The sequence below is a fragment of the Lampetra fluviatilis genome, chromosome 24, assembly GCF_964198595.1.
Source record: "Lampetra fluviatilis chromosome 24, kcLamFluv1.1, whole genome shotgun sequence".
Taxonomy (NCBI): Eukaryota; Metazoa; Chordata; class Hyperoartia; order Petromyzontiformes; family Petromyzontidae; genus Lampetra; species Lampetra fluviatilis.
Window position 1 is genome coordinate 8,646,132 of NC_136298.1, and position 69,763 is coordinate 8,715,894.

General features: G+C 49.1%; 5 protein-coding genes across 9 annotated transcripts; 3 read left to right on the top strand and 2 right to left on the bottom strand.

The window, feature by feature from the left end:
• The first annotated feature begins 2,615 nt into the window (after positions 1 to 2,615).
• On the top strand, positions 2,616 to 8,369 carry LOC144941238 (thioredoxin domain-containing protein 12-like). Its single transcript, XM_078867859.1, has 7 exons — positions 2,616 to 2,751; positions 4,055 to 4,118; positions 4,608 to 4,660; positions 5,553 to 5,626; positions 6,654 to 6,717; positions 7,935 to 8,021; positions 8,308 to 8,369. Exons 1-7 carry the CDS (start codon positions 2,616 to 2,618, stop codon positions 8,367 to 8,369), a joined length of 540 nt encoding a protein of 179 aa, XP_078723985.1.
• A 1,451-nt stretch (positions 8,370 to 9,820) lies between these two features.
• On the bottom strand, positions 9,821 to 17,487 carry LRRC41 (leucine rich repeat containing 41). Of its 4 annotated transcripts, none has more exons than XM_078867636.1 (6): positions 17,173 to 17,487; positions 15,977 to 16,064; positions 14,353 to 14,439; positions 13,392 to 13,495; positions 11,750 to 12,704; positions 9,821 to 11,223 (listed from the first exon to the last, which is right to left on the bottom strand). In XM_078867636.1, the coding sequence occupies exons 2-6, from the start codon at positions 16,062 to 16,064 to the stop codon at positions 10,289 to 10,291; spliced, it is 2,169 nt and encodes a 722-aa protein (XP_078723762.1). In that variant the 5' UTR covers positions 17,173 to 17,487; the 3' UTR covers positions 9,821 to 10,288. The 4 variants fall into 4 exon arrangements, with proteins under 4 accessions (XP_078723762.1, XP_078723761.1, XP_078723760.1 ...); XM_078867635.1 differs by lacking the exon at positions 17,173 to 17,487 and adding an exon at positions 16,688 to 16,813; XM_078867634.1 differs by lacking the exon at positions 17,173 to 17,487 and adding an exon at positions 16,685 to 16,813.
• Positions 17,488 to 20,246: 2,759 nt separating this feature from the next.
• LOC144941239 (retinol dehydrogenase 7-like) lies at positions 20,247 to 27,714 on the top strand. Of its 2 annotated transcripts, XM_078867861.1 has the most exons (5): positions 20,247 to 20,477; positions 21,892 to 22,276; positions 23,894 to 24,152; positions 24,576 to 24,739; positions 27,328 to 27,714. In XM_078867861.1, exons 2-5 carry the CDS (start codon positions 21,913 to 21,915, stop codon positions 27,558 to 27,560), a joined length of 1,020 nt encoding a protein of 339 aa, XP_078723987.1. In that variant the 5' UTR covers positions 20,247 to 20,477; positions 21,892 to 21,912; the 3' UTR covers positions 27,561 to 27,714. The 2 variants fall into 2 exon arrangements, with proteins under 2 accessions (XP_078723987.1, XP_078723986.1); XM_078867860.1 differs by lacking the exon at positions 20,247 to 20,477 and having other exon boundaries at positions 21,886 to 22,276.
• Positions 27,715 to 31,989: 4,275 nt separating this feature from the next.
• LOC144941240 (retinol dehydrogenase 7-like) lies at positions 31,990 to 37,245 on the top strand. The gene is made up of 4 exons (XM_078867863.1): positions 31,990 to 32,353; positions 33,194 to 33,452; positions 34,117 to 34,280; positions 37,016 to 37,245. Exons 1-4 carry the CDS (start codon positions 31,990 to 31,992, stop codon positions 37,243 to 37,245), a joined length of 1,017 nt encoding a protein of 338 aa, XP_078723989.1.
• A 2,572-nt stretch (positions 37,246 to 39,817) lies between these two features.
• On the bottom strand, positions 39,818 to 59,758 carry LOC144941241 (alpha-amylase-like). The gene is made up of 11 exons (XM_078867864.1): positions 59,503 to 59,758; positions 48,480 to 48,654; positions 47,033 to 47,179; positions 45,412 to 45,609; positions 44,266 to 44,496; positions 43,533 to 43,666; positions 42,759 to 42,881; positions 42,094 to 42,193; positions 41,845 to 41,966; positions 40,928 to 41,053; positions 39,818 to 40,196 (listed from the first exon to the last, which is right to left on the bottom strand). Exons 2-11 carry the CDS (start codon positions 48,645 to 48,647, stop codon positions 40,007 to 40,009), a joined length of 1,539 nt encoding a protein of 512 aa, XP_078723990.1. The 5' UTR covers positions 48,648 to 48,654; positions 59,503 to 59,758; the 3' UTR covers positions 39,818 to 40,006.
• Between the last annotated feature and the right edge of the window lie 10,005 nt (positions 59,759 to 69,763).

A 69,763-nucleotide genomic window follows, 5' to 3' on the forward strand; every position in this document is an offset into this window, starting at 1 on the left:
AACTTCTCTAGCACCCTACTTAGCCAACCGTGCGCAGAGCCTGGCATTTACAAAAAATAAATCAGCGCGTTCGTCAATCACACAAAGGCCTTAAAGTACAAAAAAGTAATATGCGACTTTTCTGGCAATGGTGCAATATGGCCCACGCGTTTTTTTTTAAAATAAAGGACTATTACCTGAAACGTCTTGAAATGTATTTATTCCATGTGCTTGTGCACTACTTGCCAACGCAGGATCACCAGATAATTAGTTTAATATTTATAAAACACACGTATTTGGAGGCCATGCTGCTGTAATTGTGCGTTTAACTCAAATGAGTGGCGATTCGGGGGAGGGGGGGGGGCGTCATCCAGCAGTTGATTGCCTCTGGCTGCTCCTGCTGCTGCTGATGATCAGTGCGCGTGTTGTGTCACGCATACAGCCACTTGCATTCGATTTCCGGCCACGACGAATCGTCATTGGCACAATAATTGTCAATTGTTTGACCCTTTACTGGGAAGTGCCGATGTCTCATTATGAACATGTTACATTCCCCCCCCCCCCCCGCCAAGTGTCGTTCCTCTGACCCCCACCTGGCTCCGTGTTTTCACGTTTTCCAATGTCCGTGCCAACACCGGTCAAGTCGTCGCACGATGCACGTGCGTAATCATTGATGAACAGCAGCCCTGATTGAAATTACGATAGATCCTCCTGTGTGTGTGTGCAAAGGCCGTTCCTAGGATACGGCGAATCGGGGCGATAGCCCTGGGCCCCGCGCTTTGGGGGGGGGGGAGCCCCGCGCATCGACGTCACAGCGTCAGATGTAATAGCAACGGGGCCCACACTGTGGTGACTTGCCCTGCACGTTGAACTTCTCGGCCACTGTACGTAGCCAATCGTGCGCATCGGAGGTGCGTTTGAATCATCTGTAGGTCAAGTGGGACGCACAAAAGACAAAGATCCCCCCGTATAGCCTTCGACAGACTGTTGGGGCAAGTGCTGTTCGCGAGGACACCGATGAAGGCCGGCACGGCGCACGAGGGGCTGGGTGGCCAACAACCACGCCCGGCCGCCTTTGTCTCCCGAGTGACGATGTTTACCCATCGTACCAGGTACTCATTTAAGGCTGAGTCGAGGTAGGGGGAGGCCCAGGACTGGTTCCGATGATCGTCACTGATGTTGGCCCGCGAACCGTGACCACCATCCCAATTTTAATCAGCCTTCTCGATGCCGCGTGGTAGGCGGTAACGAATCATCAGACAGGTGCATTGTGTAAGGGTGGGGGGGGGCGGGGGTGGACGCGGGGGGGGGGGGGCGCAGGGGGGGGGGACGCGTGGGGGGGACGCGGGGGAGGTGGACTCGATGTCGCGCCGGTTTGGGGCTGCCGGGAGCGGCGGCGTGGGTGACGGTACGGGGTGGGGGATGTCTGGTTTGGGCAGGAGACGCGCGCGTGTGTTGAGTTGAGCATCATCATCATCATCATGGGGAGCGGTGGCGCAGCGGTCAGCGCGCTGCGCTACGAAGCCGGCGGACCCCGGTTCGATTCCCGCTCACGGCCAATACGAGCGATGATTGTATAAACCGGTGCTGGGCCTCTCCTGGGGTCGGCTCGGCCTCAAAACCTGGTGCGATGTGTAATCATCGCCACTTAGGGTGACAACAGCGGCCGGCCACGGTGGTGGCCACCCACCCCCTCGTCTGCCCTTCCGGTCTTAATAGGTGCTCGCTAACAGCACTTAGCCCAAGAGTATGTTAAAGCTATACGGGGGATCTCTATCTTCGTGTGCATCGTCATCAACCTAATACATTTTATTACAATTATGTATACTATACTGTATTAGTCTATGGGCTTTAAAAGAAATTGCTACCACCAAAGGTAATAACAATAGTAGTGCCAATGTTTTGACGCTGCTAATACCGGTGGAGTATTTGACCTCATTTCAAATGGTTATATAATTCACTGGAATTGGCCACGTAAATAAATGTGAACCACTAACGTTATGCAACCTCGGGTGGTACAGACAAGCAAGACAATCTGCTCTGGGCTCATGGGCTATATATTTTACCGTACTCGGAGATACAAGCATGTGAGCTGTGTGATGGCGTCACTGTTGCGCAATTCTCTCCACTTCGATCTGTCCAGACCAAAAAAAAAATCCACAAATCGACCGCGTGAGCGGCCTCCACGTGTCCTCTCAAGCAGCTCGGAGGGGGTGAGAGGAAACGAGAGATGGACTTGAAGTGAGATGCAGGGTCGATTGGTGAAACGTGGAGAAGAGGGAGAGTGAGGGCGAGAGATGGAGTGAGATGCAGGGTCGATTGGTGAAACGTGGAGAAGAGGGAGAGTGAGGGCGAGAGATGGAGTGAGATGCAGGGGATATGGGTAGACGTGGAGAGAGTGAGTGCGTGCACGAGACTGAGAAGAGGGAGATGGGGGATTGTGGGATATTGATTTAAAAAGAGGGGGGGGAAATTGGAATGGCGAAGTGGGAGGGCGAGAGAGAGAGAGAGAAGGGATCAACAGCTGGCGTAGTGACATCCACTTGAAGGCCCTCTCCTGACCCCGGACACGCTGGGTTTGATCGGAGCGAGAGAGTTCCAACACCCGCAGTACGACCGAGCACATCTCTCGTAGAATGCCGTCGCTCGGCTTGCTGACGATGGCGACTGTGATGACGGCGGTGACGGTGGTGGTGACGGTGGTGGTGATGTTTCCCTGCGGATTACGAGCTGCCCCGCTGGAGGAGTCTTGTCCCGGCGGCTTGGATCACGGTGAGCGTCTGATTTTAAATGAATCTGGACGGAGTGCGCGTTTCACGAAAAACGAACTAACTACCTGTGTTTTTATTTATTTGGCCAGTTGAAGGCCCACTGAGCTACATAACTTATGTTCAGAAGCGACCTGGCCACAAATGATAGCCCAACGTAGTGGCGTCGCACGTGACAATATAACAGGTCCCTGTGGGGTGGGCTGGTAGGAACGAACAAATGAATGGCTATAATAAAATGAAATGGCGGGGGTACGATACGAAGGGAGAGTTTGAGGCCTAGTTCTAGGCTTTAGGCCTAGCTGTAGGCTTTAGGCCGCTGTGAGTTAATTTTTAATTTAAATGTTTTAATTAAAAACTATCTCAGGGAATTATAAGGGAATGTTACACTTGTTTAGCCAGGGAAGCCTCACTGAGTCTAAAGGTTTTTGTAGGGTCCTGCCAAGTGTTTGCAGTAGGGGGCGATGTTGCTACACCTAATCGGACATCGGACGGACGGACGATATAATCTATTGTAGGCTGGTTCACTTCGTTCCTACCAGTATAACAGCCAAATATTATAAACGTAACACTTTCCTAGATAGTTTTAATAATAATCATCCATCATCAGGGTAGTAATAATTCTCCATCCACGACTTTGAATTTTTGATTTGGTTAAAGAATAGATTCTTTTTTATGACCCTGTGGTGAATCTAACGGCCTCTAGTGGCTGCTGCGGTTATGCGAACCCACTGCATATACAAATATTAAAACAAATCGATTATTTGCACACGTGATTCGATATATGTGTCGTGCGCTGAATGGGTAGAAAATAATAATACATTTGTCAAGGTCTTTGTATCTTCATCCCAAGCGTCGCCATGAGTGGAGCGGTCCCATTACGAATTCTTGCAGGCGACGCAGTCAACCGGTGTTCGAGACGGGAGCGCGGAACGAGATCTTATCAAACTGCGTCAGAGAACTCTTCAAGTTGTCCTCTGATCCACGTTAGGGGGCAGCACCAGCCCTCGTGCGGAGAGTACATTATATTCGCTCCACGGCATGCAAATCGATGAGTTTCGTTCTCTTCTCAGAGCTGGGATTTGGGCAAATTACGTACAAACCCGAATACAATTTTTATTTTGTGTGTGCAGACCATCAACTTCTTACACTTTCGGACCCGGCTTAATCTGAAATCCAGGATTCGATCCCAAAATCTCGGCGATGACGACACGGCACCGCGCTCTGAGCCACGAAGTGTCCCGCCCGTCGTTTCCACGCCTTCACGATGAATCTTCGCCACCCTCCACCTCCTTATCCACCTGCAGGTTTCGGGAGTCACTACAACTGGAGCCACACTCTGGGCGACGCCTTGGAGGAGGCGGAAGAATTGTGAGCATGGAGGGAGCACGTGGGTGGATGGAGTGGTGGTGTAGTTGTTATCACTCCTTGCTGTATCCACTGCTGATAACATTGCATCGCCATTTCAACTCGACTGCTTCAACTCTGTCCTCCTTAGCCTATGAACGAAGGGTTTGTTTTTAACCACCTGGGGTGGCAGATGGTGGCAGTATCGGCCATGGGTAGTTTCCAGCACGGGAAGGAAGCCCGGGGTATATATACTGCGTCGATAGCCACTTGCTATTTATTTTCATATTCCGTAATTGTTTCACGTCACATTCATCCCTACTGACGCCCACCCAAAACATTTAGTATACGTCAATTATACTATGGCAACCACAGTTCGAGACATGTGTTTATCGAGCATCCGTTTTCCACCCTGGGTAGAACCGACGAGCTTATCTTCGTGGAGTGGGCTTCCAAAGTGTCTGATGAGACGTGGCGTGTGCATCCTCTGCTCCCGCCCCCCCCCCCTTGCAGTGGTAAACCCATCCTCATGCTCATTCACAAGCACTGGTGCCCCATGTGCAAAGGTGAGCACGTGATCATCGGGCGCACGTCTTCAACGGAATTATTGCCACGAGATGAGACATTTGCATTCGTGGCCGTCGCATTGCCCGCGGCCTGCCACCGTGCGTTGGGAAACGACCCTGGATGTCGCGGCTACTTTCTGAAGTCTCCGCATTACGCCTCCTTCATCCACACCCAAGGGGGGGGGGGGCACGCCTGTCAATTGCCATGTAATAAAACCGAAATGTTTAAGAAAACTCGTCAACGATACTTTGGCCTTAAAAAGAGAGAGAGGGAAACAAATATATAATGGGCATTGTTTTCGAACAGTGGCCCTTTCCCACGGCCTCTCGATGCTGCAGTAGGGAAGGACCATGACCCGAGACGTTACCTATTGTAGACTTTTTCTTTTTAAGGCCACAGTGTTATTGACCAATGTGGCGAGTTTGTTATTTGTCCCCGTGCGCCACTGGCCAATGCAGCAGCAGCAGCGTCGCCAAGTAATTGTTTTGTTAAAATGTTCAAGTGTCAAATCTCTCGAGCACCGTGTAACGTTAACGCATATTGTGGGGACGAGTTAATGAAATAAGTCGGTCTGGAGGGGTGAGAGACTGAAATAACGTCTGCAACGTTATGATGGGGTCACATACACTGCTCACACACTCGCAGGAAACTATTTCTAAGTCAGCCCCGAGCCAGTGATGGAAATTCCACATTCCTTTTGGCAGGGGCGAGTCTATCCATAGGACAACCACTGTTGACTTACCCGCAAAGTCACATAATGGTTGGTAACCATGGGTGCTCGTGTCAGAATCTGAATATTTATTTTATACCGGAGGAATCCGATGAGCTATGAAGCTTTCTCCACAGATGTCCAGTGTGCACGCGATGTTCCCGCCGTGTCTGTGCGTGCAGTCCTCAGACCCCGCTTCGCTCACTCCAGGGAGATCTTGAGGCTGAGCCACCACATGGTTTTCGTCAACCTCTTTGTGAGTGTCCTCCACTCTGCCAAACAGACCACGCTTTCTTCTTGCCGCCAGATCCCAGTTGTTACAAAAAATATTTTATCACCACCAACAATCTGACTTTAGATATTCCCCTTGTTACACAGCCATTTCAGGGCCGTTTTTACAGTCTCAATCACCACCCCCATCATCATCATCTGACTTTTGAGGTCTTTCCCTTGGTCACTTACCCCAGGGTGCCACTCTGTCCAGAGTGATGGTCTGGTCTCATCCACTTTGCATACAGGGCTCCAAGATGGCGAGATGTTAACTGCCTCGCGAGTTTTCGGCTGTGACGGTCCCACCTGATGACGGAGACTTGTGTTGCCTCCGAAACGTCGTAATTTTTGTTTTTATTTTATTTTCATTAATTTTGATGTTTTACCTACGTGACTTTACCGAAAAAACCTAAGAATATGATTCCTTGCAGTCACGAAAGCTTCAAATCTAGAATGAAGGTATACAGGAGGTCGTGGGTTCGATCGCCCACCCTGACACCTGCTGTATATGTGGAGTCTGCGTGCTCTCCTCGTGATCGCGTGGATTTTTCGCTGGGTCCCCCGGGTATCTCCTCTACATTTAGAAACACGCGTTTAAATTATTTGGCTGATATAAATGTCCACATAAGCCGCTTGTTGAGCTATCATTTGTGGCCAGGTCGCTTCTACAAAAAGAGCTATATAGCTCAGTGAGCCTTACCTGGTCAAATAAAAAAATACTTCAGTTTTGTAGGTTATAGTTTTTTTAGTTTCCAGATGGGAACTCGAGAGACATGGGCGAGTCCGTATGTAAGTGGCGAGCGGCTGAGCTGGAGGAGGGAGGCAGCGAGAAGGCGTGAAGAGGAATGGCCAAGTAGACCCGGTCGCATAGAGCAGCTTTGTTTAATCTTGGTCCGAAATACAAGACGGCATAGGAAATATAATGTATTTAGCCAGTAAAGCCTCGCAGAGTCTCAAGGCTCGCTAACCTCCATGTCGCCCAATTCCACCTCCACCTTCCTCTCCCAACCAAGGATGAACCCCTGGACGATACATTTGCTCCAGATGGAAGATACGTTCCCCGCATCCTCTTTCTTGGTAAGACGGCCGGAGATGTGATTTACTCGGCACACACAGCTGCTCTCTTACAATGGGCATGTAATGACAAGGGCTATGGAGATGCCTACTCCAGCCTCCCAGCCGGCAGGAGTACAGGGTGACCGAGGGGTGAGAAGGATGTGGGGGGAATGAGATATGACGAATGTGGATGTGCCCGAGAAAAGAGGCACAGACTAAAACGCAATGTGGATCATGCGAGTCTGTGCACCTCATGGCTCTTTGTGTAAGTCTGTGGATCATGTAAACAGCATGTGAGTCGATGGGTCTCTCTATGCAATTCTAAGGGTCTGTATAAAAGTCTATGGATGGTGGATGTGACAGTAAAATAGACGGTGAAAGTAAACAATTACAATCGGAGCCAACCCCATATAGCAATGGGGACTTTTTGGCTTAAATAATACAAGTGCTCTACCACCTCCGTTCCTCTTATTGACGATGGCAACGTGCTACATAACTCCAATCAAAAGTAAGCCTTGCATAGTCTAGAGCAGTGGTTATTAACCTTCACTGTAGCCTTGCACCCCTTATTGGTTCTCAATCGTAAAAATAATGTATGTTAATAAATACATATGGTTTAGTGCCCATGCTTAATTTGTGTCTTTGATGATTTACCTTCTCAAAAAACCTGTCCATGCCTCGCACCCTCCAGAAAGGGCATCTCGCACCCCAGGTTAAGAACCACTGTTCTAGACCCTGCTTTTACCTTCCGAAGTTAGACCCGGGTTCAGACGTTCGCAGCTTTAAACTGCCGCTGGAAAATGCTGATGCAGTAGGGTCAAAGGCTGATTGAACAGAACGTTACTTTATATGCATATGGTGAGACAGACCCTTCATTGCGGTGTAGGTTTTCACGGTTGCGCCGTTTCAGCTCTTGGATGTTTGAGTTGCACTGCAAATTGTTCCGCACGATGGCCAATGTTTGCTCAAGAAGCTCCCAGCAAGTGGGGCCGAAACGTCGGACATCGTGCCAAACGACACGCGGTACAGGCCCGTAAACACGGTCCGGAAACGTAACCTTTCTTGCCGACACATTGTGCATTGTCCCGCAACCGTCTTTTCAAAAGCCTTTGCTTAGCCACGCGCGCCCCCAGGTGGACTGCCCTGGCACCTGCAGTACCCCCGTTGGCCGGAATTCCGCTCTCTTTTTGATGCTTCGTTTTGCCCTCTCGTCTCCAACCCCCCCCCCACCCCCCAAGACTACATGGGCATCGTGCACCCCGAGATTTACAACATCCACGGCACTGCCAAGTACAAGTATTACTACCTCTTCCCAGACGAGGAGAGTGAGTGATTTCCATTGCACACCAGAGACTCGACATGTTCGTCAACAGCACCGTGGTCTTGAAATAGAATCAATGTTTCGATTTAAAGCTTTCGTGACTGCAGGGATTCATATTCTTGGTTCTTTCTACGTGACTTTACCGAAAGAACCAAGAAGAAGAATCAGTATGGTTTTGTGGGCAATGGCACCTTCAGAAAAACAAGGCACTGTTCTTGGGAGGTTACAAACTGTTTGAGCCACGGGGTTGCAGTGTGAATGTGCGATGATAATATTCCGTCTCTCCACAGTCGCTCCCAACATGAAGCGAGCCATCCGTGACCTGTCGCGCCACGCCAGCCCGGATCTGTGAAATCGCTGGAGCGGTTGCGGTCCGCATCCCACCCGCCGACGCCTTGGCAATTGGGGAGCCCTGCCCAGTGCGTAGTGTCACACGTAGAAGTGACAGGTAAATAGGAATTGAGTAAATCGCGTCCTTGAAATAATGGGCCAATTTGTGGGTGGGTTGGCGATTGTTTTCCCACAGCCCCGCATATGCACTTTCTCAACAAAACCCCGTTTTTGTCCAGGAGAAATGAATGACAGATTGTAAAGAGAGGACAAATTATAGCTTGTAATTTTGCGTTTTAGTGCTCAACAATTGGCGTTCACATTAAAACACCAACAACACGTACTAATCAGGGTATCAAGTAATTAAATAGACATTAAAGCTATGTTCGGAGCTGCGGTGCACCCCCTGGTACGTGGCGTTCCTGTGCAGCGTCGAGGCAAGGATAAAAACCAAGTCGGCGTCGGTATGCACGACATTCAATCTCTGGGAATTTGCAAGCATGAGCTTCGATTTGATTCCCAACATTTGTGAAATTTTGTATGGGCTTCCAAAGAACTCTGTTATGAAGGGGAACACGGGTATGATCCAACTCCCGTTATTTCGAGGATGTAAATTGTGCGTTTAAAAATAAAAGTCAAACACTAGCTTATAAAAGGAAAAATCAGTAGACACTCAATTACTGTAAACATTGTAAAAAAATGTTTTGACAAAATAAATTCAACAAATCTGCAGTTTTATACACGTAATCTTTATGAAATGTGGTGTTTTGTACATCGTTTTGAGTGCAATACTAATTTTAGTCCATGGGTCAGAGCAGATATCAGTACCGCCTAAGCTCGCAAAACTTTGGTGGTCTAGCTTTCTCGAAATGGAAAAATAACATACTTACGTGGCAACCTACTGATGGTACAATTTAAGATGTTTGTTTAAATATTGTGACACCAGTTGTGCCACCAGAGGTGATACTGAAAGTAACTGAATCTAGGCCCAAGCAAGGTTTGGTAATTGCTTCAGTTGGAGGAGGGGGTCTTCCAGTCTCTTACGATAAGCGTGGATAGAAAAATCAAAACTGCAATGCGCAAGCAATATGTGACAATGCACAGGCGCTGGGCTCCCTCCCACGAGACCAGTTCTCCTGAGAAGCTGCGTGGACTAGAGGAGCCCCCATCGGGTGGGCACAACGCTGGTGAAGCCAACGCCGTCTCAACTCCCAGTTACTCAATGAATCTACCTGCGAGCGCCACCACGAGACTGGAAAACAGAAGCAGAGTTTGTTGACTGCTCGATCTGCTACTATCAACTACCTCTGGATCCCATGGACTTTTAAAGCATTCTCTGAGCGACTAAGGGGCCATCCATTTAGTACGTACGCAAAAATCTGTCAAAACTTGACCCCCCCCCCTCCCTGTACGCATGCGTACTTTTTACACCCCCCCCCCACCTGCTTATGTACGCTTGACGCACTCCCCCCCCCGAATCCTATAGAACGGCCAATATTTAATCCACGCAGAAACGATCAAAGATTAAAAATATTAACGTGTCTAAGCAAACAGATAGTCCACCACCGGCTGCATTAAAGAATTATGTTGCGTACCTTGGCCACTTATTTTGCCGAGCTGCGTGATAGCTTGCAGTCAGGGGTACGATGGCATACAAGTGATACCTTTCCCACAGTCCCACTTCTCCCGGTAGTACTTGTCTGACAGCTGAAGAAACTGAACTGTGGCTCATTTGAAGGCCAATGTAGAAAAATTATTATCAATGCTTCCCCCCCCCCCGTTTCCTATGCGTACATACATTGTCAGTAGACCCCCCATACGCAAGCGTACGTATTTAGGTTAACCCCCCCTCTCCATGCGTACCTATTATATGGATGGCCCCTAACCGGGTTGACTTGCTGATCACCTCCTCCCAACTCTCTCTCTGGGACACACGATCGCTCACATAACGCTCACGTGGTCGGCAAAGGCGTGAGTCGCGTCCCAGTCATCGTGCAACACGTGATCCACGCGGCTGCGCAGCATCACTAATGCGCGCTGCGCCACCGCCGGCTCGCGCAGCAGCCGGTTTCCGGTGATGTCCAGCACCTCCAGGCGGCGCGACGCGGACCCCTCGCCCCCCAGCGCCAGCGCAAACTCCAGGAGTGCGTCGGGTGGCAGGCAGTTGAAGCTGACGTCGAGGTGTGCGACGCGGCAAGCCGCCCCCTCGCTGAAGAGGGAGGCGAGGACACGCAGCCCCTCCCGTCCCAGCCGGTTCCTCGCGAGCACCAGCCGGCGCAGGTTGGCGTTCTGCCGGAGGGCGAGCGCCAAGCCGTCCCACTGCGGTGCGTTAGCCTCGAAAGATGGAGGGCAGTGTCTCAGCGCCAGCTCACTAATGCGAGTGGCCATCACGGCCTCCGCCAGCGTGTCCAGGTCCAGCCTCGTGCCCATGTCCTCCAGCCGCAGGGAGTCGAGGCGGTTCCCGGGCGCCGCCAGCGAGCGCAGCACCGTGGCGAGGTCGTCGCGGTGCGCCAGTGTCCTGCCGCGCAGGCTCACGCATCGCAGCGAGCCACGTGTGGCCTCCAGTAGCTCCAGCAGCCGCCCTAGGTTCACCTCTCTGCTGCAGCTGCACAGCGAGAGCTCCCTCAGCTGGCAGGGCGGCAGGGCCCCACGCAGGCGGCAGCCCTGCAGGGGCACGCCGGGGCTGACGGCGGGCAGCACCGTCGCCAGCAGCAGAGAGCGCAGCCGCGGGAAGGAGCTGAGCACGCAGCCCGCCACGGTGAGCATGGGAACGGCGAGGGCGTCGTCACGCAGGTCAAGGTGAGAGAACCGCGTCGCCGGCAGACGCGATAGGCGGCGCAGCGCGTGCAGCACGCACAGCAAGCGGTTCTCCAGCTCTGCACATGAGCACGGGACAGTGCAATTGGCAAAACAATGAGCTGGGAAAGTGAGTACTTGTACAATGCTTATGCCAAAGGATCGGTATCCGTAAGTTGTGTTCACATGCGTCATGACGGGAGTTAGCGAAATCCATATTGAACACACATTGCAAACCTTTTTCATGCAATTATTCCTAAATATTTAAATCGATTCTTATTGTTTGAGGTACATGAATTTATTCTGCGCATGAGAATTTCTTACAATGCATGCAAATTATTTGCAGATGATATAATACATATGGACTTGATGGAACGAACAAAACTGCAAATGAGAAGTAAAAAAAATACAAATGAGACTTAAAAACAAAACCAAGAATTACTTCAATAGCGATACCTGGAGGAGATGAATCACTCCTATTCCAAAACGCAGTGAAAGAAGTGAATGAGAGCGCAAGTTAGCGGTGCGCCAGGCTTTTGTTGGCGAGCGGGGGAGATAGTCTGGCGAGTGCCCTTCTTTGCCCCGAGCACATGACGGCATTCTTACCGGTGTCGATGAGCACGAGCTTCTCGAGACAGATCCAGCGCGAGAGCGCATCCTCCAGGTAGGCCACGCATTGCACCGACAGCGGCATGCCAACGAGTCGCAGCACCGTCACCGTCAGCGGGGGGCATGGAGCGCGATACGGGCCGGTGGGGGCCGCTGTCCGGGCAGGCAAGTAGAAGGGCAAATCCCAGCCGGGCCCTCTTCCACCAGCATAGAAGTCGCAACTGCCCTCAGGGTCGACGGCATCTATGCCCAGGCATTCGAGCACGGTGGCTACGGACACCGGCATGAGAGTTTTACGGCAACAACACAGCCTTGGCCCCTCGGTGAGCGACAAATCAAAAAGATCCTCCGAGCTGTCGTTATCGTCCCAGCAATGCTCCTCGGGCGATAAATCTGAATAGAGGAGCTCCGTTTCGTCGTCAACGTCACCTGCTGTGGCATCGGAGTGCGCGAGCGTGGGGGCGCTTGCGTCACGGCGTACCCTCTTGGCAGTGTCCGCCTCCTCCACCGCCTCGGCCTCGTCACGCTTGCCCGCACGCTCCGAAGCCACGCACGCGCCGAGCACGCAGTCGAGCAGCTCTGCCCGCAGTGTGAGGCACCGCTCGAAAGAGACCTCGCGCAGACTTGAGAGCGACTGCACGACGGCGACCAGCCGCTCGCGCCTCGGGCAACAATCGAAGCCCAAGTGCTTGAAAGTGAGCGAGGTGAGGGTACGCGCCAGCGTGGAGAGGACGGGCCCTCGCGACGGCTGCAGCAGCGAGCAGAATGCGTCGAGCGGGTGGGCCACGGCGAGGCGGCGCACGTGCGGTGCGCACATCTCCAGCGCGCAGAAGCGAGGGTCGGAGGTGAAGGGCAGCACCAGGTGCTTCCTGGACACGGCACTCTCCAGGCCGCCCAACGCGACGCGGAAAAGCAGGCCCATGAACCGCTCATGCCACGTGGTCTCCCCCTCCTGCAAGTTGTGTGACAGTGGCCAAATGCGTCCACGTGTGAATAAAACAATACTAAATTCCCCTTAATGGGCTCCCAATCCAATTTCTGAGTCGAACACTGCCATTTAAATGTATGCAGCATCTCAAGTTGCTTTAAAAAAAGGTTACAAAACTATATGGGGTGTTGGGGGGAGGGAACCGTGGGGGAAATAAGAATGCCTTTTGGTGGTTTCATTGTGATGCTCACGTCCCTGCTTTGTGTATATGGCCTTGAGATGCAGCTGCATTTAGATGCTAAATGATTTAAACTTGCATTGGCGCCTGTGACCAATCCACCTGGAATGTGCCCAAACTTGTCAGATCTTGTAAGCGAAGCAGAGGGTTGAACCTGGATATTGCTTGGATGGGTGACCACAATGCAAAAGAAGGTTGTCGTAGGACCTGCTGGGCTATGTGGTGGGCAGCAGATGGTAGTATAGCAAAATACTATTTTGTACTGCTATGGTCTCCTGACCGCTTCATAATCATCCCGCACTGACCAGCATGGTGAAGTATGGTCAAATAACCCCCGTGACCTGCAATTTCGCGAAAACGAATTGACGCTTCAAAATCTCTAGAACTACATTTTACCCAATCTTAAAAAAACAGCAAATGTCACGTATGTGTGCGTGTGTCGTGCGTGTGTCATGCGCTGTGTGAGCACTTACGTCGTGTGGGTGATTGTGTTGTGTTGTCACCGAGCCCCTGCATCCAACCTGCTTCCCAACCAACTCCTGACACAACTGCTTCCACTTGGGCTCCAAGGACACTCCTGGGGCGCAGCAGTAACTTCACGTTCACAAACTTTGCTTGGTGTCCCAAATAAAAACCCCAGACATTTTATAATTGCACTGATCTTTAAAAAAATATTAAGTTCAAAAGAAATGCTGTTGACATTTGGTTTATTTGCCCGATTTGACGTTTTTACTGACAGCTACCTTTCGGTTTGACAGGTACCTTGAAAGATGTTACATTGAGTTTTCAATGCTATTTCAAACCTCATCACATCATGTGGTTTAGTCACAGGCAAATTCAAATATTAAGCTTACACTTGCACATGATGTCTGTAAGCAGCAGCACATGTGGTAATGCAGTCAGGAATTTGTTTAAAATTATGAAACAATACCTCTGCACCATTTATATTCTCTGATAATGGAACTTTGCCAAACGATTCATCACAACAGATGACACCTAAAGCCACACCTAAAGCAAGTTATTTTATGCCTATGCACAATGCTAGAAATGTAACCCTGGTCTTAGCAAGATGTCACCATGTGCTGTTGGCAAGGAATGTGGTTAATGCATGTTAATAGACTGTTTATGCAGGTGGCTCACACAATTTATCGTTGCGTTTCGATTCGGGAATACAGAAATGATTTAAATTATGCCCAGTATACAAGAATCGAAAGGAATTGGTTCTTAAGTAATATTTGAAGCATGTAGCCGAAATTAATTTATATCAATTGATGTATCAATCAATCCCATACACAACAAACGTTTCTCAATCAAAAATGTATCTTCCAAGTTACTCCACGGATGTTGTGGTTCTTTGATCCCAACAATTTAACTTTTAGACTTCCAATGCGCCATGGGTTTGTTCGCCAGCGTTTTGAGGAAGGAGAAATTCACCTTGTTTCTGCAACGCTCCCTGGAGGCGGTCCAGGTAAAAGAGGCTGAGGTGCGGCAAAAGGTCATGCAGTGCTGTGACCGGCAGCGCTGTGGCAAAAAATGCAGTTTCTTTTTAGAACAGTGTGGAAGGAATTATGTACGGTAGTTTTAAATATAGACTAGTTCATGAAGCCTGTCTTCGGCGGGCAAGTTTTCAATACGTATAATAATTAAGCTGATATGATTTTGACCCTCATCTACGCTCAGACACTAACAAAACTCTTTCAAAAATGTGTTTTTTCAACCATAAAAAAAACTTAAATTGTTGACAACTTTATTCAACTATATTATACTTAAAGGCATATCCATCGGAAAACGCTCAATTTAAAGATTCCCTTTTTTATGAGTAAGCACAAAAATTATAAACTACTCTTAGGGGACGCATCTATCGTTCACACATTATTCAGATTTCAACATCATAAAATGTGTATTTTTTCGTTGAAAACCGCTTTAATCCGAAACATTTCAAACAATAAAATATAGGACAATGGTTCTCGCTTTAATTTAGTTTGCCGTTTAATGCTCTATCAAACTACAATCTTATATTTTTAACGGTTTCTGAATCACACGCAGACACATACTTATGGGGCACTTAAAATTGACATTTCGTGGCCTTAAAATGAAAAATCTCGGATTTTCAGATTGCTCCTGTTGTTTGTCCTAAAAGCTACCCATCTACCAAATTTCAGCTTTCTAACTTCTCGAGAAGTATCCGTCAAGTACCCCTGATAGATCAACTCCATCGTAATGACGAGGCGACTGTTGGCATGATTGAATACAATGAGAAGAATGTAACTGCGTTGGTCAATGTTTTAAATCGGAAACGTGGCAGGTGAAATAGGTTCACGTGGAATCACCCCCCCCCATCTAATGTGATGCATTTTCACAATTTGGGATCACAATTGCATTCAGGAATACTGTATTCTATTTTTTTTTTTACAATTCAGAGCACTGCATACATTTCAGTAGCTGCAGGGACCATGTGAATTACTAATTCAAGAGGCCCTTGCATTGACAGCCATGCCTCAACATACTGAATGGAAAATATTCGTCTCGGGAACTCGATTAGTGCGGCTAAGATGCTTGCAGCGACTAAAATTACGACAGAGCGCCGTTTCAAACTGGTAGACTTCATATGGCCTGCAGTTGCCATCCTGAATCTATTCACCGGTGTAAACAGCCAACAAGACCCAGACTCCCCACCGCTACCTAATAATGCTGGGTCCACACCTGAGTGCTGAGCAGATTGCTTGAAAGGAGTCTTCCACAGTAAGTAACCAGTTGCACACTAAAAATACTTAACACACCCGTCAATAAGACTACCTTACGACGTTTCTGGCAATGGCCCTTCTTCAAAGCATGTAGAGGGCTCGTAGAGGTTGCCTATGTGCAGTGGATGTTTAATTGACGAATGCGAGTGTTTATTTGTGCTTTTGTGCCACTGCCAAAACAACAGCAACATGACTAAATACTTTGATTCAAGTTGCTCATCTGATCGCTCAGCTGTGGAGGGGCCATTATACGCCGACGTTTGACTCTCGCACACACGTCGTAGCTTCCAAGTGACGTGATCTTGTGCTGATACCTGAAAGTTCATCCTCCAGGGTACGCACGTCGAGTCGGGCCGCGGCAGCTCCCGCCAGCTCGCTCAACTTCAACGGAAGCAATTCCATCTGAGGAAGGAGACAAATGCAAATAAATAAGCACTTTTATGGCGATACTGCGTTGGCAGCGGTGCGCATGTCCACATAAAAACAACAAAATATAAGGATACATGTAAAACTTGTGACGTTTTAGGAAATGGTCCTTCTTCATAGCACTTTATCAATTGTACACCGTGGTGAATAGTTGACCCGTCCAATTGTGTTGCGCTATATTAATTCGATGGCTCATGCAACTGCAATACATTTGAGCAAACTCGCGATGAAATGCTACAATCAGGTAATCATTACACTTTGCCACGTAGAGTTCAAGTTCATTTATTAGGTATAGCCCTGTGAGCCATTGGGCTCTTGAATCGGGTGCAACCGCAACAAACAAAAACATGAACAAAAAACATCTTAAAGTGAATGTGACTTAGAGGCCACGTGTTGGGCAGCGAGAGGGTCGTGGTAGCAATATCAAGTTGTTGTACTGAATATCTATGTTCCAAAAGCCTTCGCCTAACACGCACTGACCACGGTGAAGTATGATCAAATGTCCATCAGGACCCACACATCGTGTGGGAGGCCCTCATCCAGCAGTGAATTGGCAAAAGGGGCTGTTAGGGGACAGCGATGTCTCCTATTCTCACCACCTCCCGCGACGCGATGAGTTGTCACGATCCAGGGCCGCGGTTCGCCTGGTAAATGTCTCTCGCTTGTCTCGTCTGTTGATCTTGTCACTTCCATCAGTCGTCTGTCTAAAATATGCATAATATCTTGATTTGAAGCTTTCGTCACTACGTGACTTTACCGAAAGAACCAAAGAGTATATGCACGATATATCCTAGTACTGGGATATTCAGTATAGTTTATTCGATTGCATAATGGAGTATTGCGCGAACGACTGGATGCGTGTTTTGCACAAGTAACTTTCATTACATGCCGACTTTTAGAACTGGTTGCCAAGTCTAAATTATTGTACAATGATCTGCGTTTAGCGAACGCAATACTGTAAACTCTAGTGTACGAACAGATTATTTGCATTAACCGCAATTGCGATTATGCAACGAGCTGAGTGCACTGTGAGGCAAAGCTGTTTCATTGAATTGGCGCCAGTCAACGCTTCATATTCACGCACACGTTGGTACAATGCAGTCACGAAGCGCGGACAATCGCGGAAAATAGGAAAGGGCAACTTGGGACCATCTGATGCATTACACCGCAACCACTCGCGCCTCGCTTTAACCACTAAAGCCGGTCGCTCTCGTCGCTCCGCTAAGACCCCACCCCCTTCCCCACCACGTAGTTACAAAGTAAACTCGTTATGGCTGTCGAATATTAAAAGTCTCAAACTCAATTCGCGAACTGCACCATCGCAAAACGTCCGACTTGAGCTCCATTTGTAAATTCACTGTCCAGCCTCCCCCCACGCGCCGACCGCTCCGTGACGTCACTTCCACCTAACGGGGCGGGACATCCGGGAGATGGGCGGGGCTAGCAACCCCTCCATGCTCCCCAAGCCTTCATTACGCCCCGCCCCCTTTCTTACGCCCCTCCCCTTCCTTACACCACGCCTCCTTACGCCCCGCCCCCTTCTTACGCCCCTCCCCCTTCCATACACCACGCCTCCTTACGCCCCGCCCCCGTCCTTACGCCCCGCCCCCTTCCTTACACCACGCCTCATTACGCTCCGCCCCCTTCTTACGCCCCTCCCCCTTCCTTACACCACGCCTTCTTACGCCCCTCCCCTTTCCTTACGCCCCTTCATTAAGCCCCGCCCACTGCTTTGCAAACGCGTTCACATACAATAAACATTATAATTTGTCTTCTTGGTTCTTTCGGTAAAGTCACGTAAAATGGAAATAATAAAATAATGAAAATAAAACATAATAAAATAATTCTCACGACGTTTCGGCCACAACGCAAGTAGCCGTCCTCAGGTTGAGAACAGGTCTGTCGAGGAGAATAATTTTATTGTTTTATTTATTTTATTTTATTATTTCCATTTTACGTGACTTTACCGAAATAACCAAGAAGATGATTTCCTGCAGTCACGAAAGCTTTAAATCGAAATTGTAATTTGTTTCGATTTAAAGCTTTCGTGACTGCAGGGATTCATCTTCTTGGTTCTTTCGGTAAAGTCACGTAAAAGGGAAATAATAAAAGAATTATATTATTTTATTATGTTTTATTTTTATTCTTTTATTATTTCCCCTCTACGTGACTTTACCGAAGGAACCAAGAAGATTGTAATTTGTGATATACAAACGGGTTCATTCTGTCGTACTCTTTTATTGAACGAGGTTGTCAGTTTTAATCACGCAGCTGCCAATAGAGAGTTGTGTAACTTCGTGTGTTTGTTGTTGTTAATAGTTATGAGATATGTTTGTTAACTCGGGGATGTCTCACCGAGTCTCATGACTTTATGTATTGCATGTTGAACTTGTTTCTGACCGTACGTTGCCAACCGTGCGAATCGGAGTTCTAAAGAAATTCGTTTTCAAGGGGGTGTTGCCACGTTTTTGCAGTCGTTGGAGCGATGGTTGGTCGCGATGTATAATCCCAATGGAGTAATTCGTGGCGTAATTTTTCAAATTTGGCAAATTTGGAACAATACCGGCAACGCAGTGGGCCTCTACTGTTGTCATTCCCATCGCCGTGGAGAGCATCGTGAACGCACAAAGACGTCTCCACACGTTTACTTTACACACAACAGAGCCAAGCACGGTATCCTGATGGAATTGGTCTGTGTGCTTAAGTTTGTTGTCCTTCACCCGGCTAATTTTTGCACAGTCTTGCAAGACATGTACATGGTTTATTTTTGTGTTTTACATTTTTGATGTGAAATTTGAATAAATAAACGTACAAAAATGTACCCTCGTTTACTGTACCGTACTTACCACTCTACGCTCTTGTTTTCACAACTTGTGTTTGATGATCGCCAGACTGATGCAGCCCTTAGACCGGTGCTCGTGCGAATGCCAAATTACACAACGCACATTTCGCCGGATCGCACTGTGCACATTTTCTATTTTTATTCCTGTAGTTATTAGCCATGGAAAATGTATTTACGTGCAGTATTTTCATTGTTTCAGTTGTCGTTATGCTGTGTACAATGTACCGTACTTAATTTTTGACAATGAAATCAAGTATAGCAACTTTTTTTGGCACGCACGTGGTGGTTTCGCCGGATCGGCCCGGGGCCGCAGGATATTGTTAGAAGCAGCCCGATAATGAATCGATGATCAACTGTACATACGCACACGGTGTCGGCTGATCAGCTGAGTTCAGGCGAGGTCCGTAGTCATGTACGCTACAGCACGTGGGTTGGAACACCAGTGGCGTATAGCTATCGAGCGTGGTGGAGGGGGTGCAACTGCCCCACATGCCCGAGAGGCCCATGCCGCCGAGCTAAAAAATTAACCCGTAAAAACAAAGTTTTTCACTATAAATCCTTTATATGCGTGGCATCGGTTTTATTTTTTTTATTCATTTCTGTTTTTCTTGAGTAAGAGTTTCATTTTTATAGTATGTTGACACACATCCAGAATAATTTTCTGTGTTTAGGAAAAATATATGATTGTGTTAGTGAAATTTTTTTTTTCCTAAAAAGTGGAAAATTTTGGAAAAAAATTTTCACGAAAATAAATTGTCACGCACAACGAGTCTGTGTGCAAAATGTCAGCTCGATTGGATCACGGGAAGTGGGTTAAAAAACGACCAAAAGATTTGCACGGTCGTAAGCGCGCAAGCAAGCAAGTGAACTTAATATAAAGGATTTTAAAAGAGGTTTGGAGATTTTACTGGGGGGGGGGGGGGGGGGGAACAAAAAGGGCATTTAAATTTGGGGCACCATTCCCGATGCAAACCACGCTATTACTCAACTGATGTTCGTAGCGGGTCGGCTCGCTGTGAGCACAGTGCCAACAGGCGGTGGCATTCCCAAGTCACATGAGCCTTGTGGGCATCCAAGCACATGGGTGGGATGGCATCTTGCCATGCTTTGGTTATTATCTCTGTGCAAGTTAAGTCTGTGTAGTGTGCGTATTTGTGTAGGAGAGTGTTTGTGACATTGTGACTGGGGGCGTTCCTGCAAGTTTGTACTTTGATCAGTAGGCGGAAAAATGGGTCGGTGGCTGGAACCGCTGAACCAAACTTCAGCTTTTGTGCTTTCGTGACGCCACGTGCACAACAGGGCTGTACGTGGCTGCTGGGATACATTTGCTGGTTTAGAGTCTTTCAAGTGGTATTTTTAAAATTAGTTTTCCACATAAGTGTATGCGGCGACTGCAGTGGTTAGTTTGTGTTGCGCCCGAAACGTCGTGATTTATTTTATTTTATACCTACGTGACTTTACCGAAAGAACCAAGGAGAATAGTTGTGAAATTGTGAACACGAGAGGTTGCGGCTAAAACATCTCAAAAGACAGTCCACTTAAATCGGGTAAGTAATGCGGAATAAACACCGCAGCGTCTTATGTAATGTGCCCTGTGACAGTACTATTTACATTTTTCTTGGAAAAGTGAGTTGAATTCGTTTTAAATAAAAATATCCAATGTTTGCATGAGCTTTTGAATTTAATTATGTATGATAATTTAGTAAAAAAAAATATGCTGAATGGAAGGCCTTACAATACATTTGTAGGTGATGGGGGTTTTTACCAAACAACAACTGGCCTCTTAAGATTACACTCGCCACTTTCATGGTCCTCTTGGTGGACTATTTTTCTCGGATCGCCGGGTTCATAGTGCAGTGCACTCGTCACAGCTGACCCTCCGTGCTTTGCACGGGCGATTTGCGGTGGCGTTCTTTTGGACATGGGAATGCCAACCCATACGTAATCTCTAGCAGAGACGATGATGGTGATGAATAATGATGGTGGACTATGGATGGTGGTCGAGAAGAACTTAAATTGTGCCGTAAAGAAATTAATCCGTAAAAACAAAGTTTTTTCACTATAAATCCTTTATATGCGTGGCGGCTAGAGTCCTCTCGTCCTCTGGCTTGAGATGGCTGCCACCTATGGGTCAGATGATTAAGCAATTGGTAATTAAATAGAATTTATTTTTTCCTGAAAAGTGTAAAATTTTGGAAAACATTTTTCACGAAAATAAATTGTCACGCACAACGAGTCTGTGTGCAAAATGTCAGCTCGATTTGATCACGGGAAGTGGGTTAAAAAACGACCGAAAGATTTGCACGGTCGTAAGCGCGCAAGCAAGCAAGCAAGTGAACTTAATATAAAGGATTTAAAAACTAAATTTGTACACTCCGGTCATTCTCGTAGCGGCTGTTGGCTGGCCATCGAACAAAGACGGTCACTGCATCGCGCGCTTTCAGATGCGCTTCTGCGGCCGTCTGGAACGTTCTTCCTTCCAATATTAGACAGCCACTGCAGCTATGCACCTCAGATTAGCGCGGGTGGCTATGTACGGTGTGAAAGAAGTTCAACATCCATACTCGTTAGATACAGTGAACGCGTAATATACAACCAGGTTGAACCCGAAACTGTTCAGTTGAAAATATAATAGTTGGCTAATGTCACTCGTCAAGCTTTATGTTCAATCATTCTAATTATGATGCTAATTTCTTCACCCAGGAAAGCTTCAGTGATTGAAAACATATTTTTCACGAGTGTCCTGCATTGAGATTTTTGTTTCCCATAAGCAATTTCATGAGGGAGGAAAATGAAGAACCCTATGAGAACCGACCAAGGACACACAAGGGAATAGCACCGAGAGCTTTGCACAGATTCAATTATAAGTGCCATTACTTTTTACCTCCATGAAGTAACACGTCAGTATGTCTAAAGAAGAAATGTCAATCTGTGCATTGTGCCTGCTAAGCATTGGTCCAGCAACATCAAGCGGAGGAGACCATGTCGTCCGACACCAACGCTGCGGGGCCTCCGTGCTGCCTCTGCAGCCCCACGTGCGGGCTGCTGCTGCTGGTCATCGTGGGGGTGTGGGCGGCGTGGCGCTGGCGTGACAAGCGCCGGGTGGCCGGCGTGACGGGCCGCTGGGTGTTCATCACGGGCTGCGACTCGGGGTTCGGGCGGGCGCTGGCCGGGCGGCTCGACGCGGCCGGCCTGCGCGTCGTGGCGGCGTGCTTGGGACCTGCCGGCGAGGAGGAGCTGAGGAGGTCGTGCTCGTCGCGCCTCGTCACGCTGCGTCTCGACGTCACGGACCCCGAGAGCGTGCGTGCCGCTGTCCGCCGGGTGCGGGAGGAGGTTGGCGAGGAGGGTGGGTGCGATCGCGCGAAGCTCAGAAAATATCCGTCGTCTACACCATCGTCATCATTTTTGTTATTGCCACGTTGCTGTGGATTTATCGAAAAATGTTGTTCATAAGTGTATGGTGCAATCCCATGATGTGTGGATGTGCTGATGCCGGAACAGCGTGTTGGTAATTAAAAGCTCATGGGTTCCACAGAAGTTTAGCAACCTCCTACCGTTATTATTGAGCTGATCTGGCCAATGCCTTCCAACCACTCCAGCACAAAGCTTCGGCCAAAGTAATGCCCTCCCTTACTCTATGCTTGCGAATCGTGGACCCCCCTAATGGAAGAGCTTCATTGGTTACAAACATTAAGGCTGGCTTGCCTACAGTCCATCCTGGGTTTAACCAGGCTGGATTTGGACAAAGTCCCATCAGTGAGCTCCTCCGGCAGGCAAGGCTGCATTGGCTTGGTCATGTAGACTGCATGCCCGGCCACCGCATGCCCAAACAGATTTTGTTCGGCCGGATAGAGGGGGCTAAACAGGCGCAGCACGGGCTAGAGAAGACATGGAATGATGTGGTACATTGCTTGGTACAAAGTGCAGTGGTGACATCACCGCCACTCAGTGGCGAATGGTGGTTGTTGTTGTTGGTGCAATCACCAGTAGGGGGCACAGCTGATGCATCTGCCAGTCAACCCATGGCACCTGGATCTGTCCCATGGCCTCCTATCACCGAGTGGTGACGTTACCATCACTTAGTGGTAAATAGCGGGTATTGGTATTGGTGCACTCCCCATGGGGAGCAGTAGAATAGCGGTTAGCGTGCTGCGCAATGAACCCGGCGACCCGAGCTTGATTCTTGCTCATAGCCAACACCAGTGACGTTTATCTGAACTGGTCCTGGGCCTGCTCTAGGTCGACTGAGCCTCCATTGAGTGCATGGTGCGGTGTGTAAACGTCCCTACTAGGGAGACAAAGGTGACCGTGCATAGTGCTGGCCACTCACCCCCTTGTGTGCCATGCCAGCCTTCATAGGTGCTCGCTAAAAGCACTTGCCTCAACAGTCTGTTTAGGTTATATAGGGGATCTTTGTGATAATAGGTTTTTTCCCTTTTTTCTGGCAACAGAACAGGTGTTAAGATGTTAAAACACCAAACTGAAACCTTTTACAAGGAATAATGTCTGCATTAACCACAATGCTTGTGGTCAGAATGCAAAAAAAAACTGATAATATATGCATTGTTCTTGAAACTGATTGGTCCCCACCAGAGACAGCTTTCTTTTGAGCCTCGTCTCAAACAGTGTTAGACCAGAGGACTCCAAAAGGGGATCCTTGTCTTTGGTGCAATCTCCACTCTCTCTTCGCCTTGTCCAGTCGTCCAATGTCCACCCACACCCTAGTATCCATTCAATATCTATCGATTCGCAGCTTTCAGAGTTGTCAGTGCGAGTTGTGAGCACTCTCCATTCCATGCGTAGTGGCATTGGGGGATTATTTATACCCACTACACATGTGCATTGCTTATCCTCTCACTACTTTTGTTCTCAAACGCAATCGAAATGCTTTCTATCGCTGTGATCGCATTCCCCGTCGCTTGTGCTGTGCATTCTTTCTGCCACGGCTTCTTCTTCACCCCAGGCTTGTGGGGCTTGGTCAACAACGCTGGCCGCAGCATCCCCATCGGCCCTAACGACTGGATGACGACGGACGACTACCGCAGAGTGCTGGACGTCAACCTCCTGGGCATGGTGGACGTCACGCTGCAGATGCTGCCCCTGGTGAAGCAGGCTCGTGGTCGGGTCGTCAACGTGGCCAGTATTCTAGGGCGGGTGTCCATCTTGGGCGGTGGGTATTGCATCTCCAAGTTCGGAGTGGAGGCCTTCTCCGACACCCTCAGGTGCGGTAAGATTCATGGTCACGGTGATGACGGTGTCGCCCATATTAAAATGATGACTTGTTCAATAATATCGGCATAATGGTGAGCATACTGGAAGTGCAATCCAGAAGCCGTCAGTTCGATCTCACAATCATTGTTTGACCGTACTTGATTCACCATTGGGCCTGTGGCAGCCATGGGATGGTGGAGTCATGAAGCCCATAGACATTCGGGTCCAGCCAACACAATAAAATCCAAAAAATTTCCTCCGTTAATAATGACATGCACATGTTTTATTGTTGGAGTGTACCACGTGCCATAGACATTGAGTGATATACCAAATTGCGCGATGGCGCTTGTTCGGACAAAGCTATGAGAGAGAGAGTGGGGGATGCCAGCCATCCATAATTTGGGTTCCGTGCGTGTCTTCTGCGTCCGCTGTAGGCGCGACATGCGTGCGTTTGGGGTGAAGGTGTCCATCGTGGAGCCGGGGTTTTTCCGTACGGCTGTCACTGACAATTCCCTCCTCGAGGTGGATCTGAGGAAGCGCTGGGCACAGCTGCCATCTGTGATGAAGGAAGATTACGGCAGCGACTACCTCGACAACTGTAAGATTCAATTCTAACATCTCGCCCCACTACCCTCCGTGCACTCTCCTTCGTCTCCCCTGTCATCTCACGCTACTCACCTCCATACACTATGCTACCTCTCCCCTTCTCATCTCACTTTACTCACTTCTACCCACTTTCTGCTCCAGCAGCCAAGGCGTTCTGTTGAAGCTCCCAGTCAACCTTTACTCAGTGGGAGGTTGCTCATTCTCTCGTCTGCTGCCTTCATGGTCTGGAACCCCCCCCCCACTTCCCATCTATCTGTGCTGTCGACTCGCTGCCCCTGTTCAAGATGTTCCTTTTTGCTTTTACGATGACCAACTGCCTCTTTAATTCTCTAAAAAAGTAATATGTCGACTGTATTTTGTTCAGCGTCGAAAGATATGGCCGCAGTTAGTCGCAATATAGTCAGGAGTGGAAGTGGAATGCTGGTATAAACCAAGTGCAGTAGCGGCAGGTAGTATAAATATAAATATATTTCTCTATATATCTAGATATGCAATTCACAAGTTTCTGTCCATCGTGCTGTGGATCTCCCAAATGCTACGTGGGAGGAAAACACACACACACACACAATTGGAAAAAGTCTCTGATCAATCATTACACTGCTTAATTATATTAAATGAACGCGCTGCTGAAACAGGCACAAATATTGTAATTGTATGCGTCAACGCTCGCGTTCACCAATCCCCTTGCGGAGAGCCCCCCTAAAGGGGGTATATGGCCTGAGATTCCATGCTAACAGTACACAATTCATAATAAAGATTTTCGGGTTAGATCGCGTAAGTATAAATGTGTCGTTAATCCGCCACCACCCGACACAACCAACCTGTAAGGTTTGTCACGTAAACAACACGTGCCAATTAGTTACTACATCAGCCCACCAGTGTGTTGGAGAGTAAATACACAACATTTACAATACGAGTACGATGTTCCACTCGTAATTGCATCATGCATCATCGGGCGATTTGGCCAGAATTGTGAGCATATCTACCTGCTTTTGGTCTTAAATAGAGCAAGATAGTCATCACTGTGAGCCAAACAGCCAAACGTTATCAGACGCCTGTATGATTGCAGATTCACGTCATCACCCCACACAGAAATCTTCTCTCATCAAGATGATCATACATTGGTCTAAAACAGTGTCAGATGGTGAAAGTCTGAGGAGAGAGATTCAACATGTCAAAGAAGCTCTACAATTAAATGGTTTCAACAATGTTCAAATTAACATAGCATTGAATGACAAACCCAAATCGAACAGCAATAATGTCGAAAGTAATAAAGTTATTAAACAATTAAAAAAACATACATTGCGGGAGTAACTGACAAACTAGTTTAGGAAAAAATTATCAGAGTGAGATTTAGCATGGTATACAAAATACAAAAACTAGTATCTTTTACTACAGATGCATTGCCGAAGTTATCAACAGATTAATTGCTCTTGTGGATAATGCTATGTTGGACAGAGGGGACAAAACATTAGCGTACAACTAAAAGAACACCAAATAAATATTAAATACTCAGAAACACATCTGTCGGCAGTTGCAGAACATTCTTGCCAACAAAGACATTCAATTGATTTTAATAGTGTTGAAGTGTTGTCTAAAACGAATTATAGCTGGCCAAGACTAATTCGAGACTCTATTGAAATTGAGAGAGGTACAAATATCTGTAACTGCTCTGACAGCTATAGACTTAGTGTGGCCTGGAAGCGTATTAAGTAATACACCTTACAATTGTATCCCTTCTAAAGGCATCACATACTAATTAACTGTGATTAGCAATCCATTGTTATTTCATTACAAGTGTAGTGTACTAATTTAGAGACACTAGTCGGAGGCACTCTCTTTTATTCCGGCACTTACAGCCATAGGGGATAACTACATACCGGGTCAGGACAGACAACATTCTTCCAGACCCACAGCTTCGAAGAGGCGAAGCCCAAAACGACCGCAGCATGACGAGTTCCACTCCAGATGGCAGCAGCTGTGAGTCGGAGCTCGCCTTTTATCCTCCCCAGCGTGAACAGGCTCCGCCCTCGGCTACGCACCCTTCCGGATCCCCCAGAAGGCTCTGGGCTTCGCCCACGGGTCCAACTGATAGAACGGGCTCCTACCTCCACTGCCATTTTCTACCAGTGCCCAGCGCCCCGTGCTCCAGTGACTCATCCTATGTCACTACACAAGTAACCCCCCTCTGCTCTCCGCACTTGTTTGGCCTACAGTGATGACGTTGTCTTGCTCTATTTAAGACCGGAAGCAGGTAGATCTGTTCACAATTCTGGCAAAATCGCCCAATGATGTAGGATGTAATTACCAGCAGAACGTCGGACTCGAATTGTAAATGTTGTGGATTTACTCTCCAACACCGGTAGGCTGAAGTAGTAACGCATTGGCATGTTTTGTTTACGTGACAAATCTTACTGGTTGGTGGTGGCGGGTTAATGAAACATGTATGCTTATATTATGAATAATAATGGTGGCGAAAGCCGGCATCTCAGGTACACAAAATCATAATAATAAAACAAAATCTTGAATCTCACTACAATGAGACTGACTAGTTTTTTTTTATTTCCCTGAACTTTGCAGACATGTGGCTGCAGAAATCCATTCTGGCTCGGCTGTGCGACGGTGACCTCTCAAAGGTCACCTGGTGCATGGAGCACGCGTTGGTCGCCACTCACCCGCGCACACGCTACGGCGCGGGCTGGGATGCCAAAATCGCTTGGTTGCCGATCTCCTATCTCCCAACTTTCATGACCGACTTCCTGCTGGCAATGATTCTGCCGCGTCTCGCCGTGGCCACAAAAGTAAGGCCATGAACCGGAATAGTGCGAACTCCACAAGATGTTAACTACCTCGCCTGGTATACAAGACGTCGTGGGTTTGATCCCGATCCTGACGCCTGTTGTATATTTGGAGTTTGCATGTTCTCTCTTTCGGTGGTGGCGTGCATATTTTTACGGGTCCTTCAGTTTTTCCCTCCACATTTTATGGGTGCTATAAATTTCCACATAAGCCGCTTTATAGAGCTTTTGTTTGTGTCGCGCGTGTTACGCCGCTACCTTGCGTGTTCAGTGGTACCCTTGCATGGAAAGATGGATTGGTTTGTCGCAGATTTCAGTTTATTTTTCGCGCTTGCGTGATGTTTGGGTGCCTCGCCAGAAGATCCACAAGTCACCGCTATTGAGTAAAACCGATCTTAAAACGTGCGCGTGTAAATTACTGTGCTGTAAATCAATCCCATCGTGTAACCGACCCTTTAAAGTGGAAACGTCGCTCAATATTTGAAAATGAATTGATATTAAAATGAATAAACGTTATCCATTGTTGTACTCTACTTATATGCACCCCAGCCTTCGCCAACCCGCATCGCCAAATGGTGGCGAGATGTTAACTGCCTTGCCTGTTATTCAGGAGGTCGTGGGTTCGATCCCGACCCTGACCCCTGAATATTTGGAGTTTGCATGTTCTTCCTGTGGTCGTGTTGATTTTTCCTCGGGTCCTCTTTTTTTTCCCTTCCACATTTAGAAACATGCGTTAAGATTATATTATTTGGCTGCTTTAAATTTACACACGATAAGCCACTTTGTTGAGCTGTCATTTGTGGCCAGGTCGCTTCTGAAACAGAGCTACGTAGCTCAGTGGGCCTTACCTAGTAAAATACAAAAAAAAACGTTTAGTTTTTCAGGTGGGATGGATTTTTGTAGCACGCTGCGCTAAGACTCCCTGCACTCGCGAATCTCTGACCAAATGTTGCGTGCGCTCAGTTTGATTCACACGTTTTACTTAGGCATGCTGCCATTGAAGTGGTGTAACAGTCAGCACACTGGACTTGCAATCCATGGGTCGCCCGATCAATCTCCCAGCGCGGCTGTTGAAACAATGGCGCAAGTTTCTTAAAGCCCCTACTGCCTTTGTCCACCCAGCAACAGAAATGTGTAGGTTGGGTGTAGTGGGGTAAAGTGTGGGCACTCCTCCCACTCCTTCCATGACATATGGCCAGTGGAGATTTGGAGTCCAAAAGCACTCTCCATAGGGTCCTCTCAAGTGCATCCCTGCTAGTGGAGGCCCATTGTTACGATGATTATTTTTTTCAAATGGATTACTTTACGCTCTGCATGACGCGTCGCCGGGTGGGGGGGGGCGCGGGGAGTGGGGGGTTCGTCGCTGTCGTCCCAGCGGCAGCTGTGCGACGCCGCGCTACAGCCCGGCGTCGATGTGGATCGCCACCACGTAATCCTCGGACGCGTTGCTGATCTGGAAGAAGGCACTACACAAGTAACCCCCCTCGCCCGTGCAGCGCCCGCCCGACAAGTTGCCGGAGATGACGTCACAGTGGGTTCCCCGGCTGGCAGGCTGGACTGGAGGGTCGCGTCGAGGTCCCCTGCGGAACGGTGATGTATGTTTGTATGTATGTTGAAGCTCTTCTTTCGAACCATACATATCCGACTGTGATATAATCGGAGGTGCGGGGGAAGGACAACGAGTGAAACGCAAAAAGCTGAGTTCAAGGGAGGTCCGTCGCCATGTACGCTCCAGAAAATGGGTTGGTACACCAGTGGCAATAGCTATAGAGCGTGGTGCAGGTGGTGAAACTGCCCCACATCTCCAAGGGGCTCATGCCACCAAGCTAAAAAGAGGTTAGAGATTTGATTGGGAGGGTGGAGGGCATTTAAATTCCGGGCAACATCCCCTATGCCAACCACGCTACTACGCAACTGACGTACGGGTCGACTAACAGTAAGCATAGTACCATGTTATTGGGAATACAGTAGCCGCAAAATCGTGATAAATGTGTAGTGGCGTAACGCGCGCAGGGTTTGCAAACAGCAGTTGCATTCATGTACGGGGTTGCAACCAGTGAGGTTAGCTCCGGATAAGCAGGTGCAGTCGGGTGGCCTGGGTGATAGGGACAGAGAGACGCCAGCAATTAGGGAAAGAGGCAGTGATAGGCTGGCTGCAAATGCAAACGCGGGGTAGGCGCCACGGAGGCGAGAGATAGAGGCGATAAGGGGGAGAACACGTGCAAGAGACGCCGGAAGGACGCCGGCTTAGTGAGGGCCATCTGAGGGCACTTAATGAGGAGGGGGATATAAGGGGAACATGTGAAGCAATGGGGTTGAGTTGGTTGGAGATGAAGCAGTGAACAGTATTCAAGACAAGCCCTGGACCTCGCCCTCCACACCTCGTCCTCCCCAGCGCTGTTGGCTGATTCACCCGCTGGGGGCACGGGCGAGGTTGGAGGTGCGGGAGTCGACAGGCTAGCAGTGGAGAGGCTAGCGGAATCTTTAGTCTGAGTGTGATAGGCTAGCGGGGTGAGAAGCTAGCAGAGTATAGAGAGAGAGTCCGTGACAGGCTAGGAGAGCGGGGAGTAACTGGCTAGTGGAGCGAGAGAGAGTGAGCTCGAAGTGGCAGTTGAGCGGAGGAAGAGAGGAAGAGTTTGCGACAGGAGTACGTGGGTGTTGAACATGAGACGCATCCGTGTGGGATGCTGCAAATTAAGTTACGTGAATAAACACCACACTAAAAATGCATCTGACAAGTCATATGTGCCTCATGCGCATCCAAGCGCATGGGTGGGGTGGCACTGTGGCATGATGTGGTTTTCTCCGTGTAGGTTAAGCCTGTAGTTTGCAGATTTGCAAGGCCGCTTGTTGTGACCTTGTGATTAGGCGTTCCTGCAAGTTGTACTTTGGTCAGTGGGCGGGAAAATCGGTGGGTAGCTGGAACCGCTGAAACAAACCTGAGCTTTTTGTCGTTTAGTGACGTCTCGTGCACAACAGGGCTGTACGTGGCTGCTGGGATACATTTGCTGGTTTAAGAGTCTTTCAAGTGGAAGTTGTTCTTATTTTTACACCTAAATGTACGGGGCGACTGCAGTGGACAGCTGTGAAATTGTGAAAACGAGAGATTGTGGATATAACGTCTAAAAAAAAATCAGTCCATTTAAATCAGGTAAGTAATGCGCAAATGACACCGTGGCGCCTTAGTAAAAAAAAACTATATTTTTTGCCAAGCCACTGCTGAACGGAAGGCCTTACAATACCTTTGTAGGTCAAGTGGGTTGTTTTACCAAGCTACAACTGGCCTGTTAAGATTACACTCGCCACTTTCATGGTCCTCTTGGCTGGGTTCATAGTGCAGTGCACTTGCCAAAGTTCCCCCTCCGTGTTTTGCACGGGCGGTTTGCTGTGGCGTTCTTTTGGAGATGGGAATAAAAACCCGTGCATGGGCCTGGCCACTTCACGTATCTAGCAGGGACGACGACGATGATGACGGGGGTGGACGATGAATGGCTGTCGAGAAGAACTTAAATTGTGCTGTAAAAACTGAATTTTTACACTGCGGTCATTCTCGTAGCGGCTGTTGGCTGGCCATCGAACAAAGACGGTCACTGCATCGTACGCTTTCAGATGCGCTTCTGCGGCCGTTTGGAATGCTCTTCCTTCCAATACTGTATTAGGAAGCAATCCCAGTGTTGCACTTTTCAATCTCGATTGAAAACTCATCTCTTTCGAACTGATTTTTGTACATAGTTTATTGTCATTGCCCTGCACCTCCTTTTCTCGCATTCGTACATACAAACTCGTCGGATACATTGAACGAGTAAGATACGACCTGGTTGAACCTGAGACTGCTTGGTTCAAAATATAATAGTTGGTTACTGTCACTTATCATGATTTTGGTTCAATCATGCAAGTGACGATTTTAATTTCTTCACCCTTGAAAGCCTCAGTGATTTAAAAAATATTTTTCATGAGGGTCCTGCATTGGGATATTTGTCCAGTTTTATTCATGGGTGGCTTGATGAGGGAGGAAACTGAAGTACCCTTTGATAATTCACCGCGGACACACAAGGGAATAGTACTCATAGCTTCGCACAGATTTAATTGTAAGTGCCATTACTTTCTATCTTTAGGAAGTAACATTCCGCAAGAAGAAATATTTTAATTCTGTACATATTGCCTGCTATGACTTATGGTTTAGAAAAATGGACAAAGACGATTGAACAAGAGATGAGAAGTGTGCAAAGAACCACGCAGAGAGAGAGAGAGAAACCGATAGATGATGTAAATACATTGAGAGACTAAAACGGAAACACATGGACTATATAGCCACCACAATTGAGAAACACATGTACGTTTGTAGAACTTCTTTTGCACTGTACGTAGCCAACTGTCCTCATCGAAGCTCTTCTGATCCTCCCCCCCACCCTTCTGCCGCCAGAGACATCAAGCGGAGGAGACCATGTCGTCCGACACCAACGCTGCGGGGCCTCCGTGCTGCCTCTGCAGCCCCACGTGCGGGCTGCTGCTGCTGGTCATCGTGGGGGTGTGGGCGGCGTGGCGCTGGCGTGACAAGCGCCGGGTGGCCGGCGTGACGGGCCGCTGGGTGTTCATCACGGGCTGCGACTCGGGGTTCGGGCGGGCGCTGGCCGGGCGGCTCGACGCGGCCGGCCTGCGCGTCGTGGCGGCGTGCTTGGGACCTGCCGGCGAGGAGGAGCTGAGGAGGTCGTGCTCGTCGCGCCTCGTCACGCTGCGTCTCGACGTCACGGACCCCGAGAGCGTGCGTGCCGCGGCTCGGCGGGTGCGCGAGGAGGTTGGCGAGCAGGGTGGGTGTGATCGCACGAAGCTCAGAATATAACCGTCGTCGTCGTCATCATCGTCACCATCATCATCGTCGCTATTGTTCTCGCTGTATTTATCGACAGATGTTTGTTCATTACTGTGTGGTGCAATCCCCAGTCGGGGGCACACCTGGGTCTGCCCCATGACCTCCTGTCACTTGGCCTCGAAGTGCACCTGGCCTGGCACAGGCGCCGTTGTGATGTCACCGTAGATGGCGATTGGTGGATATTGCTATCGGTGTAATCCATGTGGGCAGCGGTAGTGTAGCGGTTAGCGTGCTGTGCTATGAATACAGCGACGCGAGTTCAATTCCCGCTCAACACCGGTGACGTTTAATTGACACGGTCATAGGCCTCATCTAGGTCGACTCAGCCTCAATTGAGTACCTGGTGCAGTGTGTAAACATCCCCACTAGGGAGTCAAAGGCGACCGTGCGTGGTGCTGGCCACCCACCCCCTGATGTGCTGTGCTGACCTTCATAAGTGCTACTCGTGAACAGCACTTGCTCCAACAGTCTGTTAAGGTTATACGGGTGATACTTTTCGTTGTCTTTGGTGCAATCCCAACTTTCTCTTTCTCTTTGCCTTGTCCAGACGTGCACTGTCCACCCACACTCTAGTATCCTCTCAATATCTATCGCTTTTCAACTCACAGAGTTGTAAGAACGAGTTGTGAGTGCTGTCCATTACGTGATCTCTTTTAAAAAACACAACCTCTTTGGTGCATTGCTTATCCTCTCACTACTTTGCTTTCTATCGCTGCGATCGCATTCTCCATCACTTGTGCCGTGCCTTCTCTCCGCTACGGCTTCTTCTTCGTCCCAGGCTTGTGGGGCTTGGTCAACAACGCTGGCCGCGTCATCCCCGTCGGCCCTAACGACTGGATGACGACGGACGACTACCGCACAGTGCTGGACGTCAACCTCCTGGGCATGGTGGACGTCACGCTGCAGATGCTGCCCCTGGTGAAGCAGGCTCGGGGTCGAATCGTCAACATGGCCAGTATCGTGGGGCGGTTGGCCGTCATGGGCGGCGGGTACTGCATCTCCAAGTTCGGAGTGGAGGCCTTCTCTGACAGCCTCAGGTGCGGCAATATTCGTGGTCACGGTGAGGGCGGTGGCAGTTCTGGCCGCACTAAAAGATAGACGTGACTTGTTCAGTAATATCGGTGCCATGGTTAGCATACTGCGACCGAATCTCCTAAAAAATTGCACACTTCAGTTGGCGGTTGACGTTCAAAGTGGACTGTGACCCTCCAAGGAATGGCATCATGGGATGGTGGAGACTACCGCCTCAATGCCCTCTGTGAGTCATTAATCCCATATGTATTCGGGTCCAGCGAACCCAGAGGTCGGCAACCTGCAGTTTCGGAGCTGCATGCGGCTCTTTTAGGGCTGCTTCGTGACACGTTATTTATTAAGAGCCACTGTCTCGTATTCACATGTATTGCCGCTATTTCAATATTGAGATGATTACAGAATTACAAAAAGGGGCTCTTCTTGTTACTTTGGTTGCTGACCCCTGAGCCAACCCAATAAAATCTCAACAATGAGCTCGGATAATAATGACGCGCACGTGTTATATCGTTGGAGCGTACCACGTGCCATAGACATTGAGTGAATACCAGAGTGTGCTTTGGCTTTTTTTTGGACAAAGCGATGAGTGAGAGTGGGGGATGCAAGCCATCCATCATTCATCGTTTGGGTTCTGTGCGTGGAATGCCGCCGTGTCTTCTGCGCCTGATGTAGGCGCGACATGCGTGCATTTGGGGTCAAGGTGTCCATCGTGGAGCCGGGGGGTTTCCGTACGGGTATAATTGACGTTACCGCTATCGAGGAGGATCTGAGGAAGCGCTGGGCACAGCTGCCGTCTGTGACGAAGGAAGATTACGGCAGCGACTACCTCGAAAAATGTAAGATACAATTCTAACATCTCGCTCCACTACCCTCCACACACGTTCTAGTCCAGCAGTCATGGCGTTCTGTTGAAGCTCCCAGTCAACCTTTACACAGTGGGAGGTCGCTTATTCTCCTTTGCTGCCTTCATGGTCTGGAGCCCCCTTTTCCCAGCCATCTGTGCTGTCGGCTCCCTGCTCCTGTACAAGTTCAGTCTAAAAACCTTCCCTTTTCCTATTAGGATGACTAACTGTCTCTTTCATTTTCTGTAAAAGAAACATGTCTATTGTGTTTTTGTTCAGCGTCCTGAGATATGGTCGCAGTCAGACACTATATTATCAGTTTCACACGTAAGCCTTCGTGACCAATATCATCCATAATACAGGTTTTTTGGGTTGGATCGCGTAAATATATAAATCTGGTGGTGGGTTTAACGACACATTTATATATTTACGCGATCTAACCCAAAAAAACCTGTATTATAGACTATACAGTCAGTTAGACACTATTTATAGTCATGAAAAATAAGAATATGCTTTACCTTTTCCGGAAATTAAACAGGTGTTAAGATGTCTAATGACCAAATAGATACCTTTTGCAAGGAATAAAGTCTGCACTAACCACACATACTTGTGTCAAAACAGTCAAACAAGCATGGTCAGATAATGTATGCACTGATTGGCCTACACCAGAGACAGCCTTCTTTATGGCCTAGTCTTACCAGTATCAGACCAGAAAATGCCAGAAGGTGTACAATACAAAGACAATGCACGTATCAGACCATTTAGAGCTCGGGTTTAGCAGTTATATCTATGGGTGTGCTGGCAGGGTGGAGGAACTGGGGCAAGGGTCACGGAAGACCTCATCGGGAGGCCCCTGGAAGCCGCTAGTGGGTTCGAGAAGGGAGGCGCAGCCAGGGCGGAGCCAGGCCGCGCCGAGTAGAATAAAAGCAGCCGAGAGCGGGAGCTCGGGGCTGCCGGTTCAGGAAGTGGACTCGTCTCGTCGTCGCTGTCGTCTTCGCCGCCTTCCTCGACGCCGCCTTTGCCCGATAATTTCGCGGCTGGACAGTAGTTGGCTGTCTCGGTCGACGACGCTGTCGGTGCAACGCGGTCAGGGTCGTGTCTAGGCCGGGCTGTACTGCAGCGTGGTCGAGAGAGGAGGCGATCCGTGTGAGTGTGAATGGCCGTAGTCAGGGGCGGTTTCTTCATTAGGGCGATTGGGCGACGCACCACCAATGTCATTCAACCACAGAGTCATGCTAGCCGTCACTGTGCCTCTGGATATAGTCCAATCAGCGTCATGTCACGTTCTGTGGAGTACCGCCTCTTCTTGGGCGATTTCACTCCGGCTGAGAATCGCCCCGAGTGGCCCCATAGACTTACATTCAAAGATGTTTTTTTTCAAAGGGCGGGTGCTGCAATGCATTCTCTATGGCTTCCGGGAGGGCTCGCACTAACGTGCTTACGTCATCATACGTAAGCACGTTTCATCCAACAATATTATTTGTCGCTTCCTAGTGGAATCTTTAATAAAAGAAACTTGAGTGGATTGTATTAATAGTGAGTATAGAAACAAACAAGATGTATTGTAAGAGTCACTTTATTTTTCATTAATATTAAAGAAGTGAAGTTGCCTTTACATGCTTAAGCTGTTAATTTATCCATTGCATGGGTGGACCTTATCCTTATCAATCATCCAGACATTTGCCCCCCCTGAGAGATTTTGCTGGAGCCGCCACTGGCCATAGTGGTGTAACGGAAATAAATAAGAGAGAAGGTGCCACCTGCAACTACCTCATCTCCGACAGAATGTGCTACACACACACACACCGAGGAGGACACTACATATACATATATACAGACAGACACTTGTGAATTGCATATATGCACATATATGTAGATATATCTGCATGTATTTCTACATATATCTGCATCTACATATATGTAGATGTATCTATATTTATCTACGTATATGTAATTCACAAGTGTCTGTCCATCATGCTGTGGATCTCCCAAATGCCACGTGTGAGTTAAACATATGTACAATTGGGAAAATGTCTGTGATTAAACATAAAATACATATATTACATTGCTTCATTATATTAAATGCGCTGTGTGAAACTGGTAAAGACATTGTAAATGTATGAATCAGCGCTCGCGTTCACCACCCCCTTTGCAGAGAGCCCCCCCTCCCAAAGAGGGTATTAGGCCTGCGATGTCATGCTCACAGTACACAAATAATAACACTGGTCAACACACTTTTTCTGGCATAAGGTATTCCAACAGGCTTAAGGTAATTTTGGGTTGCTGGTTCCAAATCTGGCATCAGTTTTTGTCTATCACATCAGGTTTTTGAGATATCAAATATTGCATTTTCAATAAAAATATTAAATAAATGTGGATATCTACATAAAATGATATTATAAACACACTATCCTAAAAATACAGCACCATATTTTAACACTAAAGCAGTCACTGACTCGCAACAACTTGCAATCATAAGTGACAGAGTTAATTTCGGGTAAAATCAATGAAAATGGGGTATGCCGATAGCATAAAATGAGATGTGATAGAGCAAATCTGAGATCAGATTTGGAATCAGCACCCTGAAATGAGTCTAAAACAGCTGCAAAAGTCCAGGCCAGAAAAAAATGTTTTTTTTTGTTGTTGACCAGTGTAATGAATATCTTGACTCCCACTGCACTGAGACTGACCATTTCTCCCCTGCCACCCCCCCCCCCTGAACTTTGCAGACATAAGGCTGCAGAAATCCAAGTTGACTCGGCTGTGCGACGACCTCTCAAAGGTCACCTGGTGTATGGAGCACGCCCTGGTGGCCACTCACCCGCGCACACGCTATGGCGCTGGTTGGGATGCCAAACTCCTTTTAATCCCGCTCTCCTACCTCCCAACTTTCATAAGCGACTTCCTGCTGGCAATGATTCTGCCCCGTCTCGCCGTGGCCACAAAAGTAACGCCCTGAACCGGAGCAGTGGGGGCTCTGCCCACGGTGGTGATATGTTAACTACCTCGCCTGGTATACAGGAGGTCGTAGGTTTGTTCCTGATCCTGACGCCTGCTGCTGTATATTTGGAGTTGCATGTTCTCCCCATGGTCGCTTGGATTTTTCTTGGGGTCCTCCGGTTTTCCCCTCCTGAAAAAGAGCAGTATAGCTCAGTGGGCCTTACCTGGTAAAATAAAAATAGTTTAGTTAATAGTTTAGTAAGTGAATTCTGGCAGTGGAGGTTGTGATCTAGGTTTGTCAGATGGCAAAATGATCTCTGAACAAAGTTCTGTAACATGTATGGGATTTGCTAATGTTAAGAATGATTTTAAGAATATCTTTTTGTGGACGACGACACCAACTTTCAATATCGGGTTGGCTTAACATGGTGACTGCCCTATTCTGCATGGTGTAGGTTCTGTGATTAACAGCGTAGTCCATTGGTAAAAATATCGTGATTATCATGGCTCGCAAATATAACGTTTTCAGATTGTATTTCTCACTAAATAATTGTGAAATAATGAAAGCACAATATTTAATGTTTTAAATAAATATCTATGAACTGTTACATTTGAAATGACGCTGATGACCATATACTAAGAGCCTAGATTTGAAGCTTTCGTGACTGCAAGGATTCATATTCTTAGGTTTTTTCGGTAAAGTCACGTAGGTAAAAAATTCAAATGAATAAAAGTAAAATAAAAAATAAAATAAAAATTACGACGTTTCGGAGGCAAGCTTGTGTTGCCTCCGAAACGTCGTGATTTTATTTTATTTTTACTTTTCTTAATTTTAATTTTCAACTACGTGTCTTTACCAAAAAAAAACATAAGAATACTAAGCGCCTCTTTATTTTAGACACAACTACAACTCGAGGTCCCAGCTTCGTTCTTGCTCTTGAAGCTTGTCCCTTCCCTCAAACGTCCCCTCTCCTCGTGCTCTCCCCTTTTATCCTTCTCGAGCCCCCTCTCTCGAACTATCCCTCACTGTTTTCCCCGCAGCCAATCCCCGTCTTCCTCCTCCAACGGTTCCCAACCGTCGCCTCCAGGTTCCACTCTGTTTCCCACTTTTTCCCATTTAAATATTTCCTTCAATCTCTTCAAACCCTGCCTCCAGGCCAATCATTGTGGAGGCATCTTCCCGCCAATAGGAGGCCTTGGCCTACTTTTTTTAATTACAGTGGCTGCACATTGGCTTGGGGTGAGTGCCTCTTAATTTCGGTCATTACACATTCGTTATTGGGTCAATATATTTCCGAAGTAAATGACCGCGTGGTGGTTATATGTCAACATGTTTGTCGTGCATTTTAAAAAAAATTATGTGTCTTTAGGTATACTCTTTTTACATGCAATGATTAGGGTGACTTAATGGAAAGCCTTATGATGATTAAACTGCAATAAAGAACCTATCAATAAATAATTGTTGAAGTATAGTAAAACACACAAAAATATTTGAAAACCAAAAGCACAGCTAGAGGAAACTGATATAGCTAGTAATGGGCATATAGCAAATATGAGTATCGTTTTGTGACAAGATGTATTGCTGCGACTAGCGTTTGGGATTGCAACGATGCTGAACGGTGTTGGGAACTGATCCCCGGCCACCTGTGTGACGTCGCTATCTCAAAGCAATCAGCAACGACGGCCGTGCTGCCAATGTCGGACAATTGGTCATCTTGCCGTACAGTTTCACCAGCGCTCCCCGCTACACGCATGGGCGCACTCAAGATGCCATGACACACGTGCAAAGCTTCATCACTTTCACCTGCAACCCTTGTTGGGAGAAAGTGGCTCGTGAACTGATGGAAGGGCAAAAACGACACAATCGCCATGATTTGTTGGCCAGAGTATTGTGCCTACAACTGGTGCAAGAATAGGGTAATAAAGTGTAAGCAGGTGACTTGTAACAACGTGTCCGACTGAGTGATTTTACAAGACACTACACCTGGTAAACTGAAACACAGTATATTCGAGATTACAAGTTTTCGTGACTGCAAGGATCCATACTCTTTGTTTTTTTCGGTAAAGTCACGTAGAAAAACAAAGAGTATGAAACAAAGTACAGTTGTTTAGTCGGGATATGTTTTTGTAGAACGCTGCGCTAAGACTCCCTGCACTCGCGAATCCCTGGCAGAATGTGTGCGCTCATTTCGATTCACGCGTTTCACTTTGGCATGCTGCCACTTGTGGTGGTGTAAACAGTCAGCAGTTGAAACGATGTCGCAAGTTCCTTAAATCCACAACTGCCTCTGTCCACCCAGCAGCAGAAATGTTGAGGTTGTTTGTCGTGTGGCAAAGTGTGTGCACTCCCACTCCTTCCATGACATATGGCCAGTGGGGAAGAGGGGGCCAAAAGCACTCTCCACAGGGGCCTCTCAAGAGCTTCCCTCCTAGTGGAGGCCCATCTGCCAGCTGTGGTGTGAGCAAGTAATTGCAGGGCTGCACCTTCACCTTTTAATTTCAGATATAGACCAGTCACATGTGGATTAACGTGTGCACGTTTTATTGATCACAGCAGATGAATACATATGGCAGTACAGCAAACGGCCGGCTGATTTGAGGCGGTTGAAGCAAGCGGCGGCTGCGTCCTGACTTTGAACGTCTTCGTTTCGATCATCATCATTATTGTTACGATTTTTTTTATCGATCATGTTCCGCTCTGCGCGACGCGTCGCCGGGGGGCTGGGAGGCTGGGTTCATCATCGTCGCTGTCGTCCCAGCGGGAGCCGTGCGACACCGCGCTACAGCTTGGCGTTGACGTGGATCGCCACCACGGGATCCTCGGACGCGTTGCTGATCTGGAAGAAGGCGCGACCATCGCCCCCCACGGAGATCTGCGCGCCCGTGCAGCGCCCGCCCGACAAGTTGCCGGAGATGACGTCGCAGTAGGTTCCAGCCGGCAGGCCGGTCTGGAGCGTCGCGTCAAGGGCCCTGTGGAACGGTGACGTACATATGCTTGTACGTATGCATATTTGTATGCATGTATATATGTTGACACTTCTATCACACCATACATAGACAACCGTGCTAATCGGAGGTGTAGAGGAAGGACAACAAACGAAACGCAAAAGGTAGTTCGAAAAAATGAATTTTGAATCTAGATTTCAAAGTGCATAGCTCCAGTGGCTTTCTATTATCGGAGGGCAGTCGACACGGTAGACAAAACAAAAAATATCCACGCGTTCTCTCGGTGGATTGTAGTGGCGGACGTTGCTTGCTTTTGGCCACTGGCACAATTGTATTTGTCGTCGATTGTGCTTTCAGCATAGTGTAACGAGATGACGAGGGAGGTCCACGTTGAACTCTCACATTGACCAGTGTGTCGTGACCCCCAGTGCGTTAGAGCAATGCTCGCTGGAGGAGATATCTTCAAGGAAGATTCTACGCCTCGCCTAGTTTGTCTAGCAGCTCGACTGCCCTCGTCATAACTGTAGGCTCATGGGCCACCAACTTTGGACATTTTCTGAATTGTATTTCTGTAGATAATATTTTTGTTCACGACCTACATCGTCCTTTGCAGTCGTTTTTCTACGTACGGTGTGGACGCCAGCATCGATGTCGTCGGGCTCGCTTATGTACGACCAGCGCCGACAGCTGCAACCGTGGCAACTAGCGGTGTATACTGGACGCATTGCGCCGGAAATTAAGCCAGTCGTGCTCACCAGTCATCATTGTTGATGACGATGAACCCACGGTTGCCGCGGCTGAATGCGATCTGGTTGCTGCCGTTGTCCCACCAGTTAGTCAGGTCGTGTCCGGTAACAGCGTTGCGGAAGATGACCATGTTCCTGAAAAGCATGAATCGCACGACGACAAAATAATCGACAGCTGTGCGATTGGTGAGCAGCTATCCACCTCCCCCTGCACCTTCCCCCTCGTGGTTCCACAAACTGTCACGATTCGAGGCCGCAAATAGGATTCAAGAAAGTGTTTGTTTTTTAACTGCTCCCATGGTGCGTTTATAACCTCCGTGGAAATAATTTCAAACGACGTAGAACAGTTGACAATAGGTGATCGTTAGGCACAATTCGATGCCTGGATCTTGCGGGTAGCAAGAGGTTGTGGTCGATGAATGGATGTATAGTTACACATCGGATACTTTTTTAAATGTAGGGTTTCGTAGCCAATACAGTGGTCTATATATGTTTCTGACTGGACCCACATTGGTAGTTTCATGCCAAGAATCGCCACCATGACCTAGCCTAGAAACTAAGTTGGATTAGTTACACTTCTACTTTACAGCTATGCCTTCGAAATGCAAAATGGCCTGTCCAACTACAATAGTCAAAACTTAGTGTTACATTTTGTATCACCGAGAATTGCCATTGAAATTTCTCCCGGAGAGGAACACGACCACCCTTTTGTGCTAAGGGAACATCCCACAGATGTAGATATCACAGAGTTACCTCTGAGATCCCTTTCAAGTGACCTCTGATCCAGTGACCTTTTATCAAGAGGACTGCACCTGGCACCCCCCCTGTGCCCCGCCACCACCCCTGCCTTGATCTCTCCCCTTCTGCATCAATCGCTCTGAACCGCTGAACCGCGCCGGCCACCGCTTGGACCTCTGGGAACGCACTTGATCTGGCGCCATCTGTGCTCGCACATCCAGCCGTTGCCGCACGTGTCGTCGGAGTTGATGGTCACGGGTTTGGTGGAGCCATCGCCGTTGGCAGGAGGTCCAATCCAGTCGTTCTGATCCTGAAACATCACGGGTCGTGCCGCGGAGAACATTGGTCGCGCGTCGGGGGCGGCCGTCAATCGAGCGGGCGCGTGTTCGTAAAAGTTTGGACGCGAGCGCGGATGCCGCATGTCGAACGCGTCTCACCTTGCCGTTGACGAAGTTGCGGTCCCAGCTGTAGCTCGACATGATGCGAGTGAAGCCGTAGGGGTGAGCCAGTGTGAAGGCAGTGCCGATCTTGTAGACGCTGCGGTTGTGACAACATTACAAGAATGCAATATATTTTTAAAACATGTAATTCAGGAGGTGGTGATTGAGTCGCGAGTCGACAGAAGCTACGCATGACAGATTCCATCATGACACGAGCAGGTCAAAATCATAAAGTGACTCACATAAGCCACATGTGACAGATTCTATCCAATCGCATTTGAACATTTGAGCGCCACCGGAGTAAACGTGATGCGTACATTTCATAGCACGGCGCCAGCAGCGGCATCCGAGGAGATGTGATTATCTTGTGGAAATAGGTAAAAGTGAACTCTTCCCTATTCAAATGGATGCACGACAGATTTTGATTCAAATAGGTCGAACTTCAGGTTGTCGTCATTATTGTGGCGGTGAGCAACCCTTCTCTCACACACGTCCGAGATTGCGCCCTCTTTCCGGGGCCCCACTTTACTCAACCTTCCCGGAAGAAGCTGCGCGCGCCGGAGGAACCGGTCGCGACGATCCCTGCCACCTCGGCCCGGGCCTGGTGCCCGTCATTGGTCATGCCGCTCACCCGCACACGCCACGCCCAATCGCCTGCTCACCGCGAGTCCCAGAAGGTGAGGATGGAGGCCCCGCCAGCGCCGTGGCCACGCTGGTTGTCGTGGTTGTCGACGAACACCAGGGCGTTGCCCGTCGGCATGAAGCCCCAGCCTTCACCCCAGTTGCTGGAGGGGGTGGCAGAGGGGCGAGCAGTTATGTTTGCACGCACATAATATTTATTTCGATCAGAATGACCACGGTAACGATCAATTTTCTTCTCTACCCCTTCCTGTAATGTGCGAGCTTCGCGCGATGATATACCCTGGGTCAGCAACCAAAATAACGAGGGCAATTTTTTTTCGAATTCGGTAAGAAACTCGATATTTCGAGAGACGCAATGCATGTGAATGACGTCACGAAGCAGTCCTTCAGGAGCCGCAGGTTGCTGACCCCTTTGATATACGAACTGCAGTCGCTGGGCCAGACAAGTACAATTAATCGCATGAATTGAGTACAATTAAGCGATGGGCATCGCAGCCATTCCACGTATACACGGGGTGAGAGCCAGAGCAGAATGCACGATAAAACGCAGATCCTATTGTTAGTCATTCTGTTTAGCGATTAACATTTTGATGGCGTTTCAGAGTTTATTTTTAGGTTTAGGCCAAACCCAAAATCAGTTACAATTCATGATATCGGCTGCGAGAAACCTATGTGTTTACGTCAGGTTGGTTTGGCATCAATGGTGTTGTGCCCCTGGGTCTGCATCACCACCCTGTGGTGCTGATGCAGATCCAGGTCGTATGACTGGCCCTGAGGCCTGGCAGGATACTCACCGGAGGTAGGACATCTTTTGTCCGTTCCACTTGCGCACCACCTCGCCCAGCTTAGCGCCGAACTTGAACTCGGTCACGCGGCCGATGCCAAAGTACTCGGATGCAGAGATGGCCTCTCCTCCAAGGTCAATGACCTGCAAAGATGTATTCATCATCGTCGGGAACATGTATGCGATCAAGGCCCATTGCGCCAATCAAAAGTACCTGTATTCCAGCGTAATGTAGAAGGCCTCCTGAAGGGTTAGGCCGGTGTCACGGCATAGCTGATGAGTCCACTCCCACAATTACAGCCGCCATCCACCACCAAGTGGCGGTGATGTCACCACGGCGTTTGTGCCAATCTAGGTGCACATTGAGGCCATGTGAAGCATCGCAGGCTCCCCCCACGACTCCCCCCCCCCCCCCCACACAAAGATCCCCCGTATTGCCTTAACAGGCTGTTGGGGCAAGTCCTGTCAGCGAGCACCTATGAAGGCCGGAACGGCACATGAGGGGGTGTGTGGCCAGCACCACACGCGGCCGTCTTTATCTCTTTAGTGCCGATGTTTGCACATCGCACCAGGTACTCATTTGACGCTAAGTTGACCTTGGGGAGGCCCAGGACCGATTCAGATAATCGTCACTGGTGTTGGTCGCCGGGTTCGTGGCACGGCGTGCTAACCGTTGCACCACCGCTCCCCACAAGACACACACGCGCGTGCGCAGCACACAGCGTCGGCGCCGCGGCCCGCACCTCCTGGAAGATGAAGGCCTTGCTGTTGGACGGGAAGTACTGCGAGTTGAGATTCTTGAGACGCCCCACGATGTCCTGGAGGTCTCCGGGCCACATGTGCTTGGACGCGTCGAACCTAAAGCCAGCCACGCCGATGTCGATGAGGTTGTTGAGGAAGCCGGCGACCTTGCCGCGCACGTAGTCTTTCTCCAGGGCCAGGTCGAGCAGCCCCACGAGCTTGCAGTCGCGCACCTGTGGTGGCGCGACGGCCCGTGGATCAGTACAACGACTCAACACCAGAGGCCGCAACCGGGTACCTGATACCCGTACCCTACCCCATACCCGGTACCCGTTTGCGACCCTGGTGCGGCCGGGGACGGGTACGGGTAGACCGTGAGTCACTGGTGAGTAACCGTGATTGTCACTCATTTCCCAACGTCTTGTCTCTTCTCACAATTCAAGTTCCTAGAATCAACCCACCCGCGCCTGCAACATGGCTTCATCCCAGAGGTCGCAATCAGGTACGGGTACCCGATTCCGACTGTGACGCCTGCATATTTGGAGTTTGCATGTCTCTCTCCCCATGGTCGCGTGGATTTTTTCTCCGGGTCCTCTGGGTTTTCCCTCCATAATTAACATGCATTTGGAGAAGGGGTCCCCAACGCCCGGGCCGCAGACCGGTACTGGTCCGTGGCCTGTTAGGAACCGGGCCGCACAGCAGGTGAGAGCGGTGAGTCCGCGCGTGGCCCGCCAGTTATTTTACTTACCACTTCTGGCCGCGCCTCCTTCCCTCACTGCGCACTTGTCTCAGTCACAGTTTTGGTAAGCCTACAAGCTAACCCTTGACAAAATTAGTAAAAAATTAATGTCGCTGGAAAGCTTCTTTGAAAAGGGGGAAAGACCCAATGATGAACACCCCCCCCCCCCCCCCCCGGTCCGTGAAAAAATTGTCTTCCACGAAACCGGTCCCTGGTACCAAAAAGGTTGGGGACTGCTGGTTTAGAGCTTTTGGCTTCGACACATTTCCATGTGATGATAAGCCACTTCGTTGAGATATCATTTGTGGCCAGGTCGCTTCTGAGAAAAAACTCTATCGGTCAGTGGACGTTACATTAAAAAATTAAAATAGTTGAATAGTTTAACGCCGATTCCGTCACCGCTGCGCACCTGGTACTTGTCGCCGTAGTTCTCAATCTGGCCGCTGGCGGTGCCGCACTTGCCATCGTTGAAGTCCATGGAGGAGTAGGGCACGGCCGAGAACTCACGGCGCCCGGCGTCGAAGTAACTGCCGCACGTGGCGTGTGTGCCAGAGCCGCCGCCATCGCCGCACATGTGATTGATGATGGCGTCAACGTAGATGCGAACCTGCGGGGGAGGGACGGGCGGGGGGGGGATAGGAGGGTTCAGGCATGTGATTGGTTTGATTTGGGCTGACGTCGCCACGTCATGAAACGCAGCCGTCCATGCGGATCTCGAGCAGAGCAAGAGAACGGCTCACGGAAGCGGATATCGCAGAGGTGCATCTGACATCCATTCAAGTAACCTCTGGTCAATGCAGTAGAGGGCAGCACTTTTTTTGCCAACCCGCTCTGCATATGAAAGAAATGTGAATCGCATGACAGGCAACCCGATATGTAATTCTCAGAGCTTGAAGTTAGCCAGTTTAAGTTGCAGCGTTTTTGTTTGTAGTCAGTCTTTGGTGACCGGGCTGAGGACCATCAACTCAAATACCCTTCAGAACCAGGTTTAACCACAGGCCTGGATTGGAACGCAGGATCTCAACCGTACCAGCTCAGCGTCTGACCCCTGGGCCACTCGGGCTACCGTGGGGCACACGGCTGTAAAATTACGGAGCAGGGCAAGTGGCATAGAGCGGTTGGCATGGGCCCTGGTGCAGGTAATGCAATGGGGCCCTCTATCTAATTTACCCTCCCTCCCCAACCCCTCATCGTAGCCCGGCGTAATTATTTCTTGAACTTGTAACCTTGTAGACGGATGCTTGGTGGTGAATACTCTAAACTATAAACACTCTAAACATGTCCCCGACAATACACAAGTGTGAAAACACCATCACCATCGTCGTGCTGCTGTCAAACCCCCAATGGTTTCAAATGTGTGGCGGCCCTCACACTGATGATGTCTTATCAGCGAAAGTGTGCCCTCCCTCTGACAATTGGTGAAGAAGACTGGGTTAGAGAGTTGCTGCTGCCATGGTGACAAGATGTTAATTGCCTCGCCTGGTGTAAAGGAGGTCGTGGGTTCGATCCCGACCCTGACGCCTGTCTATTTGGAGTTTGCGTGTATCTCTCTCATCATCATCACGGTGGCTAGGAGATGTTAACTACCTCGCCTGGTATACAGGAGGTCGTGGGTTCGATCCCGACCCTGACGCCTGTCTATTTGGAGTTTGCATGTTCTCTCCGTTGTCGTCTGGATTTTTCTCCGGGCACTCGGGTTTTCCCCTCCACATTTAGAATCAACATCACGACGCGTACCAAGGGATGATGATAAGCCACTTCGTTGAGCTATCATTTGTGATAGCCAGATCGCTTCTGGAACAAACAGCTATGAAGATAAGTGGGGCCTTACCTGGTAAAATGAAAGTAGCTTAGTTTATATGATAAAATTGTTTAATTTACATGAAAAAACAAATGTAGTTTACATGAATTTTTTTTGTTTGTATAAAAAAATGATTTAGTTTATATGACTTTTTTTGTTTATATATATATAAAACAAAAATTCGTTTTTACTGTATCCGAAATCGCTCCCACCGCGTCCCGTGCCTCACCCCGGCGTTGTTGCAGCGGTGCACCATGTCGCGGAACTCGGAATCACTGCCCGAGCGCGAGCACAGGTTGTAGCTGATGGGCTGGTAACGCTCCCACCACGGACGCCAGGGGCTGTTGATCACGATGTTCTCGTTGGGGGGAGACACCTGCGGTTGTTGTGGAGTGGACAAGGGCAGAGAGAGGTGGTGGACGTGTGGGCGTGGTTGCTGGTCAACCACCCCCTCGTGTGCCGAGGCGGCCTTCATAGGTGCTACTCGCTAACAGCACTCGCCCCAACAGTCTGTTAAGGCTGTACGGAGGGCGGATATTTGTTTTTGAATGTGGAGGTCACCATGGCGAATGCTCAATGGCGCCTCACCTTGGCCGTCACCTCCGCCCCCTTGCTCGATCCCGCCACAAATGAAAAGTTAACGCCAGGCCTCCAGGGTCACTCCTTCTCCTCTGCTGCCCCCAATGTCTGGAACTCCCTCCCCCCCTGCCATCCGAGCCCCCTGTTCAAGTCAGGGCTCAAGACCGTCCTTTTGTAAAGCTCCCGATGAACGACTGACTGCCCACTGTTTATATAGAATGACGATACCCACTGTTTATATAGAATGACTATGCCCACTGTTTCTATCGAAAGACTATGTCCCTGTTTTCTGTAGAGTGCCTTGAGACGTGGTTGCATTAGATGCGTTATGAAAACACTCTTACGGTCTCACCCACCACCACCACCATTTCACTTGTTTGTTTTCATTTTTGTTACAGAGTCAACGCGTTCTTTAGGGCCTGCTCCTACGATCTAATGGCCACATCAGCTGGCTTTAGGTCTTCTCCCTGAATCGCCAACCTCTGGGTGACACTCAACAGCCCATCTCGGTAACTTGCCCTCCTCCATCCTGCACACGTGTCCCACCCATCACCTCCTCCATCCTGCACACGTGTCCCACCCATCTGTCTGTATTTAAAGGTCAAAAGCTTCAAGTTGCTTTGCTAGAGTCGAGCTCTCCGAACAACCTGGGAAAAAAAATCAATGAGAGGAATTGCTGTGCCCAAGTACAATAATAATTGCCCTATTAAATTTATTGGAGTGAGCTGATCTCTTTTTTTTCCCTCTGACTTTCCACCCTTATCTGCTTCCAATTTTAATATGTATCCCTTTATTATGGCTTAAACAAGCATAACCGTTGCATAATTCCACCCTTACCCTGTACACTTCGCCCGCCTCCACACCTCCAGCACCCTCACCTGCACACCCAACTCACATCTCCACCACTCTCACCTGGTCACACCCCACCCCTCCCACCCCACCACCACACACCTCCAGCACCCTCACCTGCACACCCCACTCACATCTCCACCACTCTCACCTGGTCACACCCCACCCCTCCCACCCCACCGCCACACACCTCCAGTACCCTCGCCCCTCCGCCCTCGCTCGCCCCCCCACACCTGTACCGCACTCACCTGGACGCCGGCGAAGCCATTGGGCCCCAGCCAGCGCTCGCACTCGGCGGCGATGTCCGCCCACCTCCACTCGAACAGGTGCACCATGGTGTGACGGCCGTCGTGGGCGTTGGGGTGCCACTGGCCCCAGGCCAGACCCACGAACGTCAGCAGCAGCAGGGCCTTCATGCTTCACCTGCCGTCGAAGGGAGGGGACGAGGAGGTGAGCGATCCATCGATCGATCGATCGATTGATCCATCGATCGATCGTTCTTAACGTACGTTCCGGAGAGTAGAGTGGTGGCGGGCGATTGTGGTGCATTCGGTCGAGTCGTCAGCAGAACGAGTGACGAGAAAGCAGAATGACCGACACGATCGTCATTGTCAAAGAAGCGGGACCAGTTGTTGGGGCAAAAGTAGCCGAATTGTTCACTCGATGTTTGCGCAGACATGGAATCCCGCAAATCACGGAATGACGTGGCAATCACTTCTATTCACGAACGGTGCTGCGACCGACTTGAAATACCACGGAGTTGTGTGCCTCTTAGGAAAGGTTCCTCTACCGTTGACCACTTACCAGTGCACTACTGTTAATCACATTCTTGGAAAAAAAGTGATTAATTTCAGTTACCATTGTGTCTACATCCAGTACTATTGCCTTAATTATCAAGACTGCTGCTGATGTCGCTCCCATCCCGACAAATACACCGACATTGGACCCCAACATCCCTGCAAATGTGTTATCCCATCTCAAACCTCCACTCCTTTGGAAAAGTTCGAGAATGGATTATCTCCCATCTCTCCGAACACTTCCCTTTCCATGGTCTCCATGATCAAGGACAGGTCTCGTTTCCACAAACGCCATTCTACCGAGTCTGCTCTCCTACGCGTGGCCAATGAACACCCTCGCTCAGAATGTGGATCCCTCTCTCACGCCCAGTTCTTTTAGACCTTTACGATGCTTCGGACACCATAGACCCCACCGCCTCCCATCTTTTAGGCTTATCGCTGAGCCAAACCTCCTCCGAGATGAATGGAGATCGGTTAATAACCACTGTGTGGGTTATCGCGGTTGTGCCGAAGAGTTCTCAGATGCGTTTTTGTATCGGAACCGTTCGGCACGGTGCCCGACGTGTTGCGCCGCGTGCTGGGAGCTTCATACTTTGAAGAATAAGACAGAAGCGGATTGCTGAAGAGGGCACCCAGCATATGGAGTGAAACGTCGGGCATCCAGAAGCTGCCAGCACGCCAAATAAAACCTGCCGTACAAACCCGAGAACTCGAGAAAGAACTCGAGAGAGAGATCGTCAAGGCGCGTTTGCACCCTTCCTGATCAGCCTGGGGGTCATTGGTCGCTTTTATTATTTATTTTATTATTTTATTTGAATTTTACTTTTATTAATTTTTTACCTCCGTGACTTTACCGAAAAAAACCTAAGAATATGAATCCTTGCAGTCACGAAAGCTTCAAATCTAAAACCATCGCTCCGAGCCAACAATCGCCTGGTAGTCACCCTCCGCACCCAGTCGCTCACCTCGTGTGCAGCAAATCTGAAGCTGGTCCCTGCCGTCTGCAGCCCCGTGCTTAAATAGTCTCGAGTCGGGCGCGAGAGAGGTGCGAGTGGGAAAATGCGCAGTTGGTGGTGCATTCGCTCTATGGGTAAACCCTCACATGTGGCCTTGCTGATAAAGGTCCATTAACTCGCCAGGCAAGGTGCCTCTGTGCTCATTGCCAGTGGCGCCCACGTGTATGTGTGCGGACGGAGCGGCCTTCGAGGTGGGTGCACGGTAATGTTGGGAAGCCGCGTAAACTTTTCACCCTTGTTCGCGTTTAGGACAGAGCGGAGGGAGGTTGCATGGGACGGACCATTCATGTGACGAGTGACGCCGGAGGTCACCTTCAGCGGGGAGGATGTTGACAAAAACCCCCCCTCTGGCTGTTCGAGTTATCTCGGTCGATAATGCAATAAGTTACATTGATAATAATTAAGCAGACTAGCAGCTGCCTCCACACATCGACTCAGAGAATGCAATACAATGTACATATATATTTTAGAATCGGCGTGTGCACGTTCTGGACCGATGTAATTCGGTAGCATGCGTTTTAAGCAGCCGGGTTTTAACTTGTGGGGCCTCATCAGCGAAATGAGGATCGTTTAGTGTATGCCAGGTTTACCCCTGGCAAGGGTCATTATCCACCGTCACAACAGGGGCCTGTTCAGCAACACAAACGCATTGTATAACAAAACAGTAATTTTGAAATGCTCGACACCAGTGGTACTTAACCTGGGGTGCACGCATCCCCTGGGTGTGCGAGATGCCCCTTTTTTTGGGGGGGGGGGGGGGGAGGGTGTGCGAGACACGGCCAGAATATTTTTTAGAAGGAAAATAATCGAAAACACAAATTAAGTACGGGCACGTAAGTACATCTACTTTTTTTTCTTCCTGGTTCTTTCGGTAAAGTCACGTAGAAGGGAAATAATAAAATGATGAAAATAAAACATAATAAAATAATGCTCACGACGTTTCGGCCACAACGCAAGCAGCCGTCATCAAGTGAAAAACAGGTCTGTCGGAAAGACACTCGGGTCCAGTTGGAAAGACACTGTCTTTCCGACAGACCTGTTTTTCACCTGAGGACGGCTGCTTGCGTTGTGGCCGAAACGTCGTGAGAATTATTTTATTGTTTTATTTCCATTATTTTATCATTTCCCTTCTACGTGACTTTACCGAAAGAACCAAGAAGATGAATCCCTGCAGTCATGAAAGCTTTAAATCGAAATTTACATCTACTTTGTTTCATCACCCCCCTACGTATGCATGACCAGTATACATTGTTTTACGATCGAGAACCAAAGGAGTGCAAGGCTGCAGTAAAGGTTAAGAACCCACTGCTGTAGGTGTTCTCGGATTCACGTCTTTCGGTTCTTGGATTGCGTCGCCCGAATTGTGACTCTGCCGTGCGATCGCAGGTGGAGCGGCTGAATTGACGCATGTCTAAAAGGCATGGATCGGGCCACCTTGCCCCGGCTAATCTCTGGAGTCGGATTAGCAACCATCCACGCAACCGACCTGACGTATTAATTGTAATTTGTGCGCCACAGCCAACGCGCCATCATTAAATGATGTCACACTTTAGGCTCATCTTTACAACAGATATTGCAAGAACAAGCTTAACACGGTCATAGTCACAGAAGCATTTGAATGAAGAAATACATGCAATAGCAGGAAATGAGGCGTAAATACGCACTCATATGTTACGCGACAGCATTTGTTCAAATTTGAATAATAGTCAATTAATACATTTACAGCCGTGTGTCGGTACGCTGATGGATGCTACCTCGCCATGCTAGTCGGAGCGGATTGGTGAAATTTAGACCATGGATACATTGTGATATCATCTGGTATTGATTTTAACCTTGGCCGGCAACTGGACCCGAGTCAGCAGTGTCATAATGTATCGAGCTAACCTCTACACCACCCCATGAACTGTAAACAGGTAAAGGTGCAGCCCTGCAATTATTTGTTCGTGCCACTGCTGGCAGAAGTGTCCCCGCACTAGAGGGCATCTCGAGAGAGCACCTGTACAGGCTGTTCGGCTCACTCTTCCACACTGGGTCAGACGTCCCAGCAGAGGTGGTCATACCCACACTTTACCCCACCATACATGACGCGACCTGCCGATCGACTCACTGTGTGTGGCACACCCATTGACACTGCCGGGCGGACAGAGGTGGTGGGTGGGTGGGTGGGTGACGGGGGGGGGATTGAAGAATATTGGACCGTTGTTTCAACTGCTGCGCTGGAAGATCGAATGGAAAAAGGTGACCCCACGTGTGCGTGTCCCGTGCGCTAAACATTACATCGGGACAGCATGCCATGAATCGTGTGAAAATGTGAAAGGAGATGTAGTAATTTACAGCCGTTTGTTCATTCGCGGGTGGTGAAGGCACCTCCAATTATCGCGGTTGGCTACGTGCGGTACGAAAGAAGTTCAACGTACGTGCACACATACATGGTGTCCCCGTGCCTTGTAAGCTGTGAGTGTTGCTGCACTATAATTCCCCACGCTGGTCATTGCGGGTTGGTAGCGATGGCAGGAGTCAGAAGCGGTGCATGCATCGCTCGCCCCCTGATGCGAGTCATGGTCAGGCATCTAACTCTGGTCTTCTGGCTAAATAGATTAGGGCAATAATCACGGTGCCACCGCTCCACCCCGTGAAATATGTGATTACAGAGTGTTCTTTACGTGGGCTGTTAAATGCCTCCTGACGTAATGTTAATGGGTATTCCATTATGTGGCAATGCCATTACTCAAATCCCTCCGTTTAAGTTGAAAAATTATGAGAAAAAAACATCGCTAATATCACTAGCTCTCACCTGCAAGCAGAGATGATGAATCTCACTCGCATCTCGTACGGTTACATCATTTTTAAAAATATATAGATTAATACACTATGAGACCTCCTTTACCAGTGGCAAAATATAGTAATAGGTTTGTACCCTTTCAACTGGTACAAAAACTGACACCTTTATACAAGGCATCATGTTTGCAATAACCACAACACAAGCAGTCAAAATGCAAACGCCTTTTGGCGTCATCTGGTCCAACACCAATGGAACCTAGGCTCTAAGAAAAGCTGTCTCGGGTGTAGACCAATCAACTTCAAGGACAGTGCATATCATTATCATCATCAGAGTTGTTTCTTTTTGTTTGCATTTTGACTGCTTGTGTTGTGGTTATTGCAAACATGATGCCTTGTATAAAGGTGTCAGTTTTTGTACCAATTGAAAGGGTAAAAACCTATTACTATATAGATTAATGCTAAAACAAATATACTGGATTATTTATGATGAAAAAAATAACGGAGCATCCTATTCCCGGCAATAATACAGGAGGTGTTAATGTAGGTGCGTTTTGGTGCTTGAACATCTTCATGCGTGTAGCATTGCCGATTAGCACGGCTGGCAACGTGCGGTTCAACATACATACACAAAGACTTTTCTTCTATCATCATATTGATCCCGGCAAGAAGGGTCCCACTAGATATGTATTGTTGTAAGTGTAGAGGAGTAAAATGGGGACGTGACGTCAGGTGTGCCGTTCAGTGCGATGACGTCACGTCTCCTAGGGTACTTAAGGGAGACCCCGTGACGTAAGCGGGGTCACTGTGGGAACGGGTAGAGTAAGAAGGGTGAAGAGGGAACCAGGGGTAGAGAGAGGGATCGAGTAGGGAGTCTGGGGAGAAGCCGGTGGTAGCCGTAGAGCTGCTTCTCTCTCCGGTCGGTGGAGTCGGCAGAGTCCACGATCCGACACGAGAGAGAGAGAGAGACCGGAGCTAGCCGGCAGGGACCCGGACTCAGAGTAGGACCCCTAGCCCCTGGGAGTTGTGTACCCTGCTGTGTAATATAGTAACAGCTTTAATAAACCCTTGGCGAAAGCCCTTAACATACTTCCGTCTCCGAGTACGGCTGTGGGAACTTCTCTACATAAGTATTATCCCGCTTGCACTGTCGTACTCCATATCGATGGACGAGGCACCCGCCTGGATCTCTGGACGGAGCAGTGCATCTCATTCGTGCTGTAAAACGGCCCGCAGAGAAGCAGATTCGGAATCTCGATTTCGACTGGAAAAAGCCGATGAGCTATGAAGATTTTTTTCACAGATGTCCAGTAAGGATGCGGGTCGGAAAGTTACAACAGCAACAACCGATACAAAAAAACGAGTGGATTGCAAAGAATGCCACTATAGGAAAGCTACGCAAGTCACAAAACATAATAAACTACAGTTTATCAATACAAATTGCACAAGTACGACCCGCACAGTAGGGGGCAGCACTTTCCCATTCGTTCGTTGCACGTCAGTAACGACGAACATTAATTCAGCCAAATTGGGGGGGGGGCACCCAAGTTTAACCTTTTGATAGATTTGTTTCTGTGTGCACAGTTATCAACTTACAAGAGTCACGGTGTGGCTGAATGCCTGTGACAGTGACTTTGTCTCTTTCTTTCATACGTCCAGATGACCGTGAACGCACCCAATGTTGCCTTAGCTGGGAAGCCAAGCTCGTTTGAGCTCCGACGGCACAAGGATGGGAGAGTATTTGGCTGCTGTAAATTTCCACGGCGGAAAGCCACTTGACGTTGAGCATGTAGTTTGCGGCCAGATCGCGTCGTGAAAAAGGGCTCATAGCTCAGTGGGCCTTACCTGATAAAAAAAAGAAAAAATAGTTTAACATTTTGTAACGACAATTTTTTTTATAGTTTGATTGCCAGGACGTACTGCTTGCTGTCGGACTGTGGCCGCGAATTGGCCTTGCGGTGGTCGTGTCATCCTTGCGTATGCGTGGTGGGGTTTTATCCGGGTTCTCCGGTTTCCTCGCACAAGCCTAACACTTATTCACGCCATTGGCCAAGACCCCTTCCCCCTTACTGAATACGAGTCTTGAGATACCGCAAGGCTTTCTTGGGTTGATTGAATGACTATCTCATCTTATTCTCCTGACTATTGCAAACGTTGAATGTGTTTCATCTCAGTCACTCACCCACTCACTCACCACACTGTGTGTTCAACCACCAGCACACTGCAGGTCACAACAGCACACTTATCCATAATACAGGTTTTTTTGGTGTTAGATCGCGTAAATATATAAATGTGTCGTTAAACTCGCCACCACTTGACACAGCCAAATAGTAAAGGTTGTTACGTAAATAGAACATGCCATATTCTTTGGTTCTTTCGGTAAAGTCACGTAGATAGAAAAATAATAATGAAAATAAAGTGAAAAAAAATAAACAACCAAAAAACACGAATGTACATTGTAGCCTGGTTCTTAATCTGAGTGAGTGTACTGGCAGTCTATAGTGTAGACTGTAGCCTGGTTATTAAGTTTGGTGAGTGTACTGGCAGTCTATAATGTAGACTGTAGCAATTGTTATTAAGCTGGGTGAGTGTACTGGCAGTTTATAATGTAGACTGTAGCCTGGTTATTAAATTGAGTGAGCGTACTGGCAGTCTATAGTGTAGACTGTAGCCTGGTTCTTCACCTGAGTGTACTGGCAGTCTATAATGTAGACTGTAGCAATGGTTATTAAGCTGGGTGAGTGTACTGGCAGTTTATAATGTAGACTGTAGCCTGGTTCTTCATCTCGGTGAGCCTACTGGCAGTCTATAATGTATTCTGTAGCCTGTTAACCTCGGTGAGCGGACTGGCAGTCTATAATGTAGAATGTAGCCTGGTTTTTAAGCTGGTGAGCGTATTGGCAGTCTATGATGTAGACTGCAGCAATGGTTATTAAACTGAGTGAGCGTACTGGCAGTCTGTAATGTAGACGCATTCTTGGTTCTTTCAGTAATTTACTTATAATAATACAAATAGATACAAATAATTATTTTATTTATATATGTTTTATTTTATTATATTTGTATTAAATTTAAATGACTGAAAGAACCAATAATAAGTCTACATTATAGACTGCCAGTACGCTCACTCAGGTGAAGAGACTAGGCTACAGTCTCCATGAATGGTTTTGTTGTTCTAGATTTTTAATTTAAATTAAAAAATTTCACCTACGTGACTTTACCGAAAAAAAACTAAGAATATAAAGGTTTTGTTGTTGTTTATTATTAGTATTTTTTTATTCACTTTATTTATTATTATTATTATTATTTTTCTTCTATTTACGTGACTTTACCGAAAGAACCAAAGAATATGAATTCCTGCAGTCACGAAAGTTTTAAGTCAAAACAGAACATGCCAATTCGTCACTCGTACAGCACACCGGTGTGTTGGAGAGCAAATACCCTGAGTACGACGTTTCGCCAGTAATTACAACTAGCTTCATCAGGCGACAGCCAGATTTGTGGAGAAATCCTCCTCTTTTCGTTCCTTAAATAGAGGGGTAGATGTGATGGCATCACTTGTGAGCACTTCTTGATCGATGTGGTGTGGGGTGGGGGGGATTAATGAATGCATATACATGACAATGGGCATTCATTGCCGGTTTGGTTATTTGATTATTCACTCACCCACACACCACACTGTGTTCAACCACCACCATCACCACGCTGCAGGTCACAACAACTCACTCACTCATTCACCCACTCACCTACCCATTCTTCCACGCGTCTCCTCACTCACTACACTGCAGCTCCAAACACGTCTCCCTCTGCGTCATCTCTTCCACCGATCCGCTCGCTCTGGCCTAACCTTCCAGAAGCGTCGCATTACGCGAGCTCTTACAAAAATAACTTTGCTCTGCCCGAGACAAGCGCCATCAACTGTGACCCATTACAACTTTAGTCGTGAATCGTGTTGCTGGATACTTTGCATGTTGGGTATTTGGGGACTGTGCTTGACAAAAACATGTTTCTGTATCCTTGAAGTAAAGTCATACACACATAAAACAAAGTTGAATGTTTTTTTCTTCTTCTTCTTGGTCACAGCTAATGCAAGTGCGATAAGCGGCAGGAGCTGGATTGGCCAAGAGCTGGCACTGCCCCTCTTGAGTGTGGGTCAACTCAGGTAAAGGTCGCCTCCTTGCGAACGGCAGCGTCACCTTCGGCAGTTGCCGACGTGTCCCACGCGCTCATTACGCTCCCTCCTCTACCGAGCACGCGCGTGCAAAGCGAGGGCAGGTTCAAGAGCTCATCGCCGGTTGAGTTTCATCGACGTACATTTTTTTATTGATAAGTGCTTTTTTACCCTTTTATCTGGCAACGAAACTGACACCTTTTTTACGCCTTTTGGCGTCATCTGGTCCAACACCATGTGAGACTAGGCTCTAAGGAAAGCTGTCTCGGGTGTGGACCAATCAACTTCAAGGACAGTGCATATATTATCAGAGTTATGTTTTTTGTTTGCATTATGACTGCAGGTATTGTGGTCTATGCAAACATAACTCTTCGTAAAAAAGGTGTCAGTTTTGTTGCCAGATAAAAGGGTAAAAAAACAATTATATTTTTTCTTCTGGCAAATGAGGTTCCAATGGTGTAATTTTTATTGTTGTGGTTGTTGTTGCTTGCATACCTTTGTCAGTCCACTGCTGGATGGAGACCTCCACCGTGTTGTGCTGGTTTGTGGGGGTTGTGTTTTGGGGCGCCACGGTGGCGAGATGCTTACTACATCGTCCTGGTATACAGGAGGTCGTGGGTTCAATCTCAACCATGACGCCTGCTGTACATTTGGAGTTTGCGTGTCTCTCACTCCCCGTGGTCGCGTGAGTTTTTCTTCGGGTACTCCGGGTTTTCCCTCCACATTTAAAAACATGCGCTTGGAGTATTTGGCTGCTAAAAAAATCCACGTGGTAAAGCCACTTTATTGAGCTATCAATTGTGGCCAGGTGCTTTCTCAAAAACAGCTATACAGCTCAGTGGGCCTTACCTGATAAACGAAATGTATTTTAATTTTTTAACCAAGGAGGGTGACCACAGGGCCAGCTCAGATATCACTCGCGGTCACAGGAGAGGGACGACTTAAGACATTTGGTCATTGTTTCAACTGCCACGACCTGGAGATTGCATTGAACCGACGACCTCGCACTGACCAGTGTGGTGAAGTATGGTCAAATAAAACTCACAACCTGCACGGGTGTGGCCAGGCTCTCATCCAATAGTGTTTTGACAAAAGGGCCGTACGTGTACCTATAGTGCACATTGCATTATTGATCTAATGTGTACATCTCTGACATTAGAATTTGGTTCAGTTGATGGGGTCAAAAGTGACCGGGTAGTGGCGGACGACGCCGAATGAAGTTCAAAGGTCATTCGTACGACCCAGAACTCACAAGAATTGCGGATTGGAAGAAGATTCTAACAGGGAAGTGTGCTATGAACAACCATTCATATAGCACCATCCGCGTGTGTTATGGAGAAGGGCCATAGCCCGAAACGTCAACGTTTATATATTTAACAGCATGGACTGATACCGACTTGTGAGGTTAACTATTTTGCATGTGCGTGGAAGCTGGAATGCTCACAGAAAATCCACGCATGGCGAGGGGACAACGCTAAAACGCCTCCAACTGGCAGTGAGAATCCTACTGGCACCCAACCCGAACTATTGTAAGCGAGTGGGCGTCTCACTCACGTACTCGATGGTGCAATCCTTACGCGATCCACCAATCCTGCGTGCAATTCACTGAACGAGAGCTGTGAGTCGTTACCACGTACCTGAGGTCCCAGTGGCGGATGGAATCCCCGTAAAGTCGGGGGATGAGGTTGGGTGGTGGTAGTGGTGGAATAGGCAGGCGAGGACCACCCTCCAAAATTCTGATAATTAAGTAAAAAATTTGGCAGCACAAAATGAGTAATAAAAAATTCAGCGGTGAGCGTCGCAGATTTTCTCTCGTCTGCAAAGTGGGTGAGAGCCAGGGCAGAATGCACGGCGGGACGCGGGCGGATCGGGCCACTGGTCACTTCGTGTGACATTTATCGTTGTCTGTCGTGACCCCCCCCCCCCCCACATGACCCCCCCGCCCGACACGACCCCCCCCCACGCCCTCGCGGGCTAGAATGCCCAAACACGCTTCAAACCAGGCCACGCTCAAGAATTGGTTGCCGGTCGTTAGGGGCAAAACACAAGGGTCTTCACCCCTTGCCCCGCTGTGTCTTGCTGCACACAGGCTTGTCAGTTACTTCGGTGTATTTTAGATCTCGACCACGATGCAGTATACGATTGAACCCCGTCTCCCTCCACCCCCTCCCCGCCACCACCACCACCGTGCCCCTCCACGATATTTACCCGCCGGCCGCCACTGCTGAGACCTCTGTCGGGCGTTCGTGGATCGATTGACGGCAACGGCCCACGCAGGTGCGAGCCACGGCTGTCGGGAGTTCCAATTCGCGTTGGGTCGGTCACGTGCAGCAGTCGCCCAGCGTACGATTTGTGCAGCAGAGGGGTGCAGCCAGCGTCAGTGCCGTGGGAGCAGGCGGCGAGGGGAGGGGGCGAACACCCCAAATTGTGTAGATATTATGAATAAAGTACAACACCCCCCCCCCAACCCCCGAAATTGTTTACAACATTTTAAATCGATCACGGTTACCTTCGACAAGGTGGCACGAATACCGATATCGTGCTGACGACGGAGCCCCTTGGTCTTTGAATACAGAGCAGCTGGTCAACAGTCAAGGAGGCTCAGCCCCGAGTCAGCAGCCGGTCAGGGTCGAGAGGTCACCGTGGCCAAGGGTGTCGTTGCTGCCACCTCTATCCCTCGCTGCTGACGCCAGATCTCCGGCAGCTGCTTGCGTAGTGGGCACGTGACAACCCCAGGTCTGCGCCGGCAGTCCTCCCACCATCCGTTCTCAAGGTCTTACTCGGACCAGGATGCGTCGATTTTATATAATTATAGGACAGTACATCTCGAAAGTGTGGTGGTTGGGTGGGGGGGTAGTATAATTTTGCGTAACCCCTTTGCGTAATTTGACCGCGAACCGTTCGCTTCGTAAGCCACCCCCCAGACTTATACAGTGGTCACGCAAGTGTTGGACGCTCGCCGATTGCCACCATACAACGGGAAGTTTGATCTGCAGGGGGGGGGGGGGGGCACGCAGCGCTAGATGTTGCTTCACCGACGTAACTCGATCTGGCCGAGCCGCGAGGATGAGTCCCAAAAATAAGAAACTTAACTATCAACAGCTGATGCATCTGCCAGCCGTCTCAGTTAGTCAAGCCGTGGCACCTGGGTCTGTTCCGTGACCTCCTGCCAGCGGGCCTTCGACACTTCACGGGGCCTCAAAATGCACCTGGCATGGCACAAGCGCCGCGGTCATGTCCCCGCCACTTAATGGTGACCGGCGGTTGTTGGGGTACAAAAACAAACTGTATGTGTAATACGAGTGGCTGTTGGATGGTAAACTCGGTGTACGCCTGCATGAATGAATATTTAACTGGCTGTTGGTTGTTTAGCTGGTGAACTGGGCACGTGGGTGGTTTGAGCGGCTATCTTGGTGACTTGGTACGAGTCGTGCGTTTGGCTGGCTCGGTACGTGCCTCGTGACTGGCTGGGTGGGTGCGCGCGTCAGCTTACGGACTGCTTAGTTCGTCGGCTGCCCGTAGTTGTGCTGGATGAGTGGAGGCTGGGCGGTTTGTGATGTAACGTGCGTTGGGCATTGCCGGTTTCCAGCCCAAGCGGCGGTGCACCAGGGGGCAGGCGCCACACACATCCCGGGCAAGCCGCGGGCACTCCTCCTCCTCCCGTGGGGATGTGGCCACGGGACCCTGTGGCAACTCCGTGGTCAGAGCGCGTGCGTGCGCTCAGCTGGCAGCTCCCCAATTAATTTTTTTTACGGTTAAACTGAACATATCTATTTTTATTTTGCCAAGTAAGGTTCATTGAGGCTGTAGAGCTCTTTATCAGAAGCGACTTGGCCACAAATGATGATAGCTCAACGAAGTGGCCTATCGCGTGGAATTGTATAGCAGCCAAATACTCTAAACGCGTGATGTTGATTCTAAATGTAGAGGGAAAAACCGGAGGGCCCGGAGAAAAAAATCCATGCGATCACGGGGAGAACATGTAAATTGCAAATGAACAGGCGTCAGGGTCGAGATCGAACCCACGACCTCCTGCATACCAGGCGAGGTAGTTAACATCTCGTCGACGGCATGGGACCGACTCGAGATGGCCGCCTGTGATTATCCCGAGTGCTCACGTGACGTGTATAACACGTGGCGTTGCGGGCAGTGTCCCTTCTTCGTCATGGCACCGAGATGACTGTGAAAACGGGTCATTGCCCAATAATGTTGCTTATTGTGTGCCTTTCATTTCAGGGCCACGGTGTTATTGACGAATGTCTCTTTTGTTATGTGTGCACCGATGCCAACGCGGGTATCAGTACTTGTTTGTTTTTTGTTTAAACTCGCTTGAAGCGAGTTGATGGTCTTTGCCCGGTAACCAAAGACTAAACAGAGCGTATCACATTACATTTGGTTCTGCACATGATTTGGCAACATTTAAGCTCTGACAATGAAATCTCGTGTTGTCACTGACCTGCAATGAACATTACTCTTTGGAGCAGGCAGGGGTGTGCTGCCCCCTACTGTGTGGACGAGTGCCCACTTCAGATTATCCCACAAGTAGCTCTGTTGATATCCGCATCCGCGCATCGTTTTTCTGACGCGTCGTGATGCAACTCTGCTCCGTGAGAGTTTTGAACGGATGCTTCGTCTCGCGACACAATCGACAGCACCCACGCTTTACCCCACCCGCACGAGACCTGCCGGTCGACCGTGATCAACGTAAGTGTGCAGGCACAGTAAATAATCGCTGAAACGATCCATCGTTACGTCTCCTGGTATCGGCTTGCCCCTTCACGCAAGTCGCGAGTTTCACGTCTGCACATAATATTATGTTCATAAAAATCGCGGGCACACAGAGGCGCGCACACGTGTTTTTCGGTTTAGCAGGCAGCTTATACATGGTACTTTAAGCAAAATAAATTTCTATATTTGATCATTTGACAGCTGGAAATCATAGTCGGTGTACTGCAGGTGGAAACATAAATTACTTGCTCCAGGGACAATAGAGGCATAGAGAGAAGTATCGCTCCCCCACCGCACCGGGCCTCGCCTTAATTCCTATTTCATATGCCGCGGCGGCAGATGGGAATTCAATTGAGAATTGGCAGGAATCTCGAGAGAAGTCAGCGTTGGGTGGGGGGCTGGGGGGAATGGGGTGGGGGGGGCCACCATTGCCAAAGTATGATATTCATTACGCAGTGAACTTCTAAAAGCTGGAGACGGAACAATCGCGATAAAAAAAAAACACGCGCCCGATGCGAGTGTGGGCGTTAGGTGGAATGTGGCACTGCTCAGGGTGATAATTGATGATTAAAGGGATGTAAATCATCATCAAGTCATGCTCAATCCACTGCTAGATTAATGCTTCCCACATGGCAGCCGCCACCTCTGAAGGTGTTGCCATTCTACCCGCCAGCGCACCTGTACGTGAGCCGATTTCATCGCTCCGTCTCCACGGTGGACGCGTTCCAAGGGTGGGGAGGACAGTGAGCAGCAAGCTAAGCAGGCGTTTGAGCCTGGCTGGTGCTTGAATAGGTGCGCGCCTAAACGCAAAAAAAACACGGCAGGTGTTGTAGGCTTCTGTGGGGGTGGGGGGGGGGGGGTCTACGCTGTAGGTAGAAGGCAATGCAGTAACAAATTAATCGTTGTCCTATATTGCACGCCAACGTATACGCGCCCCACTCTAACCAGCACTGACTCGTGTGGTGAAGTATGGTCAAATAACCTTCACGAGTAGCGTGGGGAGGCCTTCATCCAGCAGTGGATTGACACTAAGGTCTGCACCGATTTACACATTCACTTGGCTGTTTAATCAGGCCGTATCCTGCTGACGAGACTCAGAAAGTTTAAAAATGGTCCTGGGTTTTTTTTTCTTTTTACGTGGCCGGTAAACGCTGGTTTCAGATGTCCCTTCGACTGATACACTTGAGCGCATTATTGTCATTATGATTATTATTTATCTAAAATAGACCCGCGTCTTTCTTTTTTGTATTAAGAAGCTGCTGACAAGTTGGCCAGGTGGCTCACAGGTCAAAGTTCAGAGGCAGTCACCGCTGGGAACCCTTGGGGGGGTGTTGCCGGATTACGCGGAGTCTCTACCCCACACCTCCTCCTCCTCCCTGCGCGCGCGTGCGTGCGCGAGCCTGCGTGCGCGCGCGTGCGTGCGCGCGCGTGCGTGCGGGGGCGCGTGCTCGCGTGCGTGCACGAGCCCGCGTGCTCGCCGTGCTTTGCGCGCGCGCGCGCGTGCGTGCGTTCTTAATACACCTTTGGAGTGCGTGACAGCCGCAGACGCCAGCAAGATCGGTTTGTTGCAAAATAAGAAAAAACCGCCCGCGATGACAGGCGAGAGTCATTATTTGCGACGCTGCGACGACTCGACTCGCAAATCGCTACGCCGCAAAAACTCCTCGCTCGCTCGCTCGCTCGTTTCGCTTGGACAATTGTGGGCCGAATGTCATTAGCTCGCGTTTCATCCCGGGGCATGTCGAGGCTTGGATAAAGTCCAGGAAATTGTAAGATTATTTTTTTTCTTCTTTTGTCGTTTGTAAGGCTTTCGCAGCCTGTGCGTGTGTGATGGGGAGCGGTGGTGTCGTGGTCTGCGCTACGAAACCGACGATGCCTGCTCACGGCCAACACCAGTGACGATTATCCGAACCGGTCTTGCCCATCCCCCGCCCTCTTTCCCTAGATCGACTCAGCCTCAAATGAGTACCTGGTGCGGTGTAAACATCGCCACTGGGGAGACGAAGGCGGCCGGGCGTGGTGCTGGACACCCATCCCCCTCGTGTGCCGTGCCGGCCTTCAAAGGCGCAACTCGTTAGCGGCACTTGTCCCACAAGCCTTTAAAGGCTACACGGGGAACTTGTGCCTAGCTGATCTTGTAGCGCTTTGCATGCTCGCACCGGAACGCACGATCGCTATCGTTCTCGTAAAGTGGATTCAATGTAAATAAATGCTGATAATCTGCCGCACTGCCTCAATAGGCGGCATTGTTGTCAGTTTATAAGGTTACGGGGATGTGGTTTCGGTCGGAGCTTTGTCACACCGAGGGCAGTGTGCTCGCAGCGGAGAAGGAATTTGAGCCGCGGCAATGCAACTGATGTAAAGTAAAATAAAAAAAATATAAAACATTCTCGAATAATTATAGGAAAGGTAAAATGTGCCGTTGCACTTTGGCCGGGATTGCAGGAGTGTCGAAATCGGAGTTTCTGGACAAACCTTTCATTGAGACAATCACGGCCCCAAGCGTTTCGGTTGAACTTCACAATTTCACCTGCGTTTATGTGGCCGTTTATTTATTTATCTATCATCCGTTGGGTTGTTTTGTTGTCGTTTGGTTTCTAGGCACAGTTTGGCATTATTAAGTTCAAGTTTCAAGTTTATTTTGTTCAGCAGATGAGAACTCAAGAGACCGGGATCGAGTCTCATTTGCAATACCTGGGGGCATCGGTCTGCCAGTAGGGGGTGGCGGGGGGGCGATGATTGGTTGCTGCCGTTTGGGTACTTTGCGGTGTCATTTTCGAACGTTGGAAAACGTGGACCCTCGAATGCCGGTGCCCAATGGCACTGCCCTTGCGAATGACGCCACGGGATCTTTTTAAACGTGCACGGTGAAACGGACGGGCGCAAAATTGTTACGGTGATTACACCCGCAGTATTAACCAGGTCCGCCGCTGGAATCGAACCGCGCACCTCTTGAAACAACAATCGGCGAACGCGCTTCATGTTAAACCATTTCGACCGTGACCGGCACGAAAGCTCTACAATAATAAAAATGATGATGGATTTTTAGTTACCCAAGAAAGCCTCAAGTATTCTGAAGACTCTTTTTCAGGAGGTTCCTGCTACTTTGGGATGTTTTAAATAATCGCTATTAACGCGACCTTGGCTTCATGTGGGAGGAAACTGGACAACCTGGAGAAAACCCACTCCTACGAGAGAGTAACTATCCAAGCTCTGCCCAGAAAGACTGGATGTACATCACTGCATCGCACGCTTTCAGATGCGCTCCTGCGGCCGTCTGGAACGCTCTTCCTTCCGATATTAGTAATCCACTGGGAGCTACGCACTTTGTCATCTAAATTGCAAACTAATTTCTTTAGAACTGCTTTTTGTATTGGGTGTGTTGTTCTTTTCCCCGCACCTCCGATTAGCACGGTTGGCTACGTGCGGTGCAGAAGAAGTTCAACGTAGAGTAGATACAATACCTCAAATTAGTTATTGCACGAATCCATCAAGGATGCACTGATATCTCGTGGCCATCTGGTAGGCCCCAGGCCTAGAACATCTGATGTGCCCTGGTGGTCACCCAACCTGATCCTCGTCCCAGGTGAAAGCAAAAGCAGCCACTAGAGGCCGCTACATTCACCACGAAGGTAAAACAATAAAAATCGATTCGATTGCAGAATCTGCATTGTGACAATTCGTTGCATCGAGAGGGGGAGGGGAGGGGTTGCGGGGTGAGGCGAGGGGGTGCAAATAATTACACCCCTAAAAAATTATGATCTGCATTCGAGCACATATTTACGTAATAATCACGCGACCTTTTTTGCCGGTATCAAAGTGTGAAAAATAAGAATAGGTTTGACCCTTTCTGGCCAAGAAGGCTGTCTCTGGTGTAGGCCAATCAGTTTCAAAGACAATGCATGTATGATCAGAGTATCAAGTTCACCACTAGTACGTGTGGTTAATGCAGACTTGATTACTTGCAAACACGTATATATTTGGTGTTTGTACATGTTAACGCCTATTTTATTGCCATAAATTGTAAAACCTATTCTTTTTTTTCACATGTACATAATTCTTTCCTGGCTTTTGTGTCGACCTTCATAGAAAGCTAATAGTCTCACATTTGATATCTCCTTTAAACCATTGCATCATGTTAATTTGCTTGGTGTCGGCAACGACGACCCCAGTGTAACCCCTTTACCTAGCCAACGGCAACGTGCGTGGATTGGTGACGCGGTGGTCCATCGCACCGCGAGATGCGTTCGTTGCGTTTGTTGTCCTTCCCCGCACCTCGGACGAGCTACGCGCCCGGTGCGACAAAAGTTCAACGTAAATACAAACACACGTGAACCCGGGCGACCCGAGTTCAAATCCCGGCAACGGCTCGAGCCAGTGTCGAGTGATATCCGAACCGGCGCTGCCTCATCCCTTCCCTCTCCCCCACCCCCCCACCACCTTCGACAACCCGCATTGACGAGCGCCTCGAAGTATGGTCAAACAACCCCCATGACCGACACGGCTTGGGGAAGGCCCCTCCTTCAGCAGTGAGTTGACAAAGAACTGTAAAGTATTATTATAATAACAAGTCGTTGTGGTATGTGTGCATCCAAGCGAGGAAAGGGCGCTGTCGTTGATAGTGCAAGCCCAGGTTTGATTCATGGCCTTGACATTTGGTGACAATCTGTATCTGAATGTTGGCACCCCGTGACCTACCTCCCGTAGGTGAACTCAGCCTTGAGGGAGTTATTCTGAGGGTTTTGTGCTGAGCAACCTGTACTGACCAGTGTGGTGAAGTATGGTCAAACAACCCCCTTCGTAATACAGCAGTGGGTTGACCAACCTCTGCAGCTGCTATTGAAATGACACGTACAACCGTCATCCCACTTACCGGACGGGTAAAGGTGCAGCCCTGCAATTGCCTGCTGACGCCATGCTGGAAGATGGGGTATTTACGCCTATTATTATTATTATTATTTCACCCTGGCCCGATATCTTGCAAGAGGAGGGAGTACCCACACTTTACCCCGCCGAACGTGACCTGATAACTGTTTGACTGCGGGGTCTTCATTTTTATTCCGGGGTGGACATAAAAGACGGGGGTGGTGAAGGAGAGGGGGAGGCAGAAAGGGGTGGGGGGGGGCAGATGGGGCGCTATTTTACCTGACCATTACAACGAGAATAACATCTACCACCAGCATGCCCTGCTTTCATGCCTCCAGTTAGAATCCCCCACCCGCCACACCACCGCAATGCAACTTATTTAATGAATGTATTTACATTTCATACGATGGTCTGTATGTTGAAACTTGGCTCGCGCCGATGACGGAGCACGATAGCGCGGAACGAAAGACGGCGGATTGAGACATCGGAAGGCTCGGAGTGTTGGGACTGGGTTTCGCGCAAGGCAAAGCGAGCGAAGCTCGGACTCACGCGAGCCACCATCGAGCGATCGAGTCACTGGCCACCACTCGCGAGAGACGCACGGCAAAGTGACCGAGACACAACAGATGAGGTTACCTCCTCGCCAGAAGCCGGTATGGTCGGCGGTTGTTTGGCAAAAAAAAAAGGGAGCTGGGTAGAGGAGGGGGCAGCGGTGAAGGGGGGCGAGGGTGAGGAGTAGGGACGGTGGTGAGGAGGTGAGGGTTTAGGGGAGGCGTTCATCCATTAGGGGGAGGGGGCGCGAAACATCTGAGAAAAGAGCTTTATAACTCATCGGATTCCTCCGGTGCAAATACATATTCTGATTATAAAATCGCAATGAGATGAGGCACTAGATGTCGACATCTAGTGCCTCAGGGCGCAAGTTCTCGAAATGTTCTAGAATGCTGCTCGGCTGGCTTGAAGTAGGGATTGGCCGGCGTAAGGTACTAGCACTAGAGTACTTGGAATTCCTAGCCGTAGTCGCCCTATATTATTGTTCCCTATAAATACACAACCGCAATATCATGCGCCGTGTCAACATGTTTCCCGCTTTCAGGACTGTTCAAGCTGGATGCAGCGAGACGAGACTAATGTGGACTAAACGTATTGATGTTGTTAGACCAGAGATTCAAGCTGCAGCCAGGATAGTGATGAGAGAAATCGATTGACTTGTTTACGTTGATATGTGTTTAATCGCGTAATAATTCCAGTTGATATTTGATGCACCTCTCATATATTTGTTTTTTGTTATTTATCTGGGTGCCCCTTTAACTAAAAGGGTTCCACGGTGGCGAGATGTTAACTACCTCGCCTGGTATACAGGAGGTTGTTGGTTCGATCCCGACCCGAACGCCTGCTGCTGTATATTTGGAGTTTGCGTGTTACATCCCCGTGGTCGCGTATATTTTTCTCCGGGTCTTCCGGTTTTTTTCCCTCCCCTCCACACTTAGAATCAACGTCACGCGTTTAAGAGTATTCGGCTGCTATCCATTTCCACGCGATAAGCCACTTGCTTCCCCCAGCTGTCATTTGTGATAGTCAGGTCACTTCTGAAAAAAAAAACAACAACCCCAAGCTCTATAGCCTCAGTGGGCCTTACCTGGTAAAATAGCGAGTTTAGTTGTAGTACCTGCGTTCCCTACCTAGCGCTGCCACTGCGAGCGAGGGATTACGAGACGGGCGGGGGGGGTGGTGGTGGTGCAGGGAAGCTGTGGGCACGCGTGTCTAGCCTCGTGGGGTTGGTGGGAAGGTGAGCGGCGGCGGCGGCGGCGTCGGCTACGTTTGGGTCGCGGCTGCGTTGGGGGTCGGCGAGTGTCGAGTTGAGGGGTCAGGGGCCGGTGGCGGCCGGCTGGAGGCGACGCTTTCGCGATGAGCCGTTGAGCAGACGGAGCCGCGAGTTGCCTAACCCCCCCCCTACCCAGCCCGCCCGCCCGCCCCCCCGACTTCTGCCCGCCGTGTCGAGGCGGCTTTGAGGGCCAGACAGTGCCGGGTCACTGCCCCAAAGGCCCTTTTGTTTTAACATTCTCACGGCATTCACAAGCCGGCTTCCATTACACCTCACTCATCCTTTCTCCTTTTTGTGACTTTTTTTGTCTCTTCTTCTTCTCGCTGCTGCTGCTGTTTTTTGTAGGTATGGAGAAGGTCGTTGGGGTTTGTAGAGAGGGGGGTAGTGAGTGTGTGTATGTGTGGATAGGTGCTCGCGAACAGCAATTGCTCCCACAAGCCTATGGCTATCCGTTGATCTTCGTGTTTGTGTGACGCTAGTGTTTAGAGCGCTGTGTTGTGCTATGTATGTACGTATGTTGAACTTCTTTTGCACCATACGTAGCCAACCGTGCCAATCTGAGGTGATATGAACCCGTCCACCCGAGTTCAATTCCTTCTCACGGTCAACATCAGCGGCGATCCATGTGTGCATTTATTAAGTTAGTGATGAACGAAGAAGGCACGAAATACATCGCAGTTACAACCAGATAAATGGGCAATGGTGTTCTGTGGACTAGTTTCACTTTGTTGTGGCGTTAGGGCCCTGCCCACACAACATTCGGCACGAGTTTCGCCGAAGCGAGAGGTGGCGAAACCTCCCTGACACAGTGCCGATTATAACCTCCCAAAGTTCTTCGGTGACCAAACCTGTGACCTCGTCGTTGCGCGATCATGTCGCGAAACATGAAGAGCGTCCTACAATTTTTAAGAAGAAAAGACAACAACACCAGTGGTACCGGGTCGAAAGTACGCCCCCCAACCCCCACCCCCCTCTAGTACCCGGTTAGTCCGGCTGAAGATTCTTGTAAATGTCGCGGGTTGTTTCCCGAACTGGAAGGCACTCGGCGTGTGGTCCGCGCGGCCGTGTGAAAGCTGAAGTCGTGAGCCACGTTTCGGCCCCTTTCCAAAACGCCCAGCCCCGGAGACGTTGGTCAAGGAGCCGTGTGGGAGTTTTTTTTGTTGTTGTCGTTGTCGTCTTTGTTAACGAAACTCGACACGCGGAGTGGCGTGTTCACCCAACCTTGCCAATGCGATGTACTCGTGGTGTTTGTGTGGCGGTTTGTTACGAACGAGGCTTTGTAGACTCCAGCCAGGAGGAGGGTTGCCTCCGCAGCTTAACCAATTTCTGGCACCGTCTGGATGCAGTCACT

Bases quoted from the DNA above. Each gene is read 5' to 3' on its own strand.
- LOC144941239 (XM_078867861.1), top strand. From the start codon at position 21,913: ATGTCGTCCGACACCAACGCTGCGGGGCCTCCGTGCTGCCTCTGCAGC. The intron at 24,153-24,575 runs GTGCGGTAAGAT...CGTCCGCTGTAG, and splicing joins GCCTTCTCCGACACCCTCAG to GCGCGACATGCGTGCGTTTG. The intron at 24,740-27,327 runs GTAAGATTCAAT...TGAACTTTGCAG, and splicing joins CAGCGACTACCTCGACAACT to ACATGTGGCTGCAGAAATCC.
- LOC144941238 (XM_078867859.1), top strand. From the start codon at position 2,616: ATGCCGTCGCTCGGCTTGCTGACGATGGCGACTGTGATGACGGCGGTG. The intron at 5,627-6,653 runs GTGAGTGTCCTC...CTCCCAACCAAG, and splicing joins TGGTTTTCGTCAACCTCTTT to GATGAACCCCTGGACGATAC. The intron at 6,718-7,934 runs GTAAGACGGCCG...CCACCCCCCAAG, and splicing joins TCCCCGCATCCTCTTTCTTG to ACTACATGGGCATCGTGCAC.
- LOC144941240 (XM_078867863.1), top strand. From the start codon at position 31,990: ATGTCGTCCGACACCAACGCTGCGGGGCCTCCGTGCTGCCTCTGCAGC. The intron at 33,453-34,116 runs GTGCGGCAATAT...CGCCTGATGTAG, and splicing joins GCCTTCTCTGACAGCCTCAG to GCGCGACATGCGTGCATTTG. The intron at 34,281-37,015 runs GTAAGATACAAT...TGAACTTTGCAG, and splicing joins CAGCGACTACCTCGAAAAAT to ACATAAGGCTGCAGAAATCC.
- LRRC41 (XM_078867636.1), bottom strand. From the start codon at position 16,064: ATGGAATTGCTTCCGTTGAAGTTGAGCGAGCTGGCGGGAGCTGCCGCG. The intron at 13,496-14,352 runs GTGAATTTCTCC...GCTGCGCCCCAG, and splicing joins GGGAGCGTTGCAGAAACAAG to GAGTGTCCTTGGAGCCCAAG. The intron at 12,705-13,391 runs GTAAGTGCTCAC...CACAACTTGCAG, and splicing joins AACACAATCACCCACACGAC to GAGGGGGAGACCACGTGGCA.
- LOC144941241 (XM_078867864.1), bottom strand. From the start codon at position 48,647: ATGAAGGCCCTGCTGCTGCTGACGTTCGTGGGTCTGGCCTGGGGCCAG. The intron at 42,194-42,758 runs GTGAGCAGGCGA...TCACAACCGCAG, and splicing joins CTCACCTTCTGGGACTCGCG to CGTCTACAAGATCGGCACTG. The intron at 41,967-42,093 runs GTGAGACGCGTT...GTGATGTTTCAG, and splicing joins GCAACTTCGTCAACGGCAAG to GATCAGAACGACTGGATTGG.